The sequence below is a fragment of the Alligator mississippiensis genome, chromosome 10 (genome assembly GCF_030867095.1).
Source record: "Alligator mississippiensis isolate rAllMis1 chromosome 10, rAllMis1, whole genome shotgun sequence".
Taxonomy (NCBI): domain Eukaryota; kingdom Metazoa; phylum Chordata; order Crocodylia; family Alligatoridae; genus Alligator; species Alligator mississippiensis.
In genome coordinates this window covers 17840442-17910731 of record NC_081833.1, presented here as the reverse complement: position 1 = coordinate 17910731, position 70290 = coordinate 17840442, and the positions used below count along the sequence as shown (strand labels likewise).

General features: G+C 50.1%; 1 protein-coding gene and 5 gene segments (V, D, J or C); all 6 read left to right on the top strand.

Annotated features, from left to right (window-relative positions):
* The first annotated feature begins 12891 nt into the window (after window positions 1–12891).
* LOC132243494 (immunoglobulin lambda variable 8-61-like) lies at window positions 12892–13538 on the top strand. The segment is given in 2 exon segments: window positions 12892–13030; window positions 13132–13538. Coding segments are annotated over 2 exon segments (453 nt in total).
* Window positions 13539–18795: 5257 nt separating this feature from the next.
* Window positions 18796–19305, top strand: LOC132243493 (immunoglobulin lambda variable 8-61-like). The segment is given in 2 exon segments: window positions 18796–18866; window positions 18968–19305. Coding segments are annotated over 2 exon segments (384 nt in total).
* A 1373-nt stretch (window positions 19306–20678) lies between these two features.
* LOC132243492 (immunoglobulin lambda variable 8-61-like) lies at window positions 20679–22581 on the top strand. The segment is given in 4 exon segments: window positions 20679–20724; window positions 20827–21105; window positions 21810–21823; window positions 22546–22581. Coding segments are annotated over 4 exon segments (375 nt in total).
* Window positions 22582–24617: 2036 nt separating this feature from the next.
* LOC132243536 (immunoglobulin lambda variable 6-57-like) lies at window positions 24618–25356 on the top strand. The segment is given in 2 exon segments: window positions 24618–24687; window positions 24804–25356. Coding segments are annotated over 2 exon segments (474 nt in total).
* Window positions 25357–54709: 29353 nt separating this feature from the next.
* Window positions 54710–55875, top strand: LOC106738943 (immunoglobulin lambda variable 8-61-like). The segment is given in 2 exon segments: window positions 54710–54876; window positions 54978–55875. Coding segments are annotated over 2 exon segments (447 nt in total).
* Window positions 55876–65281: 9406 nt separating this feature from the next.
* On the top strand, window positions 65282–69329 carry LOC106738019 (vacuolar protein sorting-associated protein 29). 2 transcript variants are annotated; one of them, XM_019499138.2, is made up of 4 exons: window positions 65282–65506; window positions 67036–67227; window positions 67886–68121; window positions 68828–69329. In XM_019499138.2, the coding sequence occupies exons 1-4, from the start codon at window positions 65342–65344 to the stop codon at window positions 68943–68945; spliced, it is 711 nt and encodes a 236-aa protein (XP_019354683.2). In that variant the 5' UTR covers window positions 65282–65341; the 3' UTR covers window positions 68946–69329. The 2 variants fall into 2 exon arrangements, with proteins under 2 accessions (XP_019354683.2, XP_019354684.2); XM_019499139.2 differs by lacking the exon at window positions 67886–68121.
* Window positions 69330–70290: the final 961 nt, after the last annotated feature.

The window sequence follows — 70290 nt, the reverse complement described above, 5'->3', positions numbered from 1 at the left end:
GCCCTTGAGCTGTGTGGGGCCTAGTGCTTCCCTGCACAGATGTAAGGTAGCAAACTAAAACATCTCAGACATGTTTTATTTTGCTACATCCCAAAGTCCTTTCATGCGCAATACGCGGCTGACAGTGTAAAGAGCTGTGCCATTAAAGCAGTGCAAAAGAGCATTTAAGCCACTTTAAAGGCTAATTTTGTGGTGTGTACAAAGGCTCTGCAGGTATCAGGTCTTTGGCACGGTGTTTGTGTCCTGTGTCCTAGTGCTGAGCACATGGGGACTGAGTCATGACTTGGGCTCAGGTGCATAAGTGCAATGCAACAAATGCCAGATCTAGCAATAGTGTGAAGACGTCTCCTTTCTGGAAGTGTTGGGAGCAGCTCTTCCCCTGCGAGCACCCTGGAGCACAACCCTAGTGCAATGGGATTGAGTTTATAACGTCCTCTGCAAGGAATCCAGCAGAAACAGCCCAGCTGGGAGTTCAGAGCCAGCAGATGACTGGTAGTTTATGGAGTCCTGAACTGCAGTGGATGGGGACAGAGGGAGAGCATTAACCCTTTTAACATATTAGCATTTTGTCTTGAAGAGGTCACGAGTGCCACAGGAATCGCCTTCATTTTGGCTGCTCTGGGGACAGTTGGATACAAGAGGTGTCTTCAGCCTGGAGAGCACTGGGATGTGTCAGTGGTTCTTGTGACACTGAACAGAGCCCCTGTGTAGGCTGCGGTTCCCTTGGCTGATGCAGGAGATGGAAATCCAAAATCTGCCCTAATTTTTCAGAGTATGAGCAGAACTAACCTCCTTTTGGCTGCTTGCCCCAGACAAAACAGGCAGACAGACAGACAAGGAGGAGAAAGACACAGAAAAACAAAGGCAGGAGGAGCAGAGAGGAGGACCAGTTGTACCTAATTTCCTCTCTGGAGGCTTTTGTCCTTTCTCATGTCCCACTGGGCTGTGCCCACAGACAGGACCTGTATGGGGCACTTCTGGCTGGCAGCATCTAGTGGTGAAGCGAGAGATTACAAGACAGTCAAAGAGGCGATATTATATAAGTTAGAAATATTGCCAGGTTCATACAGACAATGATTTAGGGCTAAGAAGAAACCAGATGAGATGAGGCCTCAGCTGTTAGTCCAGACTTTGAGAGAATTACTGGAGAGATGGATCCAGCCTGGAAATAAGTCAGTGGCTGAGGTTGTTGGACATAATTGCTTTAGAACAGTTTCCCATGGACTTGCGGGGGAAAGCTCAGAGATCGGTAAAGCATCACCAACCATGTTCATTGAATGAGGCTCTTCATAGATTTCATAGACATTAGGGCTGGAAGGGACCTCGGAAGATCATTGAGTTCAGCCCCGTGCTCAAGGGGTAGGAAGTCAGCAGGGATCATAGGATCCCAGCAAGATAAGCATCCAAATTTCTCTTGAAGGCGTTCCATGTAGGTGCATGAACCACCTCCGCTGGCAAGCTATTCCAGACCTTGGGGGCTCAGACAGTGAAGAAGTTCTTCCTTATGTCCAGCCTGAAATGGTCTTACTGGAGTTTATAACCGTTCAACCTTGTCATCCCTTGGAGCGATTTGGTGAACAATCATTCCCTGAGGTCCTGGTGAACACCCCTGATAAACTTATAGGTGGCCATCAGATCACCCCTGAGCCTGCGATTTTCCAGGCTGAATAGTCCCATAGCTCTCAGCCTGTTGTTGTAAGGTCTGTTTTCCTGACCTCTGATCATGTGTGTGGCTCTCCTCTGGATTCTCTCAAGCTTCTCCACATCCTTTTTGAATTGCGGAGCCCAAAACTGGTTGCAATACTTCAGCTGTGGCCTCACCGAGGCCGAGTACAATGGGAGAATGACGTCCTGAGATTTGCTTGAGAAGCATCTATGGATGCAAGCCAGCTTTTTGCTTGCTTTACTAGCCACAGCATCACATTGAAGGCTCATATTCATCTTGTGGTCAATCATGACCCCCAAGTCCCTTTCATCTGCAGTGCTAACCAGCATAGTACTGCCGAGCCTATAAGCATGCTGCAGGTTTTTCCTCCCAAGGTGGAGAACCTTGCATTTTTCGGTGTTAAACACCATCAGGTTCTCATCCACCCATTTCCTGAGCCTGTGAAGGTCAGCCTGGATCACCCTCCTGTCCTCAGGTGTGGATGCTTTACCCCAGAGTTTGGTATCATCAGCAAACTTGGCCAGTCCGCTTCTGACTCCAACGTCCACATCATTAATGAAGATGTTGAACAATATGGGTCCAAGGACAGAGCCTTGGGGGACCCTACTGGTCCCAGGGCACCATGATGATTGACTTCCATCAACCACCACCCTCTGGGTCCGACCATGGAGCCAATTCCCCAGCCAGCGGATCGTGGTGAACCCAAGGCCGCAGTTGGCCAGTTTTGGCAAGAGGTGATCATGGGATACCAGATCGAAGGCTTCTTTGAAGTCAAGATATATGACGTCAATCTCCTCTCCCTTGTCCAGGTGATAGGTCACCTGGTCATAAAAGGAGATTAGATTGGTCAAGCAAGACCTACTCGCAACAAACCCATGCTGGCTATCCCTCAGGATGTTGCTGTTGGCCAGTCTGTTGAGAATGGCTCTTTAATAATCTATTCTAAGACCTTCCCCGAGATAGAGGTCACACTGATGGGCCTGTAGTTTGCCAGATCCACTTTCCTCCCTTTCTTGAAGATAGGCACCACATTGGCCTTCTTCCAGTTGTTGGGCACTTCACCAGAGTGCCAGGGGTTCTCAAAGATCCATGCCAGGGGCTGGGCTATGATGCTTATCAGTTCCTTGAGTACCCTGGGGTGTAGATTGTCAGGGCCAACTGACTTGAAGGTGTCTAGCCTCTCAAGGTGTTCCTTCACGAAGTCAGCATTGATGGAGAGCAGGGGATTTCCCTCACCCAGGCCTCCCTCACCCAGGCCCCCTGTCCCGTAGTAGGCAGGGGCGTCTCGTGGGACTGATGAAAGACTGACGCAAAGTACTCTTAGACTAGCAGAAGATTTTATGATAGCAGAACAAGATCCCAAGTCAGTAAAGAAAGATAGAAATATACATGTCATGTCAGTTGGATGACAAGGTAGCTTGAGTCGGGGATGCAAAGTTGATAACTCAAGAAAACCTATTTGGAAGATTAGAATTGGGGAACCTAAAGAAATAGTGTTTTCAGATGTGAATGAAAAGGGCATATTGCCATATATTACCCTCAAGGAGGACTAAGCGACCAGATTCAGGATTTTCCTCATTTGAGGAAAAAATGGATTGCAGTTTTGACAGGCATGAAGGCCCATGGAAAAAAAATTAAGCCAATAGGAGATGTTAAGGTAGGAGATCTTATAATTCTAGCAGTCATTGACACCGGATGCACCCAGACCTTGGTTAGATTAGATCTAATTTCTACACAAATAGGCAAACCAGAAACACCTGTGAGTATGGTATGTATTCACGGAGTGTCCTACTCATATGACAGGAAAAGGTTAAGGCAATCAGTCATGGGACATACAGAAGAGATAGCGAATGGACTGGCAGATACTTTACCATGCCTCTTGTTACTGGTTTGGCCTTTTTTAAAAGCGTTATTGGGCCAAGCCATGAGAAACCTCAACGAAGAAGGCTTTAAGGATCAACAGGAAAGAGGTTTTGTAGGAGTCATGCCAAAGGATGCTAATTAAGAAGACAATTCTGTCATTGAGTTAGACCTAGAAGTATCATAGGAGATGGGCGATTCAGAGAGATGCAAAGGCAAGAACCTCTATTTGAGAACATTTACAGAGAAAACCTGGCTAAACAAGAAAATGAGGTTGTGAATCCTAGGTTAGTGGAAACAACTCCTACATCTGAGGTAAGGGAAGGTATTCTTTACCGAGTCGACCGGGCAAAAGCGGGGAAAGAAATTCTACAAATAATGGTACCTTGACAATACTGGGTCATGATGTTAAAGGTGGCACATACTCTTCCCATGGGAGGGCATTTGGGAAGGGATAAAACAGAGGCATGCCTCAAACAGAGACTGTTTTAGCCAGGCTTATATAAGCTAGTTGAGAAATACGGCCAAGAATGTCCTGAGTGTCAGAAGGTGCCTGATACCCTGCACGAGTGCCTTTAGTGCTGTTATCCTTGGTGGAATGGCCATTTGATTGTATAGCTTTAGATATTGCTGGACCATTTCCTAAGAGGAAGACAGGTTACCAGTTTGTCCTGGTGAAGATTGATTACGTGACTAGGTTCCCTGAGGCAATACCCCTGAAATCAGTTACCGCCACTAAAATAGCTGAAGAACTTATAAAATGGATATCATAAGTGGGCACACCACAAGAAATTCTCTCAGACTAGGGAAGGAATTTCATGCCCAATGTGATGAGAGGAATTTGCAGTATACTTAAAATTAAGCAATTGAGAACCTCTGTGTGCCATTCACAGATGGACAGACTACTTGAGCATTTTAATCACATCTTAAAGGGCATGATTCGGGCTTGAATCCAAGGAGATCCTAGAAAGTGGGAGGCTATAATACCACTGTTATTGTGTGACGGGCTAGCTGGCAGTAACTTAGCCCAGGGGTTTTGAAAGGGCAAAAGTTGATTGGAGGATTTGGGATTCCCTTTCCTCACCAATCAGGCCCCAGAGACTCACCCTCCGTGTCCCCTGATTGGCCCCCTGGGTCACCTGGAGGGGCATAAAAGGGGCAGCGAGGCTGACTCAAGGGGGAGACCAGTGAGACACCACAAGGAAGGAGCTTCAAAGAGCTGGCAAGAGCTGGGCCAGCAGGGCAGGAGCAGTTGGCCCAGAAGAGCCTGAAGCAGTGGGACCCGCAGGCAGCAGTTGGACCCTCAGCAGCGCAGCGCGCAGCCGGCAGGAGAGGCTCCCTGCTGGGCTCCAGGATCTGAGCAGTGACCTGAGAGGTTCACAGCTCTGCTTCCAGCTCCTCCAATAAGAGGCGAGGCAGCTCGATGTGAGGCCGGGACTCTGGGAAGGTCAAGACCCCCAGCAGGTTGAAGCAGTGCCAGCACTAGTGGCTGTGTAGCAGAGTTTCAGGCTATCATGTGGGAGATTTGAGTTTAAATCCTAGGTGGGGTAGCTTGGAGTGAGTGAGCTAATAGGGAGAAAATCTTCCTATAGTGGAAAGGGGCCATTGTGTTTTCTCCCCCTCCAGGTACCTAAGCCCTATATTCCTTGTCATTTGACATTTTGTATTTTGTGCCTTTTATATTTCACCAACCAGTATTGTTTGTTCTGCTGTTGTGTTTTACATTTTGGTTACCACTGTCATTTGTCAACTGGATGAGTATGTCTATGATTGTAAGTGTCTAACCTTTGTTTAATCCTGCCCCCTCGGGCATTGTAGTGTCCCCTATATCCCCTGGTTTATACTGGTTATGTTCCCAGTATTGTTCTCTTATTAAAGGGTATATGGTTAAGTCCCCATTGGTGGTCTGGCTCTGCTCTATAGGGGGAAGAGAGTCCCTATACCTCCCACAGCTCTTGTGCATCTGCTTTGATCCCTTCAATTGGAGAGGGGGTATCTCTTGGAGTACCGCCCAAGTTACAATTGTTTTTGGTTAGAGAGGCACCACAGGCATCCACAGGATGCATGCCATTTGAATTAGTCTATGGACATAAGCCTCGAGGGCTATTGGATGTTATTTGTGTCACAACCCAAAGGTGTGATTTTTGTTTTGTGTGTGCTTTGGCACCGCTGAATTATTTCCCTGCCGTTTGAAGCTTTCTTTGCAGGGTGCATTTCTTCGTTGCAGCATAGAAATGCATGTTGCAAGGAGTTCCCGCCATTTGTATTCAAATTCGACCCCCACTATTGGCCAGTTCTAAATTATTCCCACGTGGCGGCTAGCGATTGGCCTGCTAGCCGTATAAGAGGCTTGGGTGGTTTCTGCCCAAGTCGGAGAACTTTGAGCACGCTGCAGAGTGCCTCTACGGAGATTTGACCTGCAGCTGGCTGATCGATAGACTGATCACCTATCGATTCTTCTCCCCGTTGCCGAGCACAATCCTCGACGTATCCCTCTTCCCTGCGCGCAAAAAGATCCACGGAGCCTCGACAACTCCGTGGGAGTGAGAGTTTTGTCCGAGTCCTCAAATGGGGATTTAAGCGGAGCTTTACCTGGGAAACTGTCCAGCCTACACCGCGACCATCTACGGTGTAAGTAAACAATCTTGAACCAAGCATTAAGCGTCTGTGCCTAATTCTAGCGTGTCGCCTGCTTTCTCCGACCCGGCGTGTCCGGGCTGCTGGCCACAGCCCACGGCATGAAAAAAAGGGCCCCGGATTGCTCCCGGCCCGCACAATTTGTAAAGGGTGGTTGGAAAGGGGTCCTGGGGAGACACATCAACCACGTCTGGTATAACGGTTCCAGGAAAGATTAGAAAAAGTACGGAGTCTGGCTAAAAAGAACCCAGGTAGGAATCAAATAAGGCAGAAACAAAGTTATGATGAACATGCTAAAAACAGAATTTGAAGAAGTTGACTGGGTATTAGTTATGCTGCCCGATAATAATAATAAATTATTGTCTAGGTGGCAAGGGCCATTCCAAGTGACTCGTAGACTAGGCCCAGTGAATTATGAAGTACAGAGGATAGACCCGGTGAGGAATTTGTTGGAAAAGTGGCATAAGGAAGAAGGGTGGCTTTTGCAAGGGGGAGTGGAGTTGCAAGATTTAGATGTAGTAGGGTATCCCCTGTTGTCTGAATTAAAGGAGGGTAACCCTAAGGTAGGGGAGAATGTATCTATCGAACAGCGAGAGGAATTGGAACAGTTGGTAAGAGAGTTCTGAGATGTTTTTAGTGAGAAACCAGGGGAGGCTAAATGTATAGAGCATCATATAACAACTGCTGGGTGAGAAATTATTGGAAACATTTACCTTGCCACTTATGGCAGTCAGTAAAACAAATTACTCAAATGAAACACTTGGGCATTATAGAAGAGTCGCACAGCCTGTGGAGAAGTCCGTTAGTTATAGTACCAAAGCCCAATGGCTCGATACAGATTTGTGTAGACTATAGGAATCTTAATGACGTGGCAACTTTTGATGTGCTTCTTATGCCCCAGGTTGAAGATAGGGTGGAAAAGATAGGTCAGGCAAAATATCTTTCTACAATTGATTTAATGGAGGGCTATTCGCAGATCCCCATGGCAGTACGAGATAGAGAAAAAACCACGTTTGGAACACCATGGGTCTTATTTCAGTTTAGGAGAATGCCTTTTGCATCACATGGAGCAGCTTCTTCATTTCAGTGGCTGATAGATAAGATTTTAGCCCCACATCAGAATTATGCTTCAATGTACATAGTTGATATCATTATTTTTTCCAAGGACTGGGAGAAAAACTATCACCATCTGAAGACAGTATTGCAAGAAATAAGACAGGTGGTCTTAACCACTAATCCCAACAAATGTGCATTGGGTAGAGAGAAAATGCAGTATTTAGGTTTCCAAATAAGCCAGGGTCAGATACAACCAGTGGCAGATAAAGTTGCTGCCATTAGGAATTATAGGGGCCGATCTCAGCTCTGGGGCTTTATGAGAGACTCAGAGGTTGCCAGACAGGGATGCATTTCCCTCAGGAAGCTGAATTGGTCAGGATTCAATACCATGGGCTGTGCATGGCTCCTCCTGCCACTGATCACATGCTGCTCAGGTCAGCAGAAGGGTGCAGGTTGTGACTGTCATGGGGCAGTTGCTTTCCTGTCAGCGCGGTCAATGAGTGGTTAATAATGGGTTTGTAATGTTGATTTCTGGGGCCTGGTCACAGGAGTCTGTGGTGTCCGTGTCTCCAGGAGGGACTGTCACTCTGTCCTGCAGCATTAGCACTGGAGCCATGACCAGCAATAACTATCGTGGTTGGTACCAGAAGAAACCTGGCTCTGCCCCTCAGTTGTTAATGTCTAATAACAACACCAGACCCTTTGGGATCCCCACCCGGTTCTCAGGGTCCATTTCTGGTCCGAAGGCAGCCTTAACCATCACTGGGGCCCAGCTCGAGGATGACACTGATTATTACTGTAAAGTATGGACTGGGAGTGCAAACCACAGTGATACAGTCCAATGGGGAAGTGCGACAAAAATCTTTCTTTGCTCTGACTCTCCCAACGGAAGTCTGAAGCTGGAAATGCAGCAGCTGGTACTGACTGCTTGAAGTCCTGCTCTGTGCATGTAGAAATGGGGCCATCTGGTCCGCTATTTCCACTGTACAAGTTTTAATACTCTGTCCTGTTCCTAGCACCCCAACTGCCATCCCACCATCCCTGGAGAGACAGCAGCAGTAACCCCCACGTTTTCCCTCCAGGCCAACAGCCCCCTCTACAAATAACAGGGAGCAAGCACATGTTCTAGGCTTTGTAGCATCTCTGGGTGTTGATTCCCATCAGAGAGTCTGCATGTGGACTGTTGGCAGGGATCAAGACCCCACTAGGGAATGATGAGACCACTACCCCAGCTGAGAGCCCATTTTTGCCTGGTGTCTCCTGTCTTAGACTTTCAGGTCTTTGGGACAGTGTTTGTGTCCTGTGTCCTTCTAGTGCTGAGCACATGGGGGCTGAATCATGACTTGGGCTCAGATGCACCAGTGTAATGTGACAACTGGCAGATACTGTCAGTAGTGTGAAGCCATGTCTTTTCTTGAAATATTGGGAGCAGCTCTTCCCCTGACAGTGCCCTGGAGTGCAGCCCTAGGGTTTGGGATTGGATTTGAAACATCTCCTTTGAGGAATGGGGCAGAAACAGCCCATTTGGAGTTCAGAGCCAGCAGCTGGCTGGTAGATTATGGAGTCCTAATTGCAGTGGATGGGGACAGAGGGAGAGCATTCACCCCTTTGGCACATTAGCATTTTGTTCGGAAGAGGTTTGCAAGTGCCATAGGAATCCCCTTCATCTGGGCTCCTCTGGGGACAGCTGGATAAAAGAGGCATCTTCAGCATAGAGACAGTTCTGGGGTGTCTCAGTGGCCCTTTACACACTGAATATGGCCCCTTTGAAGACTGAGGTTCCCTTGGCTGGCAAGAGAGACCCAAACCCCAAACCTGACAGAGTTCGTCAGTGTATGAGAGGGACCAGGCTCCTTCCTGCTGCTTGCCCCAGACAGAGCCGGCAGACAGACAGACAGGGAGGAAAGAGACACAGAAAGGCAAAGGCAGGAGGAGCGCAGAGCAGGGCCACTTCCACCTGGCTTCCTCTCTGGAGGCTGTTGGGACTTCTCCATTTCCCACCGCTCCTTTCTTGTGTCCTGCTGGGCTGTGCCTACAGGTAGGACCCTCCAGGGCACTTTTAGCTGGCAGCATCCTGCTTGTGTTGGCCATATTGCTTCATTCAGGTTCCTTTTTGTCCCAAACCACTGGCGCCTTGCAGTGCCGTTCACATGTGGCTGTGAACCCAGAGCCCTTCTCCAACGCCCCTCTGAGCAAAGGCACGGGGGCAACACTTGGAGACCCTCTGAGTGTGGGAGTGCAGGAGGGAATCCTTCACCCTGGACATCAGGCAGACATGTCCCCTCGCACCAGCCTGAGCTCAGTGAAGTACTGAACAAGCTGAGCTCATGTACAGAATTGAACAAAGGCTCTGCATCAAGCACTGTTGACTCCATCCTCAGCTTCCCCCTCTACCTGGGGTCCAGGCTGGGGATGAGGTGGGTGATTACTGTGCTGTGTGGCACTCTGCCTCTCCTCACAGGGACACAGTCAAGAGGAGAAGTGCAACAACATCTCTGTCTTCCCTCCCAGACTGGGCCCCACTGTTAGCACCACTGTCCACCAGACAGTGCTTGGGGATCCTAAAGCACCTAAACATGAAATATGAACACAGACAGCTCAGTGTTCTAAAAGCAGTCTAACTTTATTAATAAAAGCAGTTTCTATATACAGAGAGAGAAAAACATTTAGTACAATAATCTCGTCCAATCTCAGATATTACTTTGTTCAACAAAAAATTCTGGCCACACAGTTTCTGAAGCAAATGGTGCATGGTTGGCTGGGATGGTCCAGTCACTTGTTGAAGGCTGGATTGATGATAATGATGATGATGATGATGACAACAACACATAAAACATTGTTGCTGCCCCTTTTATGCTTTTCTTCAACTTCACTCTTCTGATGACTTTATGTTTTTGGATTGGTCCCTGTGCAATCATCATATTATTCATATTTTATCCTGTCAGCATATTGTTTGTTCAACAGACCCATCACAATCACACTTCATAATTTGGTCTTCTTCCTGCATCTTACTTTGGGTGTTGTCCATTGGTCTCATTCACAAATCCAATCATTTCATTCCCCAATTCAGCCAGTTAGTGCCAGGTTCAGTTAATTTGACTTGGTAACAAAACTATTACTAGGTTGTGTTAGAAAAAGAAAGGAACATGATGCAAGCAAACTCAAGGCCATACCTCAAGGCTCAGCAAACTCAAGGCTTGCAAGAGACTAGGCCAGCTTATATTGCAAACACCAGCAAAGTGAAAAATTCAAATAATAATGAGGCTATACAGAACTTGAGCAATGATTAAATAAAACTGAATATAAAATAAATCATTAAGCAAAACTGTAATTCACCACTCTATAAAGAGGTACAACTTTAGAGCATAAAATATGACAAGCTACCCTAACATCACTGTCAGGTGCAAAGCTTGGACCCTGGAAGAAGACCTATCTCCTTATTTTACCTGTAGGGGAGCTCAGGGAAATGGACCTTCTTTGCACAAGATAGGCCCTCTCGCTATGGTTGCAAAGTCCAGACCAACTCCATGCCTGGCCTGGGTGCAATGTGTTTCATGAGATAGTTCAGAAATATTTTGCACATAATCACAGCCTATGTGACTTTACATTGGGAAGGACCTGGTCTCTCAGCCCTGGTGCATGAAGCCTTACATGTTTCCAGAAATACATGTTAGAGCCAGCTTTACACACACACACACACACACATTCATGTGTATGTGCGCCGCACACAGAAATGCACACCATGGAGCAGTCTGGCAGGATAGTTCAGCACCACACAATGGAGGATGCAGAGAGCCATCACCAGTGCCCGCCTGCAAACTCATCAAAAGCCATGATGCAAAAATGCTCCTGTTCCCATATTATTTCTGTGCATGTTTGGATGAAAATAACTACAGCTGTAGCATAGGAAATTGAGTAGAGAAATCCATGGGCTGTCAGGAAATGGAGTGGGAACTGTTGTTCTCCCGTGGGCTTTGTCCCATGCCATCATTTATGGGTGAAGGAGGGGCTGTGACCAGCAGTGAGTTGGTTACATGCAGCCTGTCCCTACTGCTTCCCTTTGTGACCCTTGATCATAAAGCAATGCAGACAATCTCTGATCATGTTTGCAGAGCCCCCCCCGCGCTGTTTCCTAGATGAGGTATCAGGAGAGGTTTCCCATGACCACTAGATGTCAATCTTGGTGCACAGAGCTCCTGCAAGATGACTGAAGGACAGGTGGTCTCCAGAGAAATGAGCTAAGAAGGGTTTCCGCTTCTGTCTGGTCTAACTGCCGATTCACTTCATGTCACACAGTTTCTGAATTTGCCCTTTGTGAAACAATGTCCTTTTCCTGCCATCTTTGGGTCCTTGGATCCTCAACTCAGAGACATGGGGTGAGGGGGGAGATCTTGGGCCTAAGCCCCTGGTGCTGCACTCAACTAATATATCCTGTCCTTTGTCTTGCCTGCTTGGAAAGTAAAGCCTTCAGAGCTGGGAGCATCTCACACGGAGTCTGTCTAGTGCTGGGAGCCCTGGTTCTGTAGGGAACCCAGAGGTCTTTTGGGGACTTGCAGCAAAACCCGCTCAGTCCTGCTTTCTTCACCAGCAGGAACAGCCGAAGGATCATGAGAGGAGGGAGACACCAGCCCGAAGAGTAACAAGCCAAATGATAGTGTCTCCTCTCCCAGGGCAGTTCAATCCATCCTCATCAAATTTCCTCCTTGCTCTCTCTGTCAACCACTTCACAGTTTGACGGACTCCTCCTGGCTGCTCTCACCTCTCCTTGCGTTCCCTGTCAGACCAGTCCTGTCCCTGGACCCAGCCTCCCTGCACAGATCCTGGGAGCTGTTGCCTTCTACTCAGAGCCCTTGCTTGAGTCTTGTTTCTACTGCCGGGCCCAAGGACACTGTCTACGTCTGGATGATGTGGGGGAGGCAGACGGCGAGACCTGAACGGTGTAAAGGATTGAATATTTTTAACAGATAAATGTGTACAAAACAGCCTGTGCCTAATTTGCACCAGTTTTCCTCCTCTCCAGTGCTCTTCTAGGCAGGGGCCACATCCATGGATGGCCTTGGGTAGCACCCAGCACTTTTAGTCCTTTATCTGGGTTAGGGCCTCTTTCCAGGGCTTCTTTCCACTACAATGACCATATTATGGGATGCGGGGACAGTGCTAAGAAGTGTCCAGAGCACAAGACCCCAAGCCCTGCTGGAGTCACCTGGATCATGGACAAGAAGTGCCTCTCAAGAGGTCTACATGGCACAATGAAGTCCATGCTCCAGTGCCAGGAGTGAGCACACCAATGTCAGCTAGGTGCCCCAGCTGTGACGCAGTGTGTTTTACCCAGGGCAGAGCAGAGACCAGAGTTCATCATGGAGGTGGAGAAACTACAATTCAGAACATCCTGCTAAAGAAAGATATCATAGAGTGAGGGAGGCATGTACATAGTAATCATATTCCCCCATGCCTGCCCTCTATTCCCATGACAATCAAGCAGGAAGAGTGCAATGTTTAACCCCGGCTATAAATATGAATTTAAAGTAAAGCACTTTCCCTCCCAGCGCTTTGCACTGGGCTCTGCTCTGCCGGCTCTCAGAGCGGTGGAAGTAGAAATAATAAACACACGTCCCGACAGGGCGATGCACCAGCAGCAGCCAGTGACAGGGGGCAGATTTGCATGAAGGGGCCATTCTCAGCTCCGGGGCTTTAAGAGAGACTCAGAGGGTCCCAGCCAGGGACCCATTTGTGTCAGGAAGTTGAACCAGTTCGGACTTGTCACCATGGCCTGTGCCCTGCTCCTCCTGGTGCTGATGACGTGCTGCTCAGGTCAGCAGAAGGGTTCAGGCTGTGACTGTCATGGGGGCAGTTGCTTTCCTGTCAGTGCGGTCAATGAATGGTTAATAATGGGTTTATGATTTTGATTTCAGGGGTCTGGTCACAGCCTGTGGTGACTCAGGAGCCTGCGGTGTCCTCAGTGTCCCCAGGAGGGACTGTCACTCTGTCCTGCAGCCTGAGCACCGGAGCCATCACCACCAGCAACTATCCCTACTGGTACCAGCAGAAACCTGGCTCTCCCCCCCGGTTGCTTATATACGACACCAACAACAGGCCCTCGGGGATCCCCACCCGGTTCTCGGGGTCCATATCTGGTCAGAAGGCCGCCTTGACCATCACGGGGGTCCAATCTGAGGATGATGCAGATTATTACTGTTCAGTGTGGGCTGGGAGTGCTCAGCACAGTGATACAGTCAGATGGGGAAGTGTGACTAAAACTCTCAATGCTCTGACTCCTCTGACCAATGGAAATAATAGAAACAGATTAATAGAAAATTAGGTTTGAAGGGACCTCAGGAGTTATCTAGTCCAACCCCTGCACAACACTCTCCAGCTAGGTCATTCCAGCCAGCGCTTTGTTGAGCCAGGCCTTAAAAACCTCCAAGGATGGAAATCCCACCACCTCTCTAGGTAACTCCTCTTTCCACTGCACCAGTTTTCACAGCCTGCCCTGTACCTAGGACCACTAACTGCCTGGAGAGAGACAGCACCAGTAGCCTCCATATTTTCCCTCCAGGCCAACAGCCCCCTCTACACAGTTTCATAGCTTCATAGTAGGTAGGGCTAGAAGGGACCTTGACAGATCATCAGGTCCGACCTCCTGCCATGGCAGGAAAGAGCACTGGGGCAAACGACCCCAGCAAGGTGTTCATCCAGCCTCCTCTTAAAGACCCCCAGGGTAGGAGCCAGCACCACTTCTCTTGGAAGTTGGTTCCAGATCCTAGCCGCCCTGACAGTGAAGTAGCGCCTCCTGATGTCTAGTCTGAATCTACCCTCTGCCAGCTTGTGACTGTTATTTCTAGTCACTCCTGGTAGTGCTCGGGGGAACAGGGACTCCCCAATGCCTGCTGGTCCCCTCTGACTAGTTTGTAACAGGCCAATAGACCCCCCCTCAGCCTTCTCTTGTGGAGGCTGAACAGGTTCAGATCCCTTAGGCTCTCCACGTAGGGCCTGCCCTGCTGCTGGGGATGAGGTGGGTTATTACTGTGCTGTGTGGCACTCTGCCCCTCCTCACAGGGACACAGTCAAGAGGAGAAGAGCAACAACATCTCTGTATTTCCTCCTAGACTGGGCCCCACTGTTAGCACCACTATCCACCAGACAATACTTGGGAATCCTAAAGCACCTAAACATGAAATATGAACACAGACAGCTCAGTAACCTAAAATCAAAGTCTAACATCATTAATATTACAAATGTTATCTTAGTAGTTTTTATACACAGAGAGAGAAAAACATTTAGTACGATAATCTCATCCAATCCCAGATATTACTTTGTTCAACAGAAAAGCCTGGCCACACATTATCTGAAGCAAAGGTGCATCGTTGGCTGGGATGGTCCAGCCAGTTGTTGAACGCTGGATTGATAATGATGATGATGACAACAACACATATAACTTTCTTGCAGCCCTCTTTTATGCTTTTCTTCAACTTCACTTCTTCGATGACTTTTTGCTTTTGGATTGGACTCTCTGCAGTCAGCATATCATGCATATTTTATCCTGTCAGCATATTGCTTTGTTCAACAGGCCCATCATGATCACACCTCTTCATTTTAGTCTTTTTCCGGTGTCTTACTTTGGGTATTGTACATTGGTCTCCCTTATCATCCTGCATTCACATATCAAACCATTTCATCCCCCAATTCAGCTGGTTAGTCCTAGGTTCAGTTAAGTCGAGCTGGTAACAAAGCTATTAATATGTTGCGTTAGAAAAACTTGTGTTAGAAAAAGAAAGAAACATGATGCAAGCAAACTCAAAGCTTGCGAGAGTCAAGGCCAGCTGATATTGCAGACACCACCAAAGTGAAAAGTTCAGATAATAATGAAGCTATACAGAACTTCAGTAATGATTAAATAAGACTAAATAAAGAAGAAAACTTGAAACAATACTGTAATCCACCACTCTATAAAGAGGTGCAACTTTAAAGCATCAAATATGACAAGCTACCCTAACATCACTCTCAGGCGAAAAGCTCAGACCCTGAAAGAAGACCTATCTCCTTATTTTACCTCTACGGGAGCCCAGGGGAATGGACCTTCTTTGCACAAGATAGGCCCTCTCACTGTGGTTGCAAAGTCCAAAGCGACTCCATGCCTGGCCTGGGTGCAATGTGTTCCTTAAGATAATTTGCACATAATCACAGGCTACATGCCTTTTGCACAAAACCACACCCTGTGTGACTTTACATTCAGAAGGACCTGGTCTCTCAGCCCTGGTGCATGAAGGCTTACATGTTTTCAGAAATACATGTTAGCCAGCTTTACACACCCAGAGTCATTCATGTGTATGTGCACACAGAGATGCACACCATGGAGCAGTCTGGCAGGATAGTTCAGCACCACACCATGGAGGATGCAGTGAGCCATCACCGGTGCCCACCTACAAACTCGTCAAAAGCCATGATGCAAATCTGCTCCTGTTCCCATATCATTTCTGCGCGTGTTTGGCATTTGGATGAAAATAACTACAACTGTAGCATAGGAAATTGAGTAGAGAAATCCACGGGCTGTCAGGAAATGGAGTGGGAAGTGTTGTTCTCCCGTGGGCTTTGTCCCATGCCATCATTTCTGGGTGGAGGAGGGGCTGTGACCAGCAGTGAGTTGGTTACATGCAGCTGGTCCCTGCTGCTTCCCTTTGTGACCCTTGATCATAAAGCAAAGCAGACGATCTCTGATCTTGTTTGCAGAGCTCCCGGCTCTGTTTCCTAGCTGAGGTATCAGGAGAGGTTTCCCATGACCACTAGATGTCAATCGTGCTGCACAGAGCTCCTGCAAGATGACTGAAGGACGGTGGTCTCCAGGGAAATGAGCTAAGAAGGGTTTCTGCTTCTGTATGGTCTAACTGCCGATTCACTTCATGTCACACAGTTTCTGAATTCGCCCTTTGTGAAACAACATCCTTTTCCTGACACCTGTGGGTGCTTGGGACCTTCACCCAAAGACATGGGTGGGGCAGGAGCGGGGGATGGGGTGGTGGGGACATCTTGGCCCTAAGCCCCTGGTGTTGCACTCAACTGGTCGGTATTCAGTTCTCCTGCCTGGGACTTGGGTCTGTCAGCCAGACTGATTCATCCTTTTCTCTGTCTTCACTGCTGGGAAAGTAAAGCCTTCAGAGCTGGGAGCATCTCACACGGAGTCTGTCTAGTGCTGGGAGCCCTGGTTCTGTAGGGAACCCAGAGGTCTTCTGGGGACTTGCAGCAAAACCCGCTCAGTCCTGCTTTTTCCACCAGCAGGAACAGCAGAAGGATCATGAGAGGAGGGAGACACCAGCCCGAAGAGTAACAAGCCAAACGATAGTGTCTCCTCTCCCAGGGCAGTTTAATCCATCCTCATCAAATTTCCTCCTTGCTCTCTCTGTCAACCACTTCACAGTTTGACGGACTCCTCCTGGCTGCTCTCACCTCTCCTTGCATTCCCTGTCAGACCAGTCCTGTCTCTGGACCCAGCCTCCCTGCACAGATCCTGGGAGCTGTTGCCTTCTACTCAGAGCCCTTGCTTGAGTCTTGTTTCTACTGCCGGGCCAAGGAAACTGCCTACGTCTGGATGATGTTGGGGAGGCAGACGGCGAGACCTGAACGGTGTAAAGGATTGAATATTTTTAACAGATAAATGTGTACAAAACAGCCTGTGTATAATTTGCACCAGTTTTCCTCCTCTCCAGTGCTCTTCTAGGCAGGGGCCACGTCCATGGATGGCCTTGTGTAGCACCCAGCACTTTTAGACCTTTATCTGGGTCAGGGCCTCTTTCCACTACAATGAGAATATTATGGGATACGAAGACAGTGCTAAGAAGTGGCCAAAGCACAAGAGCCGAAGCCCTGCTGGAGTCACCTGGATCATGGACGAGAAGTGCCTCTCAGGAGGTCTACATGGCACAACGTAAGCCATGCTCCAGTGCCAGGAGTGAGCACACCAACATCAGCTAGGTGCCCCAGCTGTGACGCAATGTGTTTTTCCCAGGGCAGAGCAGAGACCACAGTTCGTCATGGAGGTGGAGAAACTACAATTCAGAACATCTTGCTCAGGAAAGATATAACAGAGTGAGGGAGCATGCACAATTGCACATGGTGGACGTAGTCTTTCTGAACTTTAGGAAGGCCTTCAACACTGTCTCTCACCCCATTCTCATTAAAAAATTAGGAGATTGTGGTGTCAATGCCTACACAGTCAAATGGTCATTAATTGGCTGGAGGGCCGCACCCAGAGAGTGGTGGTGGATGGGTCATTTTCAGCCTGGAGGGATGTGGGCAGTGGGGTCCCCCAGGGCTCGGTCCTCATGCTCGCACTATTCAACATCTTCATCAGCAACTTGGACGAGGGGGTGAAAAGCACCTTGTTCAAATTTGTGGATGACACTAAGATGTGGGGAGAGGTGGGCACGCTAGAAGGGAGGGACAGGCTGCAATTGGATCTGGACAGGTTACAGGGGTGGGCGGATGAGAGCAGGATGGGATTCAATACTGACAAGTGCAGGGTACTGCACCTGGGGAGCAAGAACCAGCAGCATACCTACAGGCTGGGGAACTCCCTTCTCATTGGTGCAGAGGCAGAAAAGGATCTTGTTGTCATTATAGACTCAAAGATGAACATGGGCCGCCAACGTGGGGATGCAGTCAGGAAGGCGAATCGCACCTTGTCATGCATCCACCGATGCATCACGAGCAGGTCCAAGGAGGTGATCCTCCCGATCTATGCGGCACTGGTCAGACCACAGTTGAAGTACTGCGTCCAGTTCTGGGCGCCGCACTTCAGGATGGATGTGGAGAGGGTCCAGAGGAGGGCCACTTGCATGATCAGGGGGCAGCAGGGCAGGCCCTACGAGGAGAGGCTATGAGACCTGAACCTGTTCAGCCTCCACAAGAGGAGGCTGAGAGGGGATCTGGTGGCCATCTATAAACTGGCTAAGGGAGACCAGCAGGCAATGGGAGAGTCCCTGTTCCCCCGAGCACTACTGGGAGTAACAAGGAATAACGGCCATAAGTTTACCGAGAGTAGATTCAGGCTAGACATCAGGAGGTGCTACTTCACAGTCAGGGAGGCCAGGAGCTGGAACCAACTTCCAAGGGAAGTGGTGCTCGCTCCTAACCTGGGGGTCTTCAAAAGGAGGTTAGATAGACACCTATCGGGGTCATTTGACCACAGCATCCTTTCCTGCCCATGGCAGGGGTTCGGACTTGAGGATCTGCTCAGGTCCCTTCCGAACCTACTAACTATGAAACTATGAAACATAGTAATGGTATCCCCCCATGCCTGCTGTCTATTCCCATGACAGTCAAGCAGGAAGAATACAATGTTTAACCACCGGCATGAACGGGAATTTACAGGAAAGCACCTTCCCTCCGAGCGCTGTGCACTGGACTCTGCTCTGCCAGCTGTCAGAGCGGTGGAAGCAGAAGCAATAAACCCACGTCCCGACAGGGCGATGCACCAGCAGCAGCCAGTGACGGGGCAGATTTGCATGAAGGGGCCGTTCTTAGCTCTGGAGCTTTAAGGGAGACTCAGAGGGTCCCAGCCAGGGACCCATTCGTGTCAGGATGTTGAACTGGACTGGATTCATCACCATGGCCTGTGCCCCGCTCCTCTTGGCGCTGATCATGTGCAGTTCAGGTCAGCAGAAGGGTATTGGTTGTGGCTGTCATGGGGGCAGTTGCTTTCCTGTCAGCGCAGTCAATGAATGGTTAACAATGGGTTTGTGATGTTGATTTCAGGGGTCTGGTCACAGCCTGTGGTGACTCAGGAGCCTGCGGTGTCCTCAGTGTCCCCAGGAGGGACTGTCACTCTGTCCTGCAGCCTGAGCACCGGAGCCATCACCACCAGCAACTATCCTGCCTGGTTCCAGCAGAAACCTGGCTCTCCCCCTCGGCAGCTTATATACAGCACCAACAGCAGGCCCTCGGGGATCCCCACCCGGTTCTCAGGGTCCATATCTGGTCAGAAGGCCGCCTTGACCATCACGGGGGTCCAAGCTGAGGATGATGCAGATTATTACTGTGCTGTGGCAGCTGGGGGTACTCACACAGTGATACAGTCAGATGGGGAAGTGTGACAAAAACTCTCTCTGCTCTGACTCCTCCGACCAATTAAAATAATGGAAACAGAGATCCATAGAAAATTAGGTTTGAAGGGACCTCAGGAGTTATCTAGTCCAAACCCCTGCTCAAAGCAGGACACTCTCCAGCTAGGTCATTGCAGCCAGCACTTTGCTGATCCAGGCCTTAAAAACCTCCAAGGATGGAAATCCCACCACCCCTCTAGGTAACTTGTTTCTGTGTTTCACCACCCTCCGAATGAGCGAGTTTTTCCAAACATCCATCATAAACCTCCCTTGCTGCACTTGAGCCCATTGCTCCTTCTTCTGTCTTGTGCTACCACTGAGAACAGTCCAGCTCCATCCTCTTTGCAAACACACTTCAGGTAGTTAAAGGCTGCTATTAAATCCCCGCTTAGTCTTCTTAGTCCTTGTCTGCAGAGCTGCTGCTTCGCCAGTTGGTCCCTAGGCTGCAGCGATGCATGGGGTAGTTCCATCCTGAATGAATCCTCCAATTAGTCCAGGTCACTCTGAGTCCCAGCCCTACCCTCCAGTGTATCTACTATTCACCCAGCTTGGCATTAAACAACAACTTGCTGAGCATGCACTCCCTCCCATCTTCCAGATTGTTAATGAAGATATTGAACAAAACTGGCTCCAGAAATAACTTCCTGACTTCCAGTCCCCGCTCCGGGAATGTCGAATGGGGGAGCCAGCTCCTCTCTTTCCACTGCACCAGTTTGCACAGGCTGCCCTGTACGTTGGACCACCAACTGCCTGGAGAGAGAAAGCACCAGGAACCTCCATTTTTTCTCTCCAGGCCAACAGTCCCCTTTACATATAACAGGGACCAAGCACATGTTCTAGCTTTGTAGCATCCCTGGATGCTGATTCCCATCCGTGAGGGTACATGTGGACTATTGGCAGGGACCAAGACCCCACTAGGGAACGATGAGACCTCTCCTCCAGTAGACAGCCCATTTCTGCCTGGTGCCTCCTGACTAAGACTATCAAGTCTTTGGGAAAATGTTTGTGTCCTGTGCTGACAGTAGTGTGAAGCCATCTTCCCTGAAGGTAGGGAGCAGCTCTTCCCCTGCAAGCACCCTAGAGCACAGCCCTAATGCTTTGGGATTGAGTTTATAACATCCTCTGCAAAGAATTCAGCAGGAGGAGCCCAGCAGGGAGGTCAGAGACAGCAGGTGGCTGGTAGATTATAGAGTCCTACTTGGCAGTGGATGGGGACACAGAGAGAGCATTCACCAGCAACTGCCAGTGACAGAGGGCAGATTTGGATGAAGGGGCTGTTCTCAGCTCTGGGGCTTTAAGAGAGACTCAGTCTAACCCCGGGACCCATCTGCATCGGGAAGCCGAACTGGTCAGGATTCGTCACCATGGCCTCTGCCCTGCTCGTCTTCACACTGATCACATGCTGCTCAGGTCAGCAGAAGGGTTCAGGTTGTGACTGTCATGGTGTCGGCCTCTTTTGCTGTCTGCGCGGTCAATGAATGGTTAATAATGGGTTTGTGATGTTGATTTCAGGGGTCTGGTCGCAGCCTGTGGTGACTCAGGAGCCTGCGGCATCCGTGTCCCCAGGAGGGACTGTCACTCTGTCCTGCAGCCTGAGCACCGGAGCCATCACCACCAGCAACTATCCTGCCTGGTTCCAGCAGAAACCTGGCTCTCCCCCTCGGCAGCTTATATACAGCACCAACAGCAGGTCCTCAGGGATCCCCACCCGGTTCTCGGGGTCAATATCTGGTCAGAAGGCCGCCTTGACCCTGACAGGGGTCCAAGCCGAGGATGAGGCCGACTACTACTGTATTGTGCATACTTGCAGCACACACTGCCCAGTGATAGAGCCCGATGTGGAACTGAGACATAAACTGCCCTTTCCTCCTCTCCACCTGTGCCCTGCTATGAACTCCCTGCTCAGGCTGCAGAGCTTGGTTTTGCCACTTCCATTTTCATTAGAAACTCCCCCGACCTTCACTAGTCTCTGTCTCCACTGCCCATGTCCTGCAGGTCAGCTCAGACAGAGCCCTGCATATCAGATATTTATTTTAAATGCTCTGAACTTTGCCAATGACAGTATTTCTTGTTCTCCATGAAGCAAGCCCTGATGTTGAGCCCAGAATGGTTTTAAAACAGCAGCAACTACCCTGGCTGGTACCAGCAGAAACCTGGCTCTCCCCCTCGGCAGCTTATTTATGAAACTAATAAGAGACCCTCTGTGATCACCACCCGGTTCCCGGGGTCTATATCTGGCCAGAAGGCTGCCTTAACCTTCACTGGGGTCCAAGCTGAAGATGAGTCCGACTACTACTGTGCTGTGCATGCTGGCAGTGGTGCGTGGTACACGGAGATAGAGCCTGATAGGGAAACTAAGACATAAACCTCCCTCTCCTTCTCTGCACCTGTTCCCTGCTATGAACTCCTTCCTCAGGCTGCAGAGTGTCCTTTTCCCAATTCCATTTTAATTCAAAATTTTACACCCCAGACCTTCCCTCCCTTTGTCTCCACAGTCCATTACCTGCAGGTCAGCTCAGGCAGAGCCCTGCCGACCAGACTGCATGTTTTCAATGCCCTCTGAACTTCATTTGCCCATCACAATATTTGCCATGGTCACCAGCACCATGGACGGTAGGTTTTGCTATACCTGGAAAGGGAGATCCCTTTCTCCCTGACCTTGAATGCCTTGGTGTGATTATGGGTGGAGACCTGTCCACTGCACTGCAGGCAGGCCCCTCTACAGGAGGCTACAATAGCCTCCCAGTGGGAGAATCTCACCTACATACTTTATTTTACGGAGATGGGGGATGTCTCCCTAGCTTGCTCCTGTGGCTTCTTGGCTAAGGGCGAGTGAGAATTGGGGGCATCTGAACCCCAGGACATCTGGGCTTGGGGCGTGCATGTAGGATGCCTGCCAGTATCTGATATCCCAGGTTAAAGAGATTGGGAGGTAAGATACTTGCTGGTGGTAACACCGTACGCACCTGAACAATTCAGTTCTCCCCAGTTGATGGGACTTGGAATGATTTAGCTGCTTCAGCCTGAGACAGGAAATTAAATATATTGTGGTCTCCATGGACCAAGCCCTCATGCTGAGATGTCTGGCAGCAGGGGCCAAAATCAGAAGTGACGTCCATGTGAATGTAAACAGCTGGGCTCCCAATGCACCCCCTGGTGCTAGCCAAGCCAATCAAAATATGGACAAGCCCAAAGATGAGTCTTTTGTCTCTTCCTGTCTCTTCTCCTTAGGAGCGTGAGAAAAGTCAGGATGACCAAAACAGCTAGTGACCAGGGTCCAGATTTGCATGAAGGGGCTGTTCTTATTTCTGGGGGTTTCGGAGAGACTTGGAGGGTGCCTCCCAGAAACCTGTTTATGTCAGGAAGCTGAGCTCCTCTGCACTCCCACCATGGCCTGGGCCATGCTCCTCCTTGTGCTTTGCATTTACTTCTCAGGGACTTAGGATTCCTCCGGAGTTGCCACTACGGTGATTCCCTGCAGTCACCCACCTCTCTCCCTCTCTCCTTGCAATGCTGAAGCTCCTCTACCTCTCAGCCCTCTCTTTCTTCGACTTGGTCCCAGGTTCGGGTGCCGGCCTGCACTGACTCAGCCGCCCGCATCATCAGCCTCTCCCGGGGGAACAGTTCGACTCTCCTGTACTCAGAGAGCCTGGCAGTGCTCTGGGGAGGGTTATTTTTGATGCTTACCATAGACTGTGGGTTTCCAGGTCGATTCCCTGCTGCTGTTGACAGCTCTGCCAACATGGCCCAGTGAACCATCACCAGAGGTCAGCCAATGATGAGGCTGATTATTCCTGTGCTTCAATTGTCATCAGAAGCAATAATGCCAAAGTGCTTCAGACACAAGGGGACTGAGACACAAACCTCCCCTGTAGTACACTTGGCCCTGAAATCCCTTGTCCTCATGCTGCCTGAGGTGGGTAGTGTGTGGAACTGTTGCTCCTTAAGCTCTGACGGTCCAGTTTCCAAGAGGGGTACCTTGTCGAGCAGCTGCCTTGTGTCCAGATACTCCCATGGGTGCCTGTGGATGGAGCTCTGTTGGATACCCTGCAGCCCTGGATTGGCATGTGTTGGGGGTCTTGGTCCTTAAAAATGTGGAGCCTTCTGCTGGGGTTGTGGAGGGCGGAGGTCTTGGCCAGCTCCAGTACGCAGTGGGACAGGGGTGTAACCAGGCAATCCCCCATTGCAAAGGAGCGGCAGGAGAAGCCATGCTCCCTGGCACAACCACAGAGGTTTCAAACCACAGACACATGAGCATGTCGGCATAGCAGTGGTGTGCTCGTCTCTGTGTCCTTACTGAGTATCTCATTAAGTTCTTTCAGCTCTGACTTGCTAGGTGCCCAGGTCCCAAGCTTTCCAGCCTGTGTGGGATGTAATGGGCACATTGCAATCCTCTGAAGGTGCTTCAAAAGCAAAGTACTTTTATAGATGTCAGTGAAGTCTAGCGGTGGAGTAAATGAGATGAGAATGTGACCCCGAGCCTTTGGACAAAGGAAACAGCCCCTGTGTTTGTACAGCCTCCGAATCCCACTTTGTTGACTAAATGCTCCAAGTTCACTCCCCACTTCCATCAGCTGCACTCCCACTGTGGGGTGGTGAGGTGAGGAGCAGGTTTTTCCTTCTTTGCATATCAGCAAACCCTTCTGCTACTGTGTGCCCATCACTGCTGAGTGGGGGTACACCAAGCAGTGGTCTCATTCGCTCCCTGCACGAGGTGGGAAGTAGCTGCCGTGGCTTCTTGAGCCCCAGCCCCTAACCAAAGGCCCAGGTGATGAGCACCTGTCCCATCTGAGGACGGTCCCTTGGTGCAGATTGCAGGGCTCTGATGTTGCTGGAATAAAGGAAGGAGCAGCCCCCAGAGCCGGGTGTGAGGTGCCCAGGGATGATCCCTTGGAAGCCTTCTCCACTTCACAGTGTTGGCTGGGAATGGGATTTGTCTGACAGCCCAGTACTGCAGCTATGTGCTGTTCATGCAATTCCCCGCATCGCAGAATGGCTCATTTCAGGCCCTGAGATGTGATAATGCATTGTGTAATAAGCACCTGAATGTGGCCTCACCGCATCCTGCTAGAGGGATTTTGCAGCTCTGCCAATGCTGGCATTGTTGAGTCGAAACACCTTTAACCCTCTCTCATTAGACAAAGGCTGTTTTTTTTGCACCTCTTCTTATGGGGGAGAGGGTGGCTGGGAAGAGAGCAGCAGCCAGTAAACAGGAGGCAGATTTGCATGAAGGGGCTGTTTTCTGCTCTGGGGTTTTAAAGGGATTTGGAGGGTCCCAGACACAGACTTGCTTGCCCCTGGAAGCAGAGCTGGTTTGGATTCCCACCATGGCCCTGGCTCCGCTCCTCCTTGTCCTTTGCATTTACTTCTCGGGTATTTAGAAACCTTTCAGACCTGCCTCAGATGATTTCCTCCACGGTCACTCTCCTCTCTTACTCCCCTTCCAGCTCCTCTCACCCAGCGTTTTCTCTGTCCTCTTTTGGTCCCAGGTGCTGGTGCCCAGTCCTTGCTGACTCAGCCGCCCTCGGTGTCGGCGTCTCCCGGAGGAACAGTTACCATCACCTGTGCCAGGAGCAGCGGCAGCATCAGTGACAGCTGGAACTCCTGGTACCAGCAGAAGCCTGGCAGGGCTCCGGTGATGGTTATATATGAGGATACTAAAAGGCCCTCGGGGATCCCCACCCGATTCTCAGGGTCCATTGATGAATCTGCCAACACGGCCACATTAACCATCAGTGGAGTGCAGCCGGACGACGAGGCTGATTATTACTGTTTAACGTATGACAGCAGCAGCAATGCCACAGTGCTACAGACACAAGGGGAACTGAGACAAAAACCTCCCTCAGGTTTACAGAGTCTGGACTCTCGCTTCCCAGCAGCCCCTGCTGCCAGGTGGGAGCAGTTCCTCAGTGTCTGAAAGCGTTCCCTTGCCTCCTCACCTGGCCATGGCACCTCTGGAGCTGAGCTGAGCTGAGCAGTGACTCCAGGCACCATGGGCTGCAGGGTGCGTCCATGGAGCACTGCGAAGATATTGTGCCTGGCGCCTGCAGAGCTGAAGTGATGGGGAAACTATTTGTGCCTCCGCCCCGATAACACGGTGTTTTCCTGTCTGTGTGGAGACATGGGATGTGTCCATTCGGTGAGGTTGGGAGCGGTGGGATGATGAAGTGCAGGGGGAGTGAGGGGAAGGGGGTAGAACCGGGAAGGTCATGAGGTTGCTTGAGTTGGTCCCTAGTGGGGTGAGAAAAGATGAATGATGTGGATGTGTCAGTGGCCGCCAGGTGTCCTCCTTGGCCACATCTTTGCCCTTTGTTCTGAGGCTCGCTGGGATAGATGACAGCAATCACAACCAGATGATTTGCAGTGTACAGATGTGACCTGACTGTAGAAATGTGATCTGTGCACGTTTTACAGCATGTAATTCAGAGCACATTTTAGAGAGCACTGTAAAGTTACAGCACTCTTAAACATGACAGAAGTGCAGTGTGTCCGGGTGGGGGGCTGCTGAGGCCCCCTGCACTGTTTAGGTGAGGAGATGGGGGGCACTCCACAGTCGCCTGGGGCTTCTCCACTGGTCAGAAATGGGAAAAACATACACAGGTTAGTGAAAGAGCTGTAGGTTACCTAAGTGCTGTAAAATATAGCGCTTCAAATTGAATACCTCATTGAACAAGGGCTAATTTACAGCACTGTACCCATATTTACGGTGCAGTAAAGCCATGCACTTCTGGTAAGTCACGACAATAAAGCTCTTTAAATGGTGACAAAAGCAACTTCTGTACATGCCCTGTGACTGCTTCACTGCTCCCAGCCAAACTGGTTATGGAGCAGCCACGTTCATGGCAATGCAAAGGAGGAATCATTTCAGGGCCTTTTTATATGTTAATTGTGGGCTTCTGATGGAGCATGTAACCCCTGGACTCTCTGCACGTTAGCACCTTCAAGGCCACTCCCCACTGACCTGCCGCTCAAGTTAAAGGTGTGAGTACAAGTCAGCACTGAGTCCATTAAAATTTGTGCGCTCACAGTGTCACGTGGAACAAGGCCTCGGGTGTGCGGTGTTCCCTCTGGCTCATTCTTCCCAGAAACAGTGCTCATGCTGTGCAGGGATCGTACTACATCAATAAAAAATCCAGGACTTTCTCTTGTATTTGTGGAACTAGGATGGAGATGGGGTTCATAGGTCCAATGAGGTTGGGGAGTGTAGTAAAGGGAAGAGGCTGGAAGAGAAGGCGTTTCTCTGAGAGGTTTTCTGGAGAGTCCTTATTGTGTTGGTTTCCAAACTAGAAACACTGTGGCCACAACGGTTTTAGGAGTCATTGTGTGTCAAAGAGTAGGTTTGGCTTTCACTGAAGAGACTATGCAGAGTAGAACCATTAATAGTGATGGAGCCAAGAGAATCCATATGAAAATTATTCTGACGGGAGGATGCATGCTGGTCCGAGGCACTTACACAGACTGGTGTAGAGAGACCAGGACCTCTCTCAAGACAGGTCACTGGAGTGAATTCCTAGAGAGATGATGGAGATTTATAGATTCATAAGTGTTAGGGCTGGAAAGGACCTCACTAGATCATTGGTCCAGCCCCCTGCTCGAAGAGGAGGAAGGCAGCTTGGGTCAGATGATCCCAGCAAGGTGCGCGTCCAGGTGTTTCTTCAACGTAACCAGGATCACTTAGGGGGGGTCTATTTCAGATTCTGGAGACTCAGACAGTAAAGAAGGTTTTCCTTATGTCCAGTCTAAAACAGTCTTCCAGCAGTTTGTGACCATTAGACCCTGTCTTCCCTTGGGGTGCCCTGGCAAACACACGTTCTCCCAGTTCCTGATGCACACCCCTTATGTACTTACAGGCTGCCACCAAGTCACGCCTGAGCCTTCTCTCCTCCAGGCTGAAGAGCCCCGTGCCTGTCAGCCTCCCCTCATAAGGCCTGCTCTCTTGACCTCTAATAATGCGTGCGGCTCTCTGGACTCTCTCAAGTTTCTCCAAGTGTGGAGCCCAGAATTGGATTCAGTACTCCAGCTGTGGCCTCACCAGGGCTGAGTGAAACAGGAGGATGACTTCTTGGGTTTTGCTTGAGATACATCGGTAGATGCAAACCAGAGTTTTATTCACTTTTCCAGCTGCAGCGTCACCAGGGCTGTCCCTAGGGAGAGGTGAATTACAGCGACTGCCCCAGGCTCCATGCTTTGGGGGGGCCCCATGGAGTTGGGCGTAGCAGCCACAGTGACTCCGTGCTGTCACTGGCTTCATGTCCAGCTGCTTGACACCCGCCCCCCACCCCAGCCTCCGCCAAATGCACTGCTAGCCAAAATCTTCATTTTGGCCAGGGCCAGAGACCCACACAGGCTGATTTGCCCCAGGCCCCACACCCTGCTCGGGTCGTCTTTTGGCATTGCATTGGTGGCTCATGTTAATCTTGTCCCCCAATCATGACCCCCAAGTCTCTTTTGGTCGTGATGCTAGTGAGTGTATATTGCCGAGCCTATAAGTGTAATGCGGGTTCTTTCTCCCAAGGTGGAGCACATTGCATTTCTCTGTGTTGAATATCATCAGGATTTGATCCGCCCACCTTGTGATATGAGATTAGTCCCAACCTGGAGTGGCAGTTGCCAGGGACAGGGTAGCATTGAAGTGCTGAGTGTCGAGGGGGCCACGGTCCTGAGGAACAGGGAGTCTTGTGTTGGGGAAGAACTAAGCAGCTCAGGTCCACGGTGAGCAGGAGAATAACCAGGGAATCCCACTCTCCCACTGACTTGGGTTATTTTTTCTTTTCTGTATCCTTAGCTCTTTCCTAACAGAAGCTGCATGGCATGTGCTGCACTGGCCTGGGAACTGGGGGCGAGATGGTCATAGAATCATAGAAGTAGGGCTGGAAGGCACCTTGTAGATCTTCAAGTCCGACCCCCTGCCTGGGCAGGAGGAAAATTGGGCTCAAATGACCCCAGTCTGGTAGGCATCAAGCCTCTTCTTAAAGACCCCCGGGGTAGGAGCCAGCACCACCTCCCTTAGAAGTTGGTTCCAGATCCTAGCAGCCCGAACTGTGAAGTAGTTCTTACGGATGTCTAATCTAAACCTACTCTCCAACAACTTGTGGCCGCTTTCCTTGTTATCCCGGGGGGCGCTAGGGGAAACAAGGTCTCCCCCAAACCCTTCTGGTCCCCACTAGTGAGTTTATAGATGGTCACAAGGTCCCCCCTCAGCCTTCTCTTGTGAAGGCTGAACAGGTTCAGGTCCCGTAGCCTCTCATTGTAGGGTCTGCCCTGCTGTCCCTGGATCATGCAGGTGGCCCTCCTCTGGACCCTCTCAATGTTGTCCACATCCCTCATGAAGTGGGGTGCCCAGAACTGGACACAGTACTCCAGCTGTGGCCTGACCAGTGTCGTGTAGAGGGGGAGGATCACCTCCTTGGCCCTACTTGAGATGCACTTGTGGATGCACGATAGGGTCTGGTTAGCCCTGCCGACCGTGACCTCGCATTGTCGGCCCATGTTCATCTTGGAGTCAATGATGACTCCAAGATCCCTTTCTGCCTCCGTGCTCTCAAGAAGGGAGTTTCCCATCTTATAAGTGTGCTGCTGGTTCCTACTGCACAAGTGCAGCATCCTGCACTTGCCCGTATTGAAACGCATCCTGTTTTTGTTAGCACCCACCCATGCAACCTATCCAGGTCTTGCTGCAGTCTTTCCCTCCCTACTAGTGTGCCCACCTCACCCCAAATTTTGGTATCATCAGCAAATTTAAACAGGTTACTTTTCACCCCGTTGTCCAAATCGCTGATAAAGAAGTTGAACAGAGCGGGCCCAAGAACCGAGACCTGGAGGACTCCGCTGCCCACTTCCCCCCAGGTCAAATATGACCCGTTCACCATCACCCTCTTAGTACGACCCTTCAGCCAATATGCAATCCATGTGACCGTGTAGGCATCAGTGCCACAGTTGCCTAGTTTCTTAATGAGGATGGGGTGGTCGACAGTGTTAAAGGCCTTGCTGAAGTCCAGAAAGACTACATCCACAGCGTCACCTACATCCAATGCTTTTGTGACCCCCACAAAGAGCCCCCACAAAGAGACTCTTCTTAGACAGGTGGTAGGAGATGAAGGCTACAAGTGTCAGTGGCCGCTTGCCCATGTCTTGGGGCCATCTGGGTTAAGTTCAGACAGTCAAAGAGCCTGAGGCTGAATCAATTCAATCTTGGCAGGTTAGTCTAAGCTGCATAGATTGAACCAATAAGCAAGGAAACAGACATTCACTTTTGATTCTAGAAATGTAGCCACATACAGTGGCTCAGGCCAGAAGCCGAGGGGTGCTAGAGCACGCCTTTCTGCTCAGCTGGAACAAACATTTTGGGCAAAGGCTAGTCCACCCACTGTGTGGTGGAGGGTGGGGAGTTGCAGGGCGGGTGCAAAGCATCCTGGGATGCTGGGTGACTATGAATTCACTTGAATCTGGAGGGGATCTGGGGCAGATGTTCAATAAACTGCTTTAACCTAAATCCACTAAATCTGATACTTCATCCATCCAGGTTTATAAAAACAGCACATTTTGGAAGAGGCTTTGCACCCTTTGCTTTTGTTCTCTCCTGCCACAACTTGATGGGAGTTAAAGTTAGTACTCGCAGGTGGGTGGCTTCTGATTTTAACTAACACCCACAGTGATGCTCTCTCTGTACTTGATGTTACTGTATCTGGGGGAGCCGGCAAACTCACCCTTATGCCGGCAAACTCACCTTTATGCATTGAAGCAAACTTCTGGGGGAGGGTCTTACCCAGCATTCACTGTGTGTCCTTTCCCTCCCCCCCACCCTGTTTTGCTCTCTGTCTCTGTCTGGAAAGACCCAGCTTGCAGCCTGGCAAGGTAATGTAATCAGTTCACAAAAAATGTCCATTCCCAGTATCTAGCGACAAAGTCTATAATTAATCACGGGGACCTGGTCCTGCTGAGTTTTCAGTGAGCTTCACTCTCAGCGCAACAGGCTACCTGACTTCTGTTCTCCATCGGGCACGCTGCCCACTCTGCTCCCGTGCCTCTGCACGGAAAATGGTGCCATCGCTGCAACTTCCTCTTGGCTCCGGCTCCTCCCCCTTTCCAGGGAACTTACTAATCAAGTCCAGCTCCTCTTATAGGAGCTCGTGATCTGATGCCATGGATGCTCCTGGCATCGGCAAAATGACATCATCTCGCCAGGAGGTCCTGCAACATTCTGGTAAGTTTTCTTTACTCTCTTTCCTCCTCTGTAACAGGGACAACGGCTCCCTTTTAAAATGTTAAATGGGTTTTGGCAAGTTTGCAATCAATTTATGTGCACTGAACTTCTGTTGTGTTACCTATCTGAACTGGTTTCCAACCACTTATACAAGTTTAGGTATAATTTCTTTCCCTAGCCCTGCTGTCAGGCACAGCTAGCAAACGCAGCAGAGGGCTTTTCTTGACTCCACCCTGTGACTGACTCAGCCCTTGCAACAGGACAGGGAAGGGAATAGCCTGTTTGTACCACTCACTGGGAAGCTTCTGGCTCTGAAGGACATCAGTGACCTTTGAGGTGTGTGACATTTCTGAGGTGTAACTAGGCCTGTCCTTCAGAGAACAGGCACTGATAGTATTGACATGTCCAAAGTGGGTTCAGGACCCCGTGACTAGAGAGAGAGAGAGATATTTTCTAGGGGGAAAAAAGGGGAAACAATTTCAGGTGCACCCACCTGCTGGGAAGAGCTGCTTACCCAGGAGAGGAAAACTGAAGTTAAAAATTTAGCCCCCAACTGAGTATGGCTTTAAATAGCTATGAATCCAGATGCCCACTGGGATCTAAGCATCCCTGATGGTGGTAAAAATGAAGATAAAGGTTTGCAAAACCCTAGAGCTCTTGGCTCCGAGATAATACCTTTTATTAGACCAACTAAGAAATCACAAAAGGAATATCTTTTTCTGCAAGCTTTCAGGCTCACACACCCTTCCTTAGGCTCAGGAAAAATTAAAGATGGTAAATTAATTAAAGATGGTAAATTAATGTTCCCTGAGCCTGAGAAAGGGCATGTGAGTTCTAGAATTTTACATTTCTCAGGCCAACGCGGCTACCAAATACACTGCCCATACACCTGCTTGAGGATTTGGGATTCATCTTGTGGGTTTATTTGTAGTGTAGATTGAAGTTTCCACACCAAGAAAGAGCCTAGCAGGAAGTCAGTTGCTGAGTTGTCCTCACTGGGTTCGAGTTGTCCTCACTGGGTTCAAACTGCACACAAGGATGATCCCTATTGTGGCTGTCCCAGGGGGAGGGAGGTGCGGAGAGGAACAGCCAGTGCATAGGGCGCAGATTTGCATGAAGGGGCTGTTCTCCAGCTCTGGACATTTAAGAGAGACTTGGAGTTTCTGCATCAGACACCCATTTGCTGAGGAAACTGAGCTGGTCTGGACTCCCATCATGGCCTGGGCCCCGCTATTCCTTGCACTGCTCACGTACTACCCAGGTGAGCAGGGAGGGCTCATGCTCTGGTTGTCGTGGAGGAGGTTACTTTCCAGGGGGCCGAAGTAGGCGAATGGTTAATAATGCATCTGTAATGTTGATTTCAGGGGTCAGGTCTCAGTCTGTTGTGACTCAGGAGCCTGCAGTGTCTGTGTCCCCAGGAGGGACTGTCACTCTGTCCTGCAGCCTGAGCACTGGAGCCATCACCACCAGCAACTATCCTGCCTGGTACCAGCAGAAACCTGGCTCTCCCCCTCGGGTGCTTATATACAGCACCAACAACAGGCCCTCCGGGATCCCCACCCGGTTCTCGGGGTCCATATCTGGTCAGAAGGCCGTGTTAACCATCACGGGGGTCCAAGCAGAGGATGAGTCCGACTACTACTGTCTTGTGTATATTGGCAGTGGTATATAGGGCACAGTGATAAACCCCGATGAGGAACTGAGACATAAACCTCCCTCCTGTTCTTTCTGCACCTCTGCCCTGCTGGCAACTCTCTGCTCAGATTACAGCTGATAAAACTCCAAAAGCTAAATGTGTTGCAACAAAGAACAGCAGCCATTCCTGCCCAGAGGGAAATGGTGCTTCCTTGCCTTCTTCAGGACATCTACTGCAGAGTGAACCGCTCCTCTAGTTTTCTCTCACCTGCCAAGAGCCTTCAGGCCAGCTTCAGCAATGCCCTGCTCCCATAACTTGAAGACTCATGCTTTAAATGCTCTCTGCATGTTTCTCCAGTCACATTACTCCAGGGTTGTGCAGGTGGAAAACCTGACTTGGAAACCTCACAGAAGGAGGGAGCCAAGTTCAGAACTGATGCTTGTGGCAGCACAAGCTTAACTTCTTTTTACATGATCTGATGTTTAGAGCCCAGCAACAAGTGCTTGTGATGGGATCAGTGTGAGCTGGGCTTTGCATCTATGCCGGGTCCTTCTGAACAAACTGAGCTCTCATATTGCTCTGGATAAAAGCTCTGCCTGAAAACAGCTGACTCTATCCTCAGCTTCTCCCTCTACCTGAACCAGGCTGCAAACCCCCCACCTCTGGGGTCCTCTGTTAAACCAGCAGGACACAGTGATTCAGATGGAGGCAGTGACCCTGCCTGAGGTGTGTGATTAACATCTAGGATCCAGTTCTGGGATCCAGTTTCTAACTCTGCACTTCAGAGGGTTTGAGAATGAATGGAAAAGCATCCTCATGTTTGTCCTGGTCTGCTTTGGTAAGGGAGGCGAGGGTTTCCTCTGAGGGAACCCCAAGAGATGGGGCTGATGTCTCCTTCCGCTCTGGGGTCTTGCTCTCTGAGTTGGTAAGAAGCATTTCTCGGGGCCGGGGAGCAGGTTGTGACGGGGTGTCTGCATTGCTCTTTGCAGGGCAGAGCTCTGAGGCTAGGGACAGACATTACACATAAACTGGTTTAAGTGATCAGAAACAGGTTTAAACCAATAACAGAACAGATATTCAGTGCACATAAACCAGTTTGAGACTGGCTGAAACTGGTTTGAGATAAACCTGGTCAAATGTATCAGGCTTAACTGATTTGACTCAAGCCAGTTTATACAATGTCTGTCGCAGACCCCTTCCCGGTTTAAGATAAACCAGACACCCCCAGCATCCTGGCATGCTCTCTCTCAATGGATCCTCCTTGCACAAGATGGGTCCTCTTGCTGTGAGTGCCAAGTGCAATGCACTGGGTGCAAGGCTGGCCTGGGTGCTATGCATTTAATGAGATAGTTCATTAGGCACACGATCCCAACTTATTTGACTGTACATTGGGGAAGGACCCAGTCTATCAGCCCTGGTGTATGAAGCCCTACATGTACATACACACACACTGTGCAATTCTGCTCCTCTTTCTATATCCTTTCTGTAGATATTTGGCTTTTGGATGACAATAAGTACAGCTATACAGCTATAGTGTAGGAAACTGAGTAGAGAAATCTCTGGGCTATCGGGAAATGGAATAAGAACTGTTATTCTCTCATGGGCTTTGTCCCAGGACAAGGACAGGACCCAGCTTTCCTGGGTCACACAGGGGCTATGAACAGCAGTGAATTGGTCGCATGCAGCCTGTCCCTGCTGTTTCCCTTTGTGATTCTTGATTATAAAGCAGGGCAGATGATCTTTATTATCTTTCCAAGCTGCCCCACTCTGTTTCCTAGATGATGTATCAGCAGAGGGTGCTCATGACCAGCAGATGCCAACCTTGCTGTTCAGATCTGCTGTGATATGGCTGAGTGACAGATGGCTTCAGGGGCAATGAGCAATGAGGGTTTCCACTTCTGTATGGCCTAACTGACAATTTGCTCCATGTTGCAAAGTTTCTGAATGGGCACTTTCTGAAACAATGTCCTTTCCCTGCCATTTTTGAGTCCTTGGGTTTTTGACCAAGGGAGATGAAGGGGATGGAGGTCTTGGGACTGAGGCCCTGGTGCAGGACACAAACTGTCAGGATTCTGTTCTGCTGCCATTGAAATGAGGATGTCCACAAGGCTCTGCCCTGCCTTCCCAGCTCAGGTCCGCAGTGAGCAGGAAAATAACCAGGCAGTCCCACCCTTCCACTGACCTGGGATATTTTTTTTTTCTTTTCTGTATCCTTAGTTGTTTCCTAACAGGAGCTGCATGGCATGTGCTGCGCTGGACTGGGAACTGGGGGTGAGATGGTCCTCACAAAGACACTCTTCTTAGGCAGGTGGTAGGAGATGAAGGCTGTGAGTGTCGGTGGCTGGTAGGTGTCCTCCTTGCTTATGTCTTGGAGCCATTTGGGCTAAGTTCAGACAGTCAAAGAGCCTGAGACTGAATCAATTCAATCTCTGGTTCAAAACTGAGGGATAGACCTGACACACTAGGGCCTGAAATGGGGCAGCCTCCCACGTTACATCTATTCCTTTTACATCAAAGCATGGTGGTCAAAAGCATGGCAGACTGTCTTAGAACGATGCGGGGTTGGAAGCATCTATCTCTTTCGGTGCCCGGGGACCACCCCATCGCAGCTTGTTTCATATTCTGTCCTAGATTTTTCTGTTCCAGCCTTATCATCCAGGTACTGGACTATCCTACCTTGAACAGTCATCTCCCCCTCCCATACCTTGGTATGAATGCACATCTGACTCAAATGCCAAGTTGTGTTTATATGAGGAGTTCATGCATTGGTCTGGTTTGCTGGTGAGGCTTACTTTGGCCAGTGCTTTAGCAAAGTCATTATGTGAGCAGCATATATTGAACAATGTTCCAGTAAGACCTATGTTCCCCCTTTTTTTTGTCTTGTATGAGGGGGGATGTTTATCCATTGTCCTGGAAAAGCATAATGTATAGATAGAAGGTAACCCAGTGGGTTTGACACTGCTTTGAGGTTACCTTTTTATACCCATCTCTACATCAGAGTTTTCTGAAGATTTCCTTACATTCCTCCCAGACTTTCAGCCCTCTTTTTGCTACTGATTATTTTCTAGGTTCCAATGCTCAGCTGTGGAGATGTAGAGACTTTTGGTATCATCCTCTGAGGGAGGAACCGTTGTGAACTCCTGTAGCAAGGGCAAGTGGCTGCATCAGTGACACCTGGAACGCCAGGTTGGCACCAGCCGCAGAGTGCTGTGAGCCCCAGAGCGCCTGGCTGTTCCCATCCCTTAGTGCCTCGGGTTTCTCCTGCCCGGTGCATCCTGGAGGCTTGGTGCAGAGTCACTGAGTATTTCTTCCTACACCCCTGGGAGCCAGGTGGGCTCTGTTACCCTTTTCACAGCTTGTCCCCATAACTGATGGGGTAATCGGGATCCAGAGCCCTCAGCCCCCAAACCTGTGCTTCATGCTCAAGGCTGCACTGCTGCCATTGACAGACCCGGGGTGTGTCCATGCCCGTGCCCTGGGTGGGACCCTCTGGTACTCAGGGCACTGCTGACATGGTTTTCCACAGCACCTTGTACAATGGAGCCCCAGCTTAGGTGACTGGCATTGATATACTAATCACCATAGGGATGATGTGGCAGGTTCCTGTTCGCTCACAGGAACTGCGGAGAAACCCTCATGCAGACTGGAAAGGAAATGGCTGTGGCGGTTCCCTCGTGGTCCCGGGTCTGCATGGCACAAACGTGCTGCAGGATTGGCACTGGCTGAGTATTTGACCTGTGGCTGGAAGAGCAGAGATGTTGCAGGTCCCAGAGTGAGTAGGAAACCTGGGCAGGGGTCTGCGGCTCCGCTTCCCTCTCCCTTTGGGCACAGACTACTGCGCGAGCAGCTTGTACTGAATCCCCCTTTAGTCTGCCTGAGTCCTGCTGGATATGAGCTGGGAAACGCAGCACATGTATCCCCTCAGTGAGCCCAGTGTGAGAGAGGATGAAAGCAAAACAGAGCTTTTCCCTGCTCTGAATGTAACGTGCTCTGTCTGAGCAAGGGGACGTATCCTGCAAAGGTCGATGCACGCTGGGTATTTTTCAAAATTCCCCGAGGGCGACCAAAGCAATGACACCTCGTACCAGAAAAGAGCTAAGTGCAGGACTCTGCCCGCTGTGCGCTCTGAGCCCCGGCAGGGCTCCCCTGGCAGGTGGCTCTGCCTTTTATGATAGAAAGAGAAAAACTGGGGAAGGGCCAGTAACTCGGGAGTGAGGAGCAGATTTGCATGAATTAGCTGTTCTCAGCTCAGAGGGTTTAAGAGAGACACAGAGAGGCCCAGGCAGGGACCCATTTACCTCGGAAGGTGAGCTGGCCTGGATTGGCGCCATGGCCTGGGCCCTGTTCCTCGCATTGCTCACAGGCTACGTGGGTAAGGGAGGTTTTTCTGCCAGAAGGTACAAGAGGTCACTGGTGAGATGCTGCAGCGCTGTTCCCCCTGCCCAGGGCATTGAGCACAGCTGTTGCAGCCAGTGCTCTGCTGAGGTCCTCACGGGCTTATTTCTACCTTGGCAGGTTCCAGTTCCCAGCAGCTGCAGTCGCTGAAGCCATCAGAGCAGGTGTCTCCCGGAGGGACTGTGACCATCACGTGCAGCCTGAGCAGTGATCCTCCTCGGCGCCAGTAGCTGACCCTCTGGCTTGCTAGTGCACTTCTCTGGATCCCGATCAGGAAACACAATGTCCTTGACCATCAGTGGGGCCCAGCTTGAGGACAATGCCGATTATTACTGTTTGGTATGGACTGGAAGTGCTCACAACAGTGATACAGTCTGCTGGGAAAGCGCAACAAAAACTCTCTCTGCTCTGACTCCTCCAACCAAGGTCTGAAGCTGCAAATGCAGCAGCTGGTACTCACTGCCTTGGAGTCCCTGCTCTGTGCATGTAGAGCTGGGGGAGCCTGCTCCTTCTCCACTGCACCAGTATCCACCAGCTGCCATGTGCCTAGGGCCACCAACTACCATCCCATCATCCATGGAGAGACAGCACAAGTAACCTCCATGTCTCCCCTCTAGCCCAAAAGTTCCCGCCCCACATGACTGGGAACAAGCACATGTTCTAGGCTTTGCAGCATCCCTGGGTGTTGATTCCCATCAGAGAGGCTGCGTGCGGACTGTTGGCAGGGACCAGGACTCCCCACTGGGGATGAGACCACTCCCCCAGTGGAGAGCCCATTTCTGCCTGGTGTCTCCTGTCTTAGGCTGCTTGTACACACCACAGGGGTTTATTTCGGTTTGATTCTCCCTAAATTGAAGTGGTGGGTTTTTAAAAACACTGCTTCAATTTAGGGTGAAGTAAGCCACTGTGGCATGTACACAAGGGTCAGGCCCAATCCTGAACTGCCTCTCCAGCAGCATGGGGGGAGGGCGAGCTGCTGCCAGGCCAAGTGGTCCCTGAGCTGCTGGGAGGGGGACGTTGCTTCCCTCCGCAACAGCGGTGCCATTTCCCCCCAGGTGGCACCTGCCCGCTGGCCTGCCTGCAGCCGTGGAGGGAAGCACCGGCCCACCCATGCAGCCGTGGAGGGAAGCACTAGCCCTCCCGCAGCCACAGAGGGAAGCACCAGGCCCCTGCGCAGCTCAGACAGGCAGGCTCCAGGGAGAAAATAAAAAAAAAGATCAGGCTTGCCGCTTTGGGGTTTTTTTTCTTCAGTGGAGCCTGCCTGCACGGGCTGCCTCTGGGCTGCCCCTGCACGAGATGCCTGCACAGCCCTTGAGCTGTGGGGCCCAGTGCTTCCCTGCACAGCTGTAAGGTAGTAAACTAAAACATCTCAGACATGTTTTATTTTGCTACATCCTAAAGTCATTTCATGCACAATACGTGGCTGACAGTGTAAAGAGCTGTGCCATTAAAGCAGTGCAAAAGAGCATTTAAGCCACTTTAAAGGCTAATTTTGTGGCGTGTACAAAGGCTCTGCAGCTATCAGGTCTTTGGCACGGTGTTTGTGTCCTGTGTCCTAGTGCTGAGCACATGGGGACTGAGTCATGACTTGGGCTCAGGTGCATAAGTGCAATGCAACAAATGCCAGATCTAGCAATAGTGTGAAGACGTCTCCTTTCTGGAAGTGTTGGGAGCAGCTCTTCCCCTGCGAGCACCCTGGAGCACAACCCTAGTGCAATGGGATTGAGTTTATAACATCCTCTGCAAGGAATCCAGCAGAAACAGCCCAGCTGGGAGTTCAGAGCCAGCAGATGACTGGTAGATTATGGAGTCCTGAACTGCAGTGGATGGGGACAGAGGGAGAGCATTAACCCTTTTAACACATTAGCATTTTGTCTTGAAGAGGTCACGAGTGCCACAGGAATCGCCTTCATTTTGGCTGCTCTGGGGACAGTTGGATACAAGAGGTGTCTTCAGCCTGGAGAGCACTGGGATGTGTCAGTGGTTCTTGTGACACTGAACAGAGCCCCTGTGTAGGCTGCGGTTCCCTTGGCTGATGCAGGAGATGGAAATCCAAAATCTGCCCTAATTTTTCAGAGTATGAGCAGAACTAACCTCCTTTTGGCTGCTTGCCCCAGACAAAACAGGCAGACAGACAGACAAGGAGGAGAAAGACACAGAAAAACAAAGGCAGGAGGAGCAGAGAGGAGGACCAGTTGTACCTAATTTCCTCTCTGGAGGCTTTTGTCCTTTCTCATGTCCCACTGGGCTGTGCCCACAGACAGGACCTGTATGGGGCACTTCTGGCTGGCAGCATCTAGTGGTGAAGCGAGAGATTACAAGACAGTCAAAGAGGCGATATTATATAAGTTAGAAATATTGCCAGGTTCATACAGACAATGATTTAGGGCTAAGAAGAAACCAGATGAGATGAGGCCTCAGCTGTTAGTCCAGACTTTGAGAGAATTACTGGAGAGATGGATCCAGCCTGGAAATAAGTCAGTGGCTGAGGTTGTTGGACATAATTGCTTTAGAACAGTTTCCCATGGACTTGCGGGGGAAAGCTCAGAGATGGGTAAAGCATCACCAACCATGTTCATTGAATGAGGCTCTTCATAGATTTCATAGACATTAGGGCTGGAAGGGACCTCGGAAGATCACTGAGTTCAGCCCCATGCTCAAGGGGCAGGAAGTCAGCAGGGATCATAGGATCCCAGCAAGATAAGCATCCAAATTTCTCTTGAAGGCGTTCCATGTAGGTGCATGAACCACCTCCGCTGGCAAGCTATTCCAGACCTTGGGGGCTCAGACAGCGAAGAAATTCTTCCTTATGTCCAGCCTGAAACGATCTTACTGGAGTTTATAACCGTTCAACCTTGTCATCCCTTGGAGCGATTTGGTGAACAATCGTTCCCTGAGGTCCTGGTGAACACCCCTGATAAACTTATAGGTGGCCATCAGATCACCCCTCGGCCTGCGCTTTTCCAGGCTGAATAGTCCCATAGCTCTCAGCCTGTTGTTGTAAGGTCTGTTTTCCTGACCTCTGATCATGTGTGTGGCTCTCCTCTGGATTCTCTCAAGCTTCTCCACACCCTTTTTGAATTGAGGAGCCCAAAACTGGTTGCAATACTTCAGCTGTGGCCTCACCTAGGCCGAGTACAATGGGAGAATGACGTCCTGAGATTTGCTTGAGAAGCATCTGTGGATGCAAGCCAGCTTTTTGCTTGCTTTACTAGCCACAGCATCACATTGAAGGCTCATATTTATCTTGTGGTCAATCATGACCCCCAAGTCCCTTTCATCCGTAGTGCTAACCAGCATAGTACTGCCGAGCCTATAAGCATGCTGCGGGGTTTTTCCTCCCAAGGTGGAGAACCTTGCATTTTTCGGTGTTAAAAACCATCAGGTTCTCATCCACCCATTTTCTGAGCCTGTCAAGGTCAGCCTGGATCACCCTCCTGTCCTCAGGTGTGGATGCTTTACCCCAGAGTTTGGTATCATCAGCAAACTTGGCCAGTCTGCTTCTGACTCCAATGTCCACAATTAATGAAGATGTTGAACAATATAGGTCCAAGGACAGAGCCTTGGGGGACCCTACTGGTCCCAGGGCACCATGACGATTGACTTCCATCAACCACCACCCTCTGGGTCCGACCATGGAGCCAATTCCCCAGCCAGCGGATCGTGGTGGACCCAAGGCCGCAGTTGGCCAGTTTTGGCAAGAGGTGATCATGGGATACCAGATGGAAGGCTTTTTTGAAGTCAAGATATATGACGTCAATCTCCTCTCCCTTGTCCAGGTGATAGGTCACCTGATTGTAAAAGGAGATTAGATTGGTTAAGCAAGACCTACTCGCAACAAACCCATGCTGGCTATCCCTCAGGATGTTGCTGTTGGCCAGTCTGTTGAGAATGGCTCTTTAATAATCTTTTCTAAGACCTTCCCCTAGATAGAGGTCATGCTGAAGGGCCTGTAGTTTGCCAGATCCACTTTCCTCCCTTTCTTGAAGATAGGCACCACATTGGCCTTCTTCCAGTTGTCGGGCACTTCACCAGAGTGCCAGGGGTTCTCAAAGATCCATGCCAGGGGCTGGGCTATGATGCTTATCAGTTCCTTGAGTACCCTGGGGTGTAGATTGTCAGGGCCAGTTGACTTGAAGGTGTCCAGCCTCTCAAGGTGTTCCTTCACAAGGTCAGCATTGATGGAGAGCAGGGGATCTCCCTCACCCAGGCCTCCCTCACCCAGGCCCCGCTGTCCCATAGTGGGCAGGGGCATTTTGTGGGACTGATGAAAGACCGACGCAAAGTACTCTTAGACTAGCAGAAGATTTTATGATAGCAGAACAAGATCCCAGGTCAGTAAAGAAAGATAGAAATATACATGTCATGTCAGTTGGATGACAAGGTAGCTTGAGTCGGGGATGCAAAGTTGATAACTCAAGAAAACCTATTTGGAAGATTAGAATTGGGGAATCTAAAGAAATAGTGTTTTCAGATGTGAATGAAAAGGGCATATTGCCAGATATTACCCCCAAAGAGGACTAAGCGACCAGATTCAGGATTTTCCTCATTTGAGGAAAAAATGGATTGCAGTTTTGACAGGCATGAAGGCCCATGGAAAAAAAAAATAAGCCAATAGGAGATGTTAAGGTAGGAGATCTTATAATTCTAGCAGTCATTGACACCGGATGCACCCAGACCTTGGTTAGATTAGATCTAATTTCTACGCAAATAGGTAAACCAGAAACACCTGTAAGTATGGTATGTATTCACGGAGTGTCCTACTCGTATGACAGGAAAAGGTTAAGGCAATCAGTCATGGGACATACAGAAGAGATAGCGATTGGACTGGCAGACACTTTGCCATGCCTCTTGTTACTGGGTATGGTTTGGCCTTTTTTAAAAGCTTTATTGGGCCAAGCCATGAGAAACCTCAACGAAGAAGGCTTTAAGGATCAACAGGAAAGAAGTTTTGTAGGAGTCATGCCAAAGGATGCTAATCAAGAAGACAATTCTGACATTGAGTTAGACCTAGAAGTATCATAGGAGATGGGCGATTCAGAGAGATACGAAGGCAAGAACCTCTATTTGAGAACATTTACAGAGAAAACCTGGCTAAACAAGAAAATGAGGTTGTGAATCCTAGGTTAGTGGAAACAACTCCTACATCTGAGGTAAGGGAAGGTATTCTTTACCGAGTCGACCGGGCAAAAGCGGGGAAAGAAATTCTACAAATAATGGTACCTTGACAATACTGGGTCATGATGTTAAAGGTGGCACATACTCTTCCCATGGGAGGGCATTTGGGAAGGGATAAAACAGAGGCATGCCTCAAACAGAGACTGTTTTAGCCAGGCTTATATAAGCTAGTTGAGAAATACGGCCAAGAATGTCCTGAGTGTCAGAAGGTGCCTGATACCCTGCACGAGTGCCTTTAGTGCTGTTATCCTTGGTGGAATGGCCATTTGATTGTATAGCTTTAGATATTGCTGGACCATTTCCTAAGAGGAAGACAGGTTACCAGTTTGTCCTGGTGAAGATTGATTACGTGACTAGGTTCCCTGAGGCAATACCCCTGAAATCAGTTACCGCCACTAAAATAGCTGAAGAACTTATAAAATGGATATCATAAGTGGGCACACCACAAGAAATTCTCTCAGACTAGGGAAGGAATTTCATACTGTCATGGCGGGGTCCTTGCGGAGGGCCGTGATCTCCTTGAGGCCCTCTCACCGCGCTACTTCGGCCTGAGGGCACCCTCCATTCTTGCCCGCCACGTCTTGCTGGAATATGTAATAGGGAGGCTGCCTTGTGTTTCCTCGGGCACGTAAGCTCCTGGACCCCTCGTGGGTTGCCCCGTACGATGGGTGCTACTCAAGCACCCCAGCCTTATGGGCTGTGCGTGGCTCCTACCAGCCCCTAATACCACGCCCCAAGCCTTGCAGATGTCATAGACGTTGTTAGGTCTGTACGCCCGCTCCCCGGGCCTCCTCTATAGTGTAGCCCACTCTGGGCTCTCTCTCTCGTGCCCAGCCTCCCGCTGGGCCTCCTCTGATGGTGCGGTCCCGCTCAGGGACCCCCTAGCGGCCCCGGACCTTCCCTGGCCAACCACACGGATACCCTCTCTGACCCCGGCTCACCGCACTGCTACTCCCCGTCTTCTCGGGGCAACCGCAGCGCCCTGCCTCGGTCTGAGGGGTGTTGCCGCACTAGCCTGCGGCCGGGCTTGCTATGCCCGTCTCGGGCTCCTCAGTAAATCGCCCCGCTCTAGGGCTCCTCAGTAAATCGCCCCTCCCTGGGGCTGGGGTCAATGCTCCCCCACAAGTGATGCCCTTGCTAGCATCTGCTGCGCCCGTCCTGGGCTCCCTGATCTGGCGCTCCCCTTCCTCGGGGCTCGCCGTGCCTGCACTGGGCTTCTCAATAATGTCCTATGGCGCTCCCCCTCTTCGGGGCTCGCCGTGCCCGCACTGGGCTTCTCAATAATGTCCTATGGCGCTCCCCCTCTTCGGGGCTCGCTGTGCCCACACTGGGCTTCTCAATCAAATCGCCCCTCTCCCTGGGGCTGGGGTCTATGTACCCCGCACGCAATCCGGGGTCTCGGTCCCCCGTCTGCAACCTACCGGTTGCGCCCGCGACCCACTGGCCGCGCTCCTCGCCGCCAGTTGCTCACGCACTGGCGTGCAAGCTGTGCCTTCCCTGGCGCTATGCAAATAATGCGCCCTCTTGGTGCTAGGGCACCCCACACTCTCTGGGGTCCCTATAATTGAGGCCTCCTCCAACCCCTACAGCCTCACCCAAGCCTCCGGGTGTAATAACAAAGCCAAACAAACTCAAGCCTCCTGGCTGTAACGCAAACCTAAAGCCCCCTGGCTAAACCCTAGTGCCCATCCTCTCAGGGCTATCATGAGCTGTACTTGCAAGTCATGCTCCTTTCCACATCCTCACTCCCAGAGCTCCTGCCTCCCAGGCTGCTGGCAGAGAACTGCCAGCCTGGTTTCGGCCCTGGGCTTTACAAAGGCCAGGCCCTGCCCCCTTCTGGCCAGCTGCTTCTGATTAGTCGCCCCGGCAACTTGCAGCTGTGCTCATTAGGCACTGCCAGGGCTCTCTCCCTGGCAGTTTCTCCTGTCCAGGAGCAGAGCACCGAGGTGCCCTGCGACACATGCCCAATGTGATGAGAGGAATTTGCAGTATACTTAAAATTAAGCAATTGAGAACCTCTGTGTGCCATTCACAGATGGACAGACTACTTGAGCATTTTAATCACGTCTTAAAGGGCATGATTCGGGCTTGAATCCAAGGAGATCCTAGAAAGTGGGAGGCTATAATACCACTGTTATTGTGTGACGGGCTAGCTGGCAGTAACTTAGCCCAGGGGTTTTGAAAGGGCAAAAGTTGATTGGAGGATTTGGGATTCCCTTTCCTCACCAATCAGGCCCCAGAGACTCACCCTCCGTGTCCCCTGATTGGCCCCCTGGGTCACCTGGAGGGGCATAAAAGGGGCAGCGTGGCTGACTCAAGGGGGAGACCAGTGAGACACCACAAGGAAGGAGCTTCAAAGAGATGGGCCAGCAGGGCAGGAGCAGTTGGCCCAGAAGAGCCTGAAGCAGTGGGACCTGCAGGCAGCAGTTGGACCCTCAGCAGCGCAGTGCGCAGCCGGAAGGAGAGGCTCCCTGCTGGGCTCCAGGATCGCCTATGAGAGGCTGTGGCCATCAGGAGAGGCTCCCCAGATTCAGCCATTTGAATTAGTCTATGGACATAAGCCTCGAGGGCTATTGGATGTTATTTGTAAAGGATGGTTGGAAAGGGGTCCTGGGGAGACACATCAACCATGTCCGGTATAACAGTTCCAGGAAAGATTAGAAAAAGTACAGAGTCTGGCTCAAGAGAACCCAGGTAGGAATCAAATAAGGCAGAAACAAAGTTATGATGAACATGCTAAAAACAGATTTTGAAGAAGGAGACTGGGTATTAGTTATGTTGCCCGATAATAATAATAAAATATTGTCTAGGTGGCAAGGGCCATTCCAAGTGACTCGTAGATTAGGCCCAGTGAATTATGAAGTACAGAGGATAGACCCGGTAAGGAATTTGTTGGAAAAGTGGCATTAGGAAGAAGGGTGGCTTTTGCAAGGGGGGGTGGAGTTGCAAGATTTAGATGTAGTAGGGTATCCCCTGTTGTCTGAATTAAAGGCGGGTAACCCTAAGGTAGGGGAGAATTTATCTATCAAACAGCAAGAGGAATTGAAACAGTTGGTAAGAGAGTTCTGAGACGTTTTTAGTGAGAAACCAGGGGAGGCTAAATGTATAGAGCATCATATAACAACTGCTGGGTGAGAAATTATTGGAAACATTTACCTTGCCACTTATGGCAGTCAGTAAAACAAGAAATTAGTCAAATGAAACAGTTGGGCATTATAGAAGAGTCACACAGCCTGTAGAGAAGTCCGTTAGTTATAGTACCAAAGCCCAATGGCTCGATACGGATTGTGTAGTCTATAGGAAACTTAATGACGTGGCAACTTTTGATGTGCTTCCTATGCCTCAGGTTGAAGATAGGGTGGAAAAGAAAGATCAGGCAAAATATCTTTCTACAATTGATTTAATGAAGGGCTATTCGCAGATCCCCATGGCAGTACGAGATAGAGAAAAAAAACACGTTTGGAACACCATGGATAAGATTTTATTTCATTTTGGATAAGATTTTAGCCCCACATCAGAATTATGCTTCAGTGTACATAGATGACATCATTATTTTTTCCAAGGACTGGGAGCAAAACTATCACCACCTGAAGACAGTATTGCAAGAAATAAGACAGGTGGGCTTAACCACTAATCCCAACAAATATGCAATGGGTAGAGAGGAAATGCAGTATTTACGTTTTCAAATAAGCCAGGGCCAGATACAACCAGTAGCAAATAAAGTTGGTGCCATTAGGAATTACAGGTTGCCTAAAACCCAGAAACAACTTAGCTCCTTTCTGGGATTTGCCAATTATTACCAAAGGTTTATTCAAGGATTTTCCAAGATAGTTGCCTCACTGACAGACATGATGGGAGGAAAAGCAAGTCAGCTGAGACGGTCCAAAAGGGCTATAAAGGCATCTAATGACATTAAGCAAGCTGTCTGTAAGAAGCCAGTACTTCACACACCCAATTTCAGAGAAGTATTTTATTTACAAACAGATTTGTCAGGGAGTGCCTTAGGAGCAGTATTATTTCAGGAAGTGCAGGGAAAAGAAAGACCTATAGCTTATGGGAGCAAAAACATTTCAGGAGCTGAGGCCAGATACTCCAATTTAAAGAGACAGTGTCTGGCTATCCAATGGGAAGTTGGGCTTTTTAGATATTATTTATTGGGGAGAAAATTTATATTAATTACAGATCATGCCCCATTGAGATGGCTTCAGTCAGCAAAAACTGACAGGGCATGTATGGTGGTCACTGGTGTTACAACCTTTTCATTTTACAGTAGAGCATCATCCCAGAAAAAGGAATGTGATCACCGACTTCCCGTTGCGTTCTGTTTGCTGTGCCTGTTCTTAGTCCAGCACTTTGATTTTTCTACCCCACTACTACTGTCCGCTGCCTTGCTGGCCGACAGCTTGGCCAGCAGTGTAGACTATTAAAGCCACTGAGGGTTCTCACTTGCCATGTCCTTGGTGTAAACTTATCTTAGGGACGATGGTGTTGATTCCTTTTCCTGAGGTGACTTTATAGATACACATGTTGTTGCATGGACCTGGGGCTCCGCCTCCCCTACACCCCGCCTAGCGCCAACCTGATGGTGCAATGTCGAGTCCAGTAAATGCTTGTCCTGCCCTACTCAGTTCCAGAGTCTCTGTCACAATAATAGTGGCAAGGGGTCCCTGTCTCAGGGTCCTACTATGAATATCTTTACTTAGACTCAGTCCCACATATATATCTCTTCCCTACTCAGGGTACGTTGGGCTGGAACATGCGTCTAACATGTCACCCATCTTCTCACACGTGATTTTATCAGTCCCTTCTGTCTTCTTCTCTTTCAGGCTCATCGTTGATCCAGCTCAGCTTGCTAATGTCTGACTTCCACGGATGCTCCTCTGGTAAGTGCACCAACTCCTCTGAGTCAGCCCTGGTGAAGAGCCTTTCAACTTTAGGCTTCTACTACTCATCCCTGCCGGGGCATTCTACTTTCCCGCGCTGCTCCGGGTGATGTGAGGAACTCACTTCTGGTTCCTCTGAGTTGTCTTGTGGCAGCTTTGAACTGGTGTCCACATTCTGCCCTGCGAATTGGCTCCGACATGCATTTACAAGGCATGCCCATGCCGGGGCCAGATGTTCCCTTTCCTTCTCTTCTGCTGCTGCTGACAGTCGGTTTGTTTGTTGCTGCGGTGTCTCCCATTAGTCCTGCTGCGTCACAGTCTTTCTCTCTCTGCCACAGAAGAAATGTCCTCAAGTGAAACAGATACTTCACTGAGACAGGAACTGAATGAAGAGACAATGACATAATGATAAAAGGATTGATGAGTTAAAGAACTAAGATAGGAGGTATGTAACAGGGAGCTTTCCAACCTTATTACTAATGAGATGAGTAAACAAACTTACCGGGAGAAGCAGACACTGACCAGTGATCATGACATCATCAGGCAGTGTCCAGCTGCTGGAGATTGAAACATCTGTAAAGAGTTATAAATTTGGAACCGGAGGCTAACTGGCAAACACTTTAGAAAGGAGCTTTCTCCTATCAAACAACCCCTGGAAGGGCATGTGGAGACTGAATTCAACCCAGACGGTTAAGGCAGCTTGTGGGGAGGCACAGGGATTTTTGTAGTGAAACTGGAGGGAGATGCTATAACTCCCACTACTGAAGGTACACCATAATGGCTAAAGGGAAGACTTGATTAGTGAGTTGAGCTTGGTGAGAGCCACTCACCAGACATAGAGACTATAAAAAGTGGACTTTGGCTGATCCTGAGCAGTGATGCTGTCACTCCACTTGACAATTTGTGAGAAGTAGTTCGTCACCTGATAGAGATTAAGATCTGCAATTATATCCTGTTTGTTTATTTTTCATATCAATTCTCCCATTAAAGGCATGGCAGGAGAGTGGGCAAGCGAGATTTAATTGCTAAGGATAGTCTCACTATAACAGTGAGAATTGTTATTCTCTCAGGGGCTTTGTCCCAGAACAAGAGCAGGATCCAGCTTGCCTGGATCAAGGAGAGGCTGTGACCAGCAGTGAATTGGTTACATGCAGCCTGTTCCTGCTGTTTCCCTTTGTAACTCTTGATCATAAAGCAAGGCAGATGATCTCTGATTATATCTGAAGAACTCCCTGACTCTGTTTCCTAGATGATGTATCAGCAGAGCCTTCTCATGACCACTAGATGTCAATCTTGCTGTGCAGATCTGTTGTGACGTGGGTGAGTGACAGACGGCTTCAAGGGAAATGTGTAATGAGGGTTTACACTTCTGTATGGTCTAAATGACAATTTGGTTCATGTCACAGTTTCTGCATTGGCCCTCTCTGAAACAACATCCTTTTCCTGCCGTCTTTTGGTCCTTGGGTTCTTGACCAAGGGAGATGAAAGGGGACAGAGGTCTTGGGACTGAGGCCCTGGTGCAGGACACAAACCGTCAGCACTCAGTTCTGTTGCCATTGAACTGGGGATGTCTGTGTCCAGTGTTGAGAGGCCCTGGCTCCTCATCCCTCACAGCTGCTCTCTTTCCTCATGAAGATCAAGCAGGAGGAGTGGTAAATTTAACCCCTGGTATGAATGGGAACCTAAAGTAAAGCACTTTCCCCCCAAGCGCTGTGCACTGGGCTCCGCTCTGCCAGTTCTCTGAGTGGTCGAAGCAGAAGCAATAAACACACGTCCTGACAGGGCGATGCACCAGCAGCAGCCAGTGACAGGGGAGGGATTTGCATGGAGGGGCCGATCTCAGATCTGGGGCTTTATGAGAGACTCGGAGGGTGCCAGACAGGGATGCATTTCCCTCAGGAAGCTGAATTGGTCAGGATTCAATACCATGGGCTGTGCATGGCTCCTCCTGCCACTGATCACATGCTGCTCAGGTCAGCAGAAGGGTTCAGGTTGTGACTGTCATGGGGGCAGTTGCTTTCCTGTAAACCTAGTCAATGAATGGTTAATAATGGGTTTGTGATGTTGATTTCAGGGGTCTGGTCACAGCCTGTGGTGACTCAGGAGCCTGTGGCGTCCGTGTCCCCAGGAGGGACTGTCACTCTGTCCTGCAGCCTGAGCACTGGAGCCATCACTAGCAATAACTATCGTGGTTGGTACCAGAAGAAACCTGGCTCTGCCCCTCAGTTGTTAATGTCTAATAACAACACCAGACCCTTTGGGATCCCCACCCGGTTCTCAGGGTCCATTTCCGGTCCGAAGGCAGCCTTAACCATCACTGGGGCCCAGCTCGAGGATGACGCTGATTATTACTGTAAAGTATGGACTGGGAGTGCAAATCACAGTGATACAGCCCAATGGGGAAGTGCGACAAAAATCTTTCTTTGCTCTGACTCTCCCAACGGAAGTCTGAAGCTGGAAATGCAGCAGCTGGTACTGACTGCTTGAAGTCCTGCTCTGTGCATGTAGAAATGGGGCCATCTGGTCCGCTCTTTCCACTGTACAAGTTTTACTACTCTGTCCTGTTCCTAGCACCCCAAGTGCCATCCCACCATCCCTGGAGAGACAGCAGCAGTAACCCCCACGTTTTCCCTCCAGGCCAACAGCCCCCTCTACAAATAACAGGGAGCAAGCACATGTTCTAGGCTTTGTAGCATCACTGGGTGTTGAGTCCCATCAGAGAGTCTGCATGTGGACTATTGGCAGGGATCAAGACCCCACTAGGGAATGATGAGACCACTATCCCAGCTGAGAGCCCATTTTTGCCTGGTGTCTCCTGTCTTAGACTTTCAGGTCTTTGGGACAGTGTTTGTGTCCTGTGTCCTTCTAGTGCTGAGCACATGGGGGCTGAATCATGACTTGGGCTCAGATGCACCAGTGTAATGTGACAACTGGCAGATACTGTCAGTAGTGTGAAGCCATGTCTTTTCTTGAAATATTGGGAGCAGCTCTTCCCCTGACAGTGCCCTGGAGTGCAGCCCTAGGGTTTGGGATTGGATTTGAAACATCTCCTTTGAGGAATGGGGCAGAAACAGCCCATTCGGAGTTCAGAGCCAGCAGCTGGCCGGTACATTATGGAGTCCTAATTGCAGTGGATGGGACAGAGGGAGAGCATTCACCCCTTTGGCACATTGGCATTTTGTTCAGAAGAGGTTTGCAAGTGCCATAGGAATCCCCTTCATCTGGGCTCCTCTGGGGACAGCTGGATAAAAGAGGCATCTTCAGCATAGAGACAGTTCTGGGGTGTCTCAGCGGCCCTTTGCACACTGAATATGGCCCCTTTGAAGACTGAGGTTCCCTTGGCTGGCAAGCGAGACCCAGACCCCAAACCTGACAGAGATTTTCAGTGTATGAGAGGGACCAGGCTCCTTCCTGCTGCTTGCCCCAGACAGAGCCGGCAGACAGACAGACAGGGAGGAAAGAGACACAGAAAGGCAAAGGCAGGAGGAGCGCAGAGCAGGGCCAGTTCCACCTGGTTTCATCTCTGGAGGCTGTTGGGACTTCTCCATTTCCCACTGCTCCTTTCTCGTTTCCCGCTGGGCTGTGCCCACAGGTAGGACGTTACAAGACCCTTTTAGCTGGCAGCATCCTGCTTGTGTTGGCCATATTGCTTCATTCAGGTTCCTTTTTGTCCCAAACCACTGGTGCCTTGCAGTGCCGTTCACATGTGGCTGAGCACTCAGAGCCCTTCTGCACTGCCCCGATGAGCAGAGGCATGGGGGCAACACTTGCAGACCCGCTGAGTGTGGGAGTGCAGGAGGGGATCCTTCACCATGGAAATCATGCAGACATGTCCCCTCACACCAGCCTGAGCTCAGTGAAGTACTGAACAAAGCTGAGCTCTTGTACAGATCTGAACAAAGGCTCTACATCAAGCACTGTTGACTCCATCCTTGGCTCCCCCCTCTACCCGGGGTCCAGGCTGGGGATAAGGTGGGTTATTACTGTGCTGTGTGACACTCTGACCCTCCTCACAGGGACACAGTCAAGAGGAGAAGTGCAACAACATCTCTGTCTTCCCTCCCAGACTGGGCTCCACTGTTAGCACCACTGTCCACCAGACAGTGCTTGGGGATCCTTGGGGATGACTACACAGTCTGGTGGGTGGCGAATTGGCTGGAGGGTCGCACCCAGAGAGTCATGGTAGGGTGTGGGCAGTGGGATCCCGCAGGGCTCGGTCCTTGGACCGATACTCTTTAATGTCTTCATCAGTGACTTGGACGAGGGAGTGAAATGTACTCTGTCCAAGTTTGCAGATGACACAAAGCTATGGGGAGAAGTGGACACGCCGGAGGGCAGGGAACAGCTGCAGGCAGACCTGGACAGGTTGGAGAAGTGGGCAGAAAACAACAGAATGCAGTTCAACAAGGAGAAATGCAAAGTGCTGCACCTAGGGAGGAAAAATGTCCAGCACACCTACAGCCTAGGAAATGACCTGCTGGGTGGCACGGAAGTGGAAAGGGATCTTGGAGTCCTAGTGGACTCCAAGATGAACATGAGTCGGCAGTGTGACGAAACCATCAAAAAAGCCAATGGCACTTTATCGTGCATCAGCAGATGCATGACGAATAGGTCCAAGGAGGTGATACTTCCCCTCTATCGGGCACTGGTCAGACCGCAGTTGGAGTACTGCGTGCAATTCTGGGCACCGCACTTCAAGACGGATGCGGATAACCTGGAGAGGGTCCAGAGAAGGGCCACTCGTATGGTTAAGGGCCTGCAGACCAAACCCTACGAGGAGAGACTAGAGAAACGGGACCTTTTCAGCCTCTGCAAGAGAAGGTTGAGAGGCGACCTTGTGGCTGCCTATAAGTTCATCACGGGGGCACAGAAGGGAATTGGTGAGGTTTTATTCACCAAGGCGCCCCCGGGGGTTACAAGAAATAATGGCCACAAGCTAGCAGAGAGCAGATTTAGACTGGACATTAGGAAGAACTTCTTCACAGTTCGAGTGGCCAAGGTCTGGAATGGGCTCCTAAGGGAGGTGGTGCTCTCCCCTACCCTGGGGGTCTTCAAGAGGAGGTTAGGTGAGTATCTAGCTGGGGTCATCTAGACCCAGCACTCTTTCCTGCTATGCAGGGGGTCGGTCTCAATGATCTATTGAGATCCCTTCTGACCCTAACATCTATGAATCTATGAATCTAAAGCACCTAAACATGAAATATGAACAAAGACAGCTCAGTGTCCTAAAAGCAGTCTAACTTTATTAATAAAAGCAGTTTCTATATACAGAGAGAGAAAAACATTTAGGACAATCATCTCATCCAATCTCAGATATTACTTTGTTCAACAGAAAATTCTGGCCACAGTTTCTGAAGCAAAGGGTGCATGGTTGGCTGGGATGGTCCAGCCAGTTGTTGAAGGCTGGATTGATGATGATAATGATGATGATGATGACAACAACACATAAAACTTTGTTGCTGCTCCTTTTATGCTTTTCTTCAACTTCACTCTTCTGATGACTTTATGTTTTTGGATTGGTCCCTGTGCAATCAACATATTATTTATATTTTATCCTGTCAGCATATTGCTTTGTTCAACAGACCCATCATAATCACACTTCATACTTTGGTCTTCTTCCAGCATCTTACTTTGGGTATTGTCCCTTGGTCTCATTCACATATCCAATCATTTCATCCCCCAATTCAGCCAGTTAGTGCCAGGTTCAGTTAATTTGACTTGGTAACAAAACTATTACTAGGTTGTGTTAGAAAAAGAAAGGAACATGATGCAAGCAAACTCAAGGCCATACTTCAAGGCTCAGCAAACTCAAGGCTTGCAAGAGACTAGGCCAGCTTATATTGCAAACACCATCAAAGTGAAAAATTCAAATAATAATGAGGCTATACAGAACTTCAGCAATGATTAAACAAAACTGAATATAAAATAAATCATTAAGCAAAACTGTAATTCACCACTCTTTAAAGAGGTACAACTTTAAAGCATAAAATATGATAAGCTACCCTAACATCACTGTCAGGTGCAAAGCTTGGACCCTGGAAGAAGACCTATCTCCTTATTTTACCTGTAGGGGAGCTCAGGGAAATGGACCTTCTTTGCACAAGATAGGCCCTCTTGCTATGGTTGCAAAGTCCAGACCAACTCCATGCCTGGCCTGGGTGCAATGTGTTTCATGAGATAGTTCAGATGATGCACACCATGGAGCAGTCTGGCAGGATAGTTCAGCACCACACAATGGAGGATGCAGAGAGCCATCACCGGTGCCCACCTACAAACTCATCAAAAGGCATGATGCAAATCTGCTCCTGTTCCCATATCATTTCTGTGCATGTTTGGACAAAAATAACTACAGCTGTAGCATAGGAAATTGAGTAGAGAAATCCACGGGCTGTCAGGAAATGGAGTGAGAACTGTTGTTCTCCGTGGGCTTTGTCCCATGCCATCATTTCTGGGTGAAGGAGGGGCTGTGACCAGCAGTGAATTGGTTACATGCAGCCGGTCCCTGCTGCTTCCCTTTGTGACCCTTGATCATAAAGCAAAGCAGAGGATCTCTGATAATGTTTGCAGAGCCCCCCCCCCCGCTCTGTTTCCTAGATGAGGTATCAGGAGAGGTTTCCCATGACCACTAGATGTCAATCTTGGTGCACAGAGCTCCTGCAAGATGACTGAAGGACAGGTGGTCTCCAGAGAAATGAGCTAAGAAGGGTTTCCGCTTCTGTCTGGTCTAACTGCCGATTCACTTCATGTCACACAGTTTCTGAATTTGCCCTTTGTGAAACAATGTCCTTTTCCTGCCATCTTTGGGTCCTTGGATCCTCAACTCAGAGACATGGGGTGAGGGGGGAGATCTTGGGCCTAAGCCCCTGGTGCTGCACTCAACTAATATATCCTGTCCTTTGTCTTGCCTGCTTGGAAAGTAAAGCCTTCAGAGCTGGGAGCATCTCACACGGAGTCTGTCTAGTGCTGGGAGCCCTGGTTCTGTAGGGAACCCAGAGGTCTTTTGGGGACTTGCAGCAAAACCCGCTCAGTCCTGCTTTCTTCACCAGCAGGAACAGCCGAAGGATCATGAGAGGAGGGAGACACCAGCCCGAAGAGTAACAAGCCAAATGATAGTGTCTCCTCTCCCAGGGCAGTTCAATCCATCCTCATCAATTTTCCTCCTTGCTCTCTCTGTCAACCACTTCACAGTTTGACGGACTCCTCCTGGCTGCTCTCACCTCTCCTTGCGTTCCCTGTCAGACCAGTCCTGTCCCTGGACCCAGCCTCCCTGCACAGATCCTGGGAGCTGTTGCCTTCTACTCAGAGTCCTTGCTTGAGTCTTGTTTCTACTGCCGGGCCCAAGGACACTGTCTATGTCTGGATGATGTTGGGGAGGCAGACGGCGAGACCTGAACGGTGTAAAGGATTGAATATTTTTAACAGATAAATGTGTACAAAACAGCCTGTGTCTAATTTGCACCAGTTTTCCTCCTCTCCAGTGCTCTTCTAGGCAGGGGCCACGTCCATGGATGGCCTTGGGTAGCACCCAGCACTTTTAGTCTTTTATCTGGGTTAGGGCCATTTTCCAGGGCTTCTTTTCACTACAATGACCATATTCTGGGATGCGGGGACAGTGCTAAGAAGTGTCCAGAGCACAAGACCCCAAGCCTTGCTGGAGTCACCTGGATCATGGACAAGAAGTGCCTCTCAAGAGGTCTACATGGCACAATGAAGTCCATGCTCCAGTGCCAGGAGTGAGCGCACCAATGTCAGCTAGGTGCCCCAGCTGTGACGCAGTGTGTTTTACCCAGGGCAGAGCAGAGACCAGAGTTCATCATGGAGGTGGAGAAACTACAATTCAGAACATCTTGCTCAGGAAAGATATCACAGAGTGAGGGAGGCATGTACATAGTAATCATATTCCCCCATGCCTGCCCTCTATTCCCATGACAATCAAGCAGGAAGAGTGCAATGTTTAACCCCGGCTATAAATATGAATTTAAAGTAAAGCACTTTCCCTGCCAGCGCTGTGCACTGGGCTCTGCCCTGCCAGCTCTCAGAGCGGTGGAAGCAGAAATAATAAACACACATCCCGACAGGGCGATGCACCAGCAGCAGCCAGTGAGAGGGGGCAGATTTGCATGAAGGGCGGTCTCAGCTCTGGAGTTTTATAGGAGACTCAGAGGGTCCCAGCCAGGGACCCATTTGTGTCAGGAAATTGAACCAGTTTGGACTTGTCACCATGGCCTGTGCCCTGCTCCTCCTGGCGCTGATCACATACTGTTCAGGTCAGCAGAAGGGTTCAGGCTGTGACTGTCATGGGGGCAGTTGCTTTCCTGTCAGCGCGGTCAATGAATGGTTAATAATGGGTTTATGATTTTGATTTCAGGGGTCTGGTCACAGCCTGTGGTGACTCAGGAGCCTGCGGTGTCCTCAGTGTCCCCAGGAGGGACTGTCACTCTGTCCTGCAGCCTGAGCACCGGAGCCATCACCACCAGCAACTATCCTGCCTGGTACCAGCAGAAACCTGGCTCTCCCCCTCGGCTGCTTATATACAACACCAACAACAGGCCCTCGGGGATCCCCACCCGGTTCTCGGGGTCCATATCTGGTCAGAAGGCCGCCTTGACCATCACGGGGGTTCAATCTGACGATGATGCAGATTATTACTGTGCAGTGTGGGCTGGGAGTGCTCAGCACAGTGATACAGTCAGATGGGGAAGTGTGACAAAATCTCTCAATGCTCTGACTCCTCTGACTGGTGGAAATAATAGAAACAGAGATTCATAGAAAATTAGGTTTGAAGGGGCCTCAGGAGTTATCTAGTCCAACCCCTGCTCAACACTCTCCAACTAGGTCATTCCAGCCAGCGCTTTGTTGAGCCAGGCCTTAAAAACCTCCAAGGATGGAAATCCCACCACCTCTCTAGGTAACTCCTCTTTCCACTGCACCAGTTTTCACAGCCTGCCCTGTACCTAGGACCACTAACTGCCTGGAGAGAGACAGCACCAGTAGCCTCCATATTTTCCCTCCAGGCCAACAGCCCCCTCTACACAGTTTCATAGCTTCATAGTAGGTAGGGCTAGAAGGGACCTTGACAAATCATCAGGTCCGACCCCCTGCCATGGCAGAAAACAGCACTGGGGTCAAACGACCCCAGCAAGGTGTTCATCCAGCCTCCTCTTAAAGACCCCCAGGGTAGGAGCCAGCACCACTTCTCTTGGAAGTTGGTTCCAGATCCTAGCCGCCCTAACAGTGAAGTAGCGCCTCCTGATGTCTAGTCTGAATCTACCCTCTGCCAGCTCGTGACTGTTATTTCTAGTCACTCCTGGTAGTGCTCAGGGGAACAGGGACTCCCCAATGCCTGCTGGTCCCCTCTGACTAGTTTGTAACAGGCTGCTAGATCCCCGCCCTCAGCCTTCTCTTGTGGAGGCTGAACAGGTTCAGGTCTCGTACCCTTTCTTTGTAGGTCCTGCCCTGCTGCCCCCTGATCATGCGGGTGGCCCTCCTCTGGACCCTCTCCATGTTGTCCACATCCCTCCTGAAGTGCGGCACCCAGACTTGGATGCAGTACTCCAACTCGGTCTGACCAGTGCCGCATAGAGGGGGAGGATCACGTCCTTGGACCTGCTTGAGATGCATCCTTGGATGGATGACAAAGTACAGTTGGCCTTCCTGACTGCATCCCTGCGCTGCTAGCCCATGTTCATTTTGGCATCAGTAATGACTCCAAGATCTTTTTCTGCCCCTGCACTGACAAGAAGGGAGTTCCCCAGCCTGTAGGTTTGCTGCTGGTTCTTCCTCCCCAGGTGCAGCACCTTGCACTTGTCAGTGTTGAAACCCATCCTGTTCTCATCCGCCCACCCCTGTAACCTGTCTAGGTCTGATTGCAGCCTATTCCTCCCTTATAGCGTGCCCACATCCCCCCATATCTTAGTGTCATCAGCAAATTTGAACAGGGTGCTTTTTACCCCCTCGTCCAAGTCGCTGATGATGTTGAACAGTGTAGGCCCAAGGACTGAGCCCTGGGGGACCCCACTGCCCGCATCCCTCCATGTCAAAAATGACCCGTCCACCACCACTCTCTGGTGCGGCCCTCCAGCCAGTTAGTGACCCATTTGACAGTGTAAGTGTCAATGCCACAGCCCTAGGTTTTAATGAGAATGGGGTGAGAGACCGTGTCGAAGGCCTTCCGGAAGTCCAGAAAGACTACGTCCACTGCTACCCCTGCGTCTAAGGATGTTGTGACCTGGTCGTAGAAGGCCACCAGGTTGGTCTGACAGGACCTGCCTCTAATGAACCCATGTTGGTTTCCCCTAAGCATAACCTCCCCTGCTGGCCCCTCGTGGACATGCACCAGGATAACTCTCAAAAAGTTTACCCAGGACCAAGGCAAGACTGACTGACCTATATATCTAGTATCCTGGGTCCTCCTTCCTCCCTTTTTTGAAAATGGGAACCACACTGGTCCTTTTCCAGTCCTCTGGCACCACACCAGAGCACCATGAGTGCTCGTAGAGCCGTGCCGGGGTCCCGCAATGACCTCTGCTCATTCCCTCAGCGCTCTGGGGTGGGGGTCGTCAGGACCAGCTGATTTAAATACGTCCAGTCCCTCCAGAAGTTCCCTGACTAGGTCCTCACTGACCCTAGGCCTGGGTGCGCCTCTCCCAGGGCCTGAGGGGGTCCCGACGGACGGGCTGATCTGGTCCCTGCTCAGGAAAATGGAGGCAAAGAAATGGTTAAATAGGTTACCCTTGTTGTCTGGTGCGACAACCAGATTTCCTAGCATGTCTTGCAGAGGCCGCACGTTACCAGGTACCTTCTTTTCACCCGCTATGTGTTTAAAAAAGGACTTCTTGTTGTCCTTGATCCGGGTAGCTAGTCCCAGTTCCATCTCCGCCTTGGCCTTCCTGACCGCCCCCCTGCAGCCCCGAGCAACCGAGGTTTAGTCCTCCCTGGTGGTGGACCCTCCCTTCCATTGGGTGCACGCCTCCCTTTTAGCCAGGAGATGTTCCCGTATGCCTTTGGTGAGCCATGGGGGCTTTTGCGCCCTCTTGCCCCTTTGACCCTTCTTGGGATATCCTCCCTTTGGGCATAGAGGATCGTCTCCTTAAGGAATGACCACTCCTCTTGGACACCCGACTCCCCTCCCCCCCCCCCCCGGGACCTCAGTACTTCCCTGGCTATTCTTCTTACCTCATTGAAATCCGCCCTCCTGAAGTCCAGGGCTGCTGCCTTGCTGCAGGCCTTTGCCACCTTGCGCTGGATGGTGAATTCCAGCAGGCGATGATCGCTGTCGCCCAGGTGGTCGAGCACCCGCAGCCCCCTCATGAGGTTGTCGCCTGTGGCCAGCACCAGGTCCAACAAGGGGGCTCCCTTGGTGGGGCTGTGCACCTCCTGGGTTAGATGGAGGTCCTGTATCTCGGCTAGGAACCTACGTGAGCGGTCAGACCTAGCTGACTGCTCCTCCCAGCAGATGTCTAGAAAGTTCAGGTCCCCCATGATGACCGTGTCTTTTGACCTAACTACCTCCGTGAGCTGACTGAAGAATTCCCGGTCTAGCTCTTCCCCTTGTAGTAGACCCCCACCATTAAGTCCCGTTCCCCTCGACCTCCTTGTATTCTAACCCAGAGCACTTCAGTGTGCCCCTCATCTGACCTTGTGCTACTAGATGAGGATGTGTATTCCTCCTTGATGTAGAGCGCTACACCCCCACCTTTCCTCCCTGTCCTGTCCCTCCTGTACAGCCTATAGCCCTTGATATTCACCGCCCAGTCATGCGTTGGGTCTCACCATGTTTCTGTGAGCCTCATTATGTCTGACTTGGTGTCAGCTAGCTGGAGGGCAAGTTCCTCTTGCTTGTTCCCCATACTACGAACATTTGTGTACAGCCATTTGAGGCCTCCTGAAGATGTGTGCACTGACCCCCTAATCTCAGTGCTACCCCGGCTGCTGTTGCTTACCTGGGTATTTGTTCTGCACGTCGTCAGTCTAGGCTGGGCTACCAGGGAACAAGCACATGTTCTAGGTTTGTAGCATCCCTGGGTGTTGATTCCCATCAAAGAGGCTGCATGTGGACTATTAGCAGGGACCAAGACCCCACTAGGGAATGATGAGACCACTACCCCAGGAGAGAGCCCATTTTTGCCTGGTGTCTCCTGTCCGAGACTATTGAGTCTTTGGGACAGTGTTTGTGTCCTGTGTCCTTCTAGTGCTGAGCACATGGGGGCTGAGTTATGACTTGGGCTCAGATGCACAAGTGCAATGCAACAAATGGCAGATACTGGCAGTAGTGTGAAGAGATCTTTCCTGAAGGTAGGGAGCAGCTCTTCCCCTGTGAACCTCCTGGAGCACAGCCCTAGTGTATGGGGGCAGAGGGAGAGCATTCACCCTTTGACACATCAGTATTTTGTCCAAAAGAGGTCACACGTGCCCTAAAAGTGCCCTTCACTCTGGCTGCTCTGGGGACAGCTGGATGCAAGAGGCCTCTTCTGCCTAAAGAGAGCACAGGGGTGTGTCAGTGGCTCTTGTGATGCTAAGCTCAGACCCTGTGAAAACTGAGGTTACCATGGCTGGTGAGAGAGACCCAAACCCAAACCTGCCCTAAATTTTCAGTGTATGAGAGGGACCAGGCTCCTTCCTGCTGCTTGCCCCAGACAGAGCAGGCAGATGGACAGACAGGGAGGAAAGAGACACAGAAAGGCAAAGGCAGGAGGAGCGCAGAGCAGGGCCACTTCCACCTGGTTTCCTCTCTGGAGGCTGATGGGACTTCTCCATTTCCCACCACTCCTTTCTCGTGTCCTGCTGGGCTGTGCCCGCAGACAGGACCTGTATGGGGCACTTCCTGGCTGCCAGCATCCTGCTCAGGTTGTCTCACTTTCTTCCTTCATGTTTCTTTGTGTTTGAAACCACTGGTGCCTTGTAGTGCCATGCATGTGTGGCTGGGCACCCAGGGACCGCTTCCCCCCTAACCCTGTGAATAAAGCATTGCTGCCTCTGGCATTTTCCTGGGAAACATATTTTGCCTCTTTCACCAGATCTTACATTTCCATGTTGGGGAATATACCGCCTCGCTGCCCCCAGACTATATTGTACTTGTGAGAAAATGGGACAGATTTTGAACGTAGGTAAACCAGCAGAACCCAGCACCGGTCCATAGAAGTCAAGAACACATCATCCGTGTGTACACTAGTGCTGTGAACGACTACCAAACCCGGTTGCTTGGGGAAGTTATAAGGTGAGGACTTAACTAGGCTGGTAAAAGGTGTAGGTGTTAACACAGTAATGATAGAGCCAATAATGTAGGTCTTGCAACAGGATAAGGTGTTGCATGATTTGCCCTTATGTCTTCGAGAAACTATTGCGCAGCCCAGCAAAGCATGAAATTATAAAGTGTAGACAACTTTCTGTCGTTTCAAGTCTCTTCTCCTGATGAGATTGGGGGAAATGAGGAGACCAGGGCCAGGCAGTGAGCAGGAAGTGGTCTTGCCTGAAGGGACTGTTCTCAGCTCTTTAGGTTTAAGACAGCCTTGGTGGTTTGCAGCCAGAGACCCGTTTGCCTCAGGAGCTCGAGTTGGTCTAGATCCCCACTGCGGCCTGAACCCCTCTTCCTCCTGTCTTCACTGACTTGTCCAGTACTTAGGCAACCCCAGACGTGCCCTCCTGTGATTCTCGGCACGAGCGCTCCTCTGTCACTCTGCTGGGCAGAAGCTCCTCTACGGCTCCACGTTCTCTGCTCTGGTTCGGGGTCAGGTTGCGGCGCCCCGCACGTCCTGACTCGGGCACCCCCAGTATCCACCTCTCCTGGGGGAACGGCTGACATCTCCTGTACCCTGAGCAGTGGCAGCTTCAACAGGGACAATATATCCTGGTGTTAGGGGAAGGCTGGCAGTGCCCTAGTGCTGGGTAGGGACCAGAGTAGCCAAAGGCCCTCAGGGACTCCAAGCACATTCTCTGGTGCTGTTGAGGGATCTGCCACCATGGCCACGATAACCACCAGTGGAGTCCAAGCCAACAACGAGTCTGATTACTACTGTGCTTCACGTGACAGCTGCTGTTCCGAGGCCACAGGGCTGCAGGCACAAGGGGAACTGAGTCAAAAACCTCCCTCCGCTGCTCAAGCTCTTTTTCCTCTGTGTATTCAGAGCATCTTTTTTTTATGAGAGGCCCAGCAGTGAATTGCACTGACACTCCTTAGTCCCTGCTCTTACCGTCTCATATAGGGGGATAAGTAAGAAGACATCTCCTATCTGTGCTGATAATGCTGTCGATGCCTGGGACAGGGTGCCTATCTCAAGCTCTTCACTATGGTTAATGTTTCTTCATATAGAAATAGTTCAGCACCACAGCACAGAGGGCCCAGGGGGCCATAATCAATGCCTATCTGCACAACTCATCTGTAATAAGGCAAACCTGCTCTTCTCATATCATTTCTATTGCAAGCTTGGCGTTTGGCTGAAAATAAGTCACTGTAGAGCAGAAATCCATTAGCTGTCAAGAAATATACTGCAAAATGCTCTGTCCTGTGGCAGTTTTCCTTGGCAGTCAGGAGGGCTGTGAGCAGCAGTGAATGAGTTGTATGTCCCTATCCTGCTGCATTTCCTGGTGGACCCTGAGCATAAAAAAGGTAGCTTTTCTCTGTCTCCCAGAGGAGGCAGCAGACTTGTGGGGAGGCCTCGGGTCCTTGTCTGGCCATGGGATGGAGGCAGGGACAAAGCCGTGCAGGGCACTGGGAAGCCAGGTGCCTTTGAAAGGGGCAGCCCAGGTTTCCTTGGCTGCTGCTGGCAGAAATGAGCTGCTGCAGCTGCTGCTGTTGTGCATGAGGCCGAGCAGTGAGGCCTTGTCCTGCCTGACCCCAGCACTGAGCCCTCCAGGGAGCAGCCTGCACGTGTGGTGCCTGGTGCCTCCAGGGCTGCAGCGCTGGGAACGTGCCTGTGCCCCTGGGGAAGGACGTGTGCACAGCAGCAGCCAGTGAGCAGGCAGCAGCTTTGCATGAGGGGCTGTTCTCGGCTCTGGGAGTTTAAAAGAGAATCAGCGGGTCCCAGCCAGAGACCCGTTTGTGTCAGCAAGCCGAGCTGGTCTGATTTCCACCATGGCCTGGGCCCCGCTCCTCTTTGCCCTTTTTGCTTCTTTCTCTGGTACTTGGGGATCTTTCACACTTGTCCTCAAGATGATTTCCAGCATGGTCACTCTCCTTCCTCGGGGTGCTGGAGAGGGGGCTCTCACTGCTTTCATTATTTTCCAGGTTGTGGTGCCCAGTTTGTGCTGACTCAGCCGCCCTCCGTGTCAGCCTCTCCTGAAGGCACCGTGACAATCTCCTGCACCAGGAGCAGCGGCAGCATCAGTGACTACTATGTATCCTGGTTCCAGCAGAAACCTGGCGGTGCTCCGGTGCTGGTTATATATCAGTGGAACAACAGACCCTCAGGCATCCCAAGCCGGTTCTCAGGGTCCACGGACAGCTCCTCCAACACGGCCACGTTAACCATCGCTGGAGTTCAGGCTGATGATGAGGCTGATTATTACTGTTTGTCTTATGATAGCAGCAGCAATCCCACAGTGCTACAGGCACAAGGGGAACTGAGACAAAAACCTCCTGCAGCTTTTCAAGCTTTGTATATTGGTTCACAGAGTCTTGATGCTGCCTGAATTTGGGTGATGAATTGAACTGTCAGTCTTCAGTCTGAGCTATTTAACTCTCACAGAAGACAATTGTAAGACAGCTGCTCTCTTACTGATGATGCTATTGATGCCTGTGGACAGCAGCCCTGTGGGGAGGTGCTGGGGCCCTGCACTGGTCTGGGGTGGATGCAAGAAGAAAGCTGCAGAAGGGCTGCGGAGGGTGGTGCTGTTACAAGGAGCAGCCGCCGTTCCGGCTGGCAGATTTGAGCAGGTCCAAAGGGATGTTTCGGTTTCCACCTCTTTCCCTGGCTACATCACCCATGGGGCACAGCAGTGACCCCAGGCACTAGCTACCCCAGCCCTTGAGCATGCCAGAGAGCACTTTGCAGCTCTTGTGCTTGGCAATGGAGAAACCACTCATACCCACATCCTCATCTACTGGATCTCCTCCAGAACATCAAAGCCTTTCCGCTGCATGTGTGGAACTAGGATGGATTTGGGGTTCACGGGTCCAGTTAGGTTGGGTTGTGTGGAAAATCGAAGAGCATGGAAGAGAAGGTATTTCCCTGGGAGGTTTCCTGGAGAGTCCTGATTGTGGTGATTTCCAGACTGGAAACACTGTAGGGACAACAGTTTTAAGAGGCATAGTGTGTGATGGAGTAGGCTTGCTTTTCACTGAAGAGAATATGCAGTGGGAGGAGAACCATTAATAGTGATGTAGTCAAGAGAATCCATGTGGAAAAATTTCAGATGGGTGGATGCCTGGGGACCAGAGCCACTTATGTAGATTGGTGTAGAGAGACCAAGACCACACTCTGGCATATATCATGGTGAATTGGGAACTGGGGGAGAAATGATTCCCACGCAGAGCTCTCTGATAACAAATGGCCAACAGGATGAAACCATTCGCTAGACTCCTCTTAGGTAGATGAAGACTGAAAATGTGTCAGTGGCTGCTAGGTGTCCTCTTTGCCCATGTCTTTGGGCCTTCTGCTGTCAAGCACAGCTAGCAAGCCTTGCAGAGGGGTTTCCTGACTTCACCCTGTGACTGATTCAGCCCTTGTAACAGGACAGGGCAGAGAATCAGCCTGTTTGTGCTACTCACCAGGAAGCTTCTGGCTCCGAAGGACATCAGTGACCTTAAGGGTGAGGGACATTTATGAGATGTGACCAGACCTGTCCTTCAGAGAACGGCCGCTGATGTGGTATTGAAATGTCTAAAGTGGATTTAGGGCATTCATAGAATCATAGAAAATGAGGGTTGGAAGGGACCTCAGGAGGTCATCTAGGTCCAACCCCCTGCTCAAAGCAGGACTATCCCTAACTCGATTATTCCAGCCTGGGTTTTGTCAAGGTGCTCTTAAAAACCTCCAAGGGTGGAGATTCCATCACCTCTCTACGTAACCTGTTTCAGTGCTTCACCACCCTCCCAGTGAGAGAGTTTTTCCTAATATCCAACTTAAACCTCCCTTGCTGCAAATGGAGACCATTGCTACTCGTGTCATCGGTCACCAATCAGGACACCACTGAGACATTATAACGAGGGGCTGGAGAGAGATTCTATGCAGATTTTCCAGGAAAAATAAGGGGGAAACAATTCAGGATGCACACACCTGATGGGAAGAGCTGCTTAACCAGGAGAGGAAAACTGAAGTAAAAAATGTAGCCCACTACTGAGTATGGCTTGACATAGAGATGGATCCAAACTCTCACTGATGGTGGTAAAAATCACAATAAAGCTTTTCTACTCTGCTTGAAGATTTGGGATTCATCTTGTGGATTTTTTTTCTGTAAGACAGATACCAGCTTCCTGTACCAAGAAAGAGCTGAGAAGGAAATCAACTGCTGAGTCATTCTCACTGGGCTCAAATCGGACACAAGGATGATTTTTATTATGACTGTCCCATGGGGAGGGAGGTGCGGAGAGGAACAGCCAGTGCATAGGGGGCAGATTTGCATGAAGGGGCTGATTTCCACTCTGGATGTTTAAGAGAGATTCTCAGATTCCCAGCTCTGTGCATATCTCCTAGTGCCTCAGCTCCACAGAGCAAGGCTGTTTGTACTTCATGCAGTCTCCCGAGCATCTTCTCCTTATCCTAGGCCCCAGACCTCCAGTTTCTGCAGCCATTAGGTCCCTGAGCTCCACTATTTTGAGACTTTCTTGGCCCTTTCTCAAGGAGATGCATTCTGTGCCTCCAGCCCAGTCCTTACTGAGCACCCCTCAGATGAAACAGAAGATGCAACCAGCACCCCACAGCACACCGCCAAAATGTCCCACAGGGGATGGCCCAGGAGGTGGCACAAAGGGCACTGAGATGCCACCTGCGGTATCTTGGCTCTGCAGCCGGATGTGCGGGGATGCCCTGGGCTGCCATAAGCAGACAGCTCCGGAGACATTGCACCGTTGTGGGTGGCTGGCCAGCAAGACATGCATGCACGCGCCTTCAGGAGCAGGAGCGCCGCCAGCTGTGTTTCAAGCTGAGCTGGATGAGTGGACACCTTCTCCTTCCCTCAGTCACCAGCTGTAAAAAGCCACTGGCTTTCCATTGTGCCTCCAGCGAGCTCCATGAGGGCAGCGGTAGATGGTAGCCGGGAAGCCAGGCGCCCCGTACGCCCGTGCCTGGGGCCAGGGAGAAGCTCATGGGTTCCCAGCCCCGCGCGAGGGTGCCGGGGGGGCTGAGCTGAGCCCACGGGTGTTTCCCTGGAAAGACTCTCCCGTCCCAGGGGTCACAGGCCTGAGCCTGAGCAGGGGGTTGCGGGCAGGCAGGGGCTGTGGGTGACATTGCACAGAGCTACTGCACTTGTCACGGGCAGGGCTTGTGTTTTTGTTTTTGGGGGTTTTTTTAATATATAAATGTATCGAACAACCTGGAGCATAAAACAAATCAATAGTCATAACTCAAATACTCCTTCCATAAAGTGAAGCGAAACCTGGACAACTCTGACTTAGTAGTCACCTCCAGCTAAAGCATAAAACGAAATTCACGCATTTGGTTGGGAAAGGCTCGCGTTTTCCAACTTCTAGGCTCACGGCAAACAACCGCGACCCCAGCGCAGATCCCGCGCCCCCGCCTGCGCCTGCGCCTCCCCCGCCCCGGGCACGCTCTGCGGGAACGGCTCGTCTGCCCACGGATGCCAGGAGCAGGGCGCCGGCTTCCCCCCGCCACTGCGCATGTGCAGGAGCTCGTGCCCCCTATTTCTGACCGTCCTTCCGCCTTCCAGGGCCCACGTGCGTTCGGCTCTGCGGAGCGATTGGCTGCGCGGGCGCTTCCGGGTGGTGCTTGCGGGGGAGGCATGGTGAGAAGGGGGGTGGTGGTGCGGGCGGTGACGTCACGAGGCCGTTGCTGTGACAACGCTCGGGGCGGGGATGGCCTTGCCCCACTCCCCAGCGCCCGGGCCCCGAGCCGTGCGGGCCCCAGGCCGGGTGCCGGGGTCGGGGCGGGAGCCTCGGCCCCAGCAGCGATCGGGCCCCGCTTGGAAGGGCGGCGCTGGGGTTCCCCCTTGGTGCGAGGCCCTGCTGTGGCGGCGGGCAGCGCGTCGCTGCAGCCGTCTTGCTTTGTTGTTCCCCGAACACGAATCTCCGTGTCGCTGCGTCCTTTGCCCCCTTGTGCTCGAGCCTGGGGGCTGGAAGCGGGGCGTTGGGAGGGACTGCGTGCGGCGGCTGGCCTTGTGCCTGGCCGAGACTGGGAAAGGCCCCTGCGTAGAGTAGAGCAGGGCGCGCACCTGTGGTGTATGGGGCGTCTCGGCCCCTCGGGAGGCGGTGGTGGTACGGATAAACGCGCTTGCAAATGAAAATGCCCAGTTAACGTTGAGTTAGTCTTCATCTGGCCACAAAACAGGTTTTGGTGCACCGCAAGAACTCGACCGTCGCCCGGTGGGCAATACGTCTGACTTCTGCCCGCCCTGCTCCTAGACACCGATAATGGAAAAGACCTGTTAGGTTGTCCTGGGCCGTCCTTAAGCCTTGCGGTGCCCGTGGGCCCCTGGCATTTATCACACACAGTACGTGATGGTCACAGCTTCATGCTTCAGCTTAAACAAAGTCACGGAGCTGGCTGACGAAGCAGAAAACCTAGGAATAAAGTCATGTCTAAACGGGCAAATAGCAAAACTTCACCAGACCTTAAATGTCTTCTGCTTTGAAACTGAGCACTGAATAAGCAGCGCGTCACCGAAACCGTCATCTTTCAGAGCAGTTCTTCAGGTCTGTGGCTGTGCAGTGTGCACAGGATTTGAAGGGAAGCGTGCTCGCATACAGGGAGCCTGCCAGGTCAGCGAATGTTCAGGATAAAGTAGACTTGCTCTGTTATTGACAGTGGGGGAAGACTGGTAATATTTCATAAAGACTGGAGATCTTCCAAAATTAGATCGATCTATAATATTCATTTTTATGGCTTTAATCGTGGGCTTCTTCAGTATAATCATGTACACGTACATGACTGGGATCACGGTCCGTGCTTGGCTCTCGATTGCCCGCGCAGCAGAGCGTCGGTGAACCTTGTGCAGAGCCTGGAGCTACAACTGCAGAACTTCTTGGTGTCTCATAATATTTTGTACAATGGCCTGGCGTTTTGTGTTTCAGTAATGTGAACTCTTACCAGTGGCTTATGTTTTTGTGGAACCTGTTTAAATGGGCATCATGAATAGAGGGAAACCGCTTTTAGTGCCTCCAGGATTTTCTCCCCAGTGGGTACTAGTACTAAGTGGAAAAGCTTTGCAAGAGCTGTGACTCACATAATTGTAAATGCAGTTTTGGTTAATGTTGTGCTATTTTTTTTTTTTTTTTTCCCCCTCCCCACTCCCCTGTGTCCCTGACATGTAATAAGTTGGTGCTGGTACTAGGAGATCTTCACATCCCACATCGATGCAGCAGCCTCCCAGCCAAATTCAAAAAGCTGCTGGTTCCAGGAAGGATCCAGCACATCCTCTGCACTGGAAACCTTTGCACTAAGGAGAGCTATGACTACCTCAAAACTCTGACTGCGGATGTTCACGTAGTTCGAGGGGACTTTGATGAGGTAATGGTTGTTCTCTAACACTTTCTCTGAGCGTTTCCCTGGAGGGTAATCCCTCTGTCGATTCGCATGAAGGCAGCAATAGTCACTAGCATTAGGCGATTCAGAGGGGAAATAATGGCAGCATACTGTGCAGTAGTATAGTACAGGTATAACAATATGATCAGTTAAATGACTTCCAAAAATCTCTCCTTCTCTCCTCATGCTCAGTAAAGGTAATGTCCTTCCTTGACTTGTTGAATTTTTTTTTTTTCTAGTGCAGCTTGCTTTGTTTGGTGCATATTTGGCTCTGCCTTTCCATGTTAGTTATTGGACTGTAAAAGCTTCTTTTATGTTTATTATCTGTAATGATGTCATTGTAGAAATTAAATGCGACTATTGCAGTGCCACAGTTAATAGCATCTTGGGACATTGTAGAAAAATGGTAATGTCCGAAGATGGTTTAATTCCATTAGCTTCTAAGGCGGTGCACAAGAATGGGATTTTGAGCTGATTCTACCCTGGATATAAAGCCAGCTGCTAGTAGTGTCTGTGCTGAAGGCTGACTGCAGTCACGAGGGCATGCTTTGGTTGGGTATGAATACCTGGAAAGTACCTTTGTCACCGAAGCATCCTATTTCCATGTACTTCCATCTAACCTGGAACTTGTTTCTCTGTTTAGAACCTGAATTACCCAGACCAGAAAGTTGTAACTGTGGGGCAGTTTAAAATTGGGTTGATCCATGGCCATCAAGTTATCCCCTGGGGTGACATGGGTAGCCTTGCACTGCTACAAAGACAACTGGATGTGGACATCCTGATATCGGGGCATACACACAAATTTGAGGCCTTTGAATATGAGAACAAGTTCTACGTAAACCCAGGGTCAGCCACGGGAGCCTACAATGCCTTGGAGATGTGAGTTAATAAGTTCAGCAATCTTTTCTGTGTCAGGTTCTTGTTTTATATACAGTAACAAGTACGGTGTAACTGAACACCCAGTTTAGTGTATCGTTTGCTACATTATTTGGGTATCTTCCTTGTTTGCTGTAAATTTTCACGAAAGGAAACAGACCTTCACTTCTTTAGAAATAGTAAAGTTACCTCACTGACACAACTTCCCAAGGCAGGTTTGACTATTCAGAAATGCTGAAAATAGCATCAGTGTGACTTCCTTTTTTGACTTCTTTAAGATGCTAGAAAATATTAAATGGAAGCCCTCTTAACCTCTGTGGGGTATAACAGTGGCAGCTGTGCATGGGTTCTTCTGATATTTCCATTTGTGATAAAGTCCATAACTGGAGCAGATCTTGGAGATCAGATTTCTGTGAGTTCGTGCTATCCTGACTTCACTGCACCGACAGAGCAATATGTATGTGGTAGTTTGATTTGTGAGGATTATCTGGGATGACTGCTTCATCCCTCCTAGGATGAAGTTGGGTGCTGTCTTTTCAAATGTGCTTAAATATCTCTTACTACTTATTTGGAGAAAGATGGATTAAGCCAGATTTGTTTGGGGAATTTTTATACTCCATCACAATTTAGCAGCACGACTGTTAGATTTTTGAGAAGCAGCTTCTAAATGTCAAATACACTAACCAAAACACTTGTTGTCCCCCTGCAGGAACATCATTCCTTCATTTGTCCTGATGGACATCCAGGCATCCACAATTGTGACTTATGTATATCAACTAGCTGGGGATGAGGTGAAAGTAGAAAGAATTGAATATAAAAAATCCTAAGGAGCTGTCAGTGTCGTGGTACTTCTTACCACTCCTTGTCTTCTTCCAATCAGGTCAGCTCACTAAGTAATTAGGTCTGTGGATGTCATTGCAGCACTTGTGACTTTTTTTACACCTGAAAAAGCCACTACCACTTTATTCTTTATTGTTTGTAAGCTTATTGTAACTTAATCATCCCCATTTACTGTTTAAATTTGCAAGCTCTAGTGTGCCACTGATGAACTACCTCCTTTGTACAAAATAGCTTGCAAGTATCCAGTGTTAACAGAGATGGGGGGGGGGGTGTGTGTGTGAGAGATGTGAATGCATGGGTATGTTGTAGTAGTTTGGTTCTGAACGAATTACACAATTCTGACAGTAGTTAAATAAACACTCTCTCATGTATGTGGAAGTGCATGGTTCTTTTGAATAAGGAATTTGTAGTAGATGGTGGACTGCCCATGAGATTGCAGGGTGTTTAGAAAGCTCTCTCAGGAGCTCAGAAACTTGAAGAATAGGAGGAACACAGGTGCCTGTGGAGGATATTCTGCCATGGGATGTGGGGCAAGTCAGGTTGCAAATGGGTTTATTGCATGCAAGAACTTTTTTTTCCAACTACTTTTTTTGTCTAATACAAGATACCACATGTACTTTAAGAACCTTGCCATCCTATGTCCTTAGACCAACATGGCTACAACCAAAAATCCAGCAATATCCTTTCAACACATCTTCCCAAACTGTGTCTCTTACTGCCATTCTCTGGCTGACCCCTGTGTGGGCTGTGACATATCTTGGTCTCTCAGATCAGGCTGGGGTCTTTGTTTAAAGTTTTGACTCTAGACGTATTCTTGGCAAAGCCTAAAGTTGGCTACATAGACCCCAGACCCTGTTGATGGCAAAATCTTGCGACTTCAGCCTCTCCAGACAAGACTACAACCTGTGATCTGGATCTCTTTTGCAACCTTAGACATGGGATTAAAGTACAGCTGCAATTCCCTTAACTCTGTCTCTAACTGGTAATTATTAAGGTACAATTATAATTCCCTTAATTATCACCACCCAGGTAGGAAAAAGGGCAAAAGAAAGTTCTAGTCTGAATCTCTCTTTAAAAAATAACTAAAAAAGTTGCCATACCCCAAAAGCCCAAAAATACACACTTATTTCAGTGCCTGTCTACCTACTCACAGCAGCAGAATGTAGATTCTCACCTACACTAGTTGAGGAAACTTAAGGGAGAGATGACGTGCAGAGTGGCAGCAGGGTTTCCTGAATTTGCAGAGTTCTCCAAGTTTCTGTCCCATCTATACCTTCTATTTCTAGATGGGCTGTTCTAATATTCTTGTAAACTTTTTCTGACTGGTTTTAT

Excerpts from the sequence above, each read along its gene's own strand:
- LOC106738019 (XM_019499138.2), top strand. The coding sequence starts at position 65,342 with ATGCCAGGAGCAGGGCGCCGGCTTCCCCCCGCCACTGCGCATGTGCAG. Across the intron at positions 65,507-67,035 it reads GTGCTTGCGGGGGAGGCATG|TTGGTGCTGGTACTAGGAGA; the intron begins GTGAGAAGGGGG and ends ACATGTAATAAG. Across the intron at positions 67,228-67,885 it reads TTCGAGGGGACTTTGATGAG|AACCTGAATTACCCAGACCA; the intron begins GTAATGGTTGTT and ends TTCTCTGTTTAG.